Source organism: Chrysemys picta, chromosome 1 (assembly GCF_011386835.1).
Source record: "Chrysemys picta bellii isolate R12L10 chromosome 1, ASM1138683v2, whole genome shotgun sequence".
NCBI lineage: Eukaryota > Metazoa > Chordata > Testudines > Emydidae > Chrysemys > Chrysemys picta.
In genome coordinates this window covers 198,164,750-198,223,549 of record NC_088791.1, presented here as the reverse complement: position 1 = coordinate 198,223,549, position 58,800 = coordinate 198,164,750, and the positions used below count along the sequence as shown (strand labels likewise).

Below are 58,800 nucleotides of genomic sequence, written 5' to 3'. Positions count from 1 at the left end.
TGTATATATATTTCCATTTATGTTTTCCAATGTGCATTACTTTGCATTTGTATTTCAGTATTGAATTTCATCTGCCATTTTGTTGCCAAGTCACTCAATTTAGTGAGCTCCTGTGATGAGGTGGACTAGGCCTTGAGGCCTCTGGCTATAGGCCTTGCCATGCCACGCCTCATCCCAGAAAAAGGCAGTGGAGAGGGTCCTCCAAGCTGCCTAGAGAGGCGGCGTAGGATGCAGCCAATCAGAGAGGCTGCAGGCAGCAGCCAATCAGGTCTAGCAGACTTGTTTAAAAGGATCTGCGGGCCCAGAGTGAGTTCAGCCTGCTGTCTGGGACTGGGGGAGCAAGTGGTGCTCTGGTTGACTGCAGTAGCTGAAATAGCCAAGGCAGGTTGTTGCTGGCCGGGAATGGGGAGCAAAGAAGGAGCTCCTGGCTGGCTGCTGGGACTCGACAAAGATAAGGGCCGTGGGGAAGTGGCCCAGGGAAACACAGTTAGTTAAAGTGATGTGGCACATAGCTCCGACTTAGAGGCTTCCTGGGTTGGGGCTCAAAGTAGTGGGTGGGCCCAGGTCAGTCTCCAACAGCCATTGGGGAAGTGGCTGTGACCTGAGAGAAGGGAGTTTAGACACGCCCAGGGAAGGGACTGTTTATGGAACTGTAACCCCCTTGGAAGGGGGTTGAACTGAGACTGACCCAGCTGGAGATCCAGAGTCAGAGGACTAAAGGGCAGATGAAGAGTCACCAGGTAGGAAGCCCTAGGGGTGCTGTTCCATCCCAGAGTAGGAACCTTTGCAAGTAAGCTGGCCAACTAGGGTACTGAGATAGGCCCTGTTGGTCAGACTGAGGTCCAGAGTCCGGGCAGGGCTACAGAGATGTTGCCAGTGGAAAGGTATTGCAATGGGCCCTGTTGGACTGTGAAGGGACTGAGACAAGGAAGAGCTGCAGGACATTACTGAGGACTTTGAAATAGGCCCGGTTGGACAGTATACCCCGGAAGGGGATTGTTTTCTTTAGTTTCTCACATGGACTGTGAGAGGACTGAGTCACCAAAAGCCTGCCTGACAAGCGCAGCTGCTGACAGGGGGCACCATGAGTGGAGGAAATTGAAAAAACTGCATACACACCCTACCAGAAGGTTGCACTCGCAAGAAGTGGGTGCCACACTGCTACAGATCCCTTTGTAAATCTTTGCAGTCAGTTTTTGGCGTAACTATATTGAGTAATTTTGTATTGTCTGCAAACTTTGCCACTTCACTATTTACCCCTTTTTCTAGATCATTTATGAACGTGTTGAACAGCACTGGTCCCAGTGAAGATCCTTGGGATACCCTGCTATTTATCTATTTCCTTTGTGAAAACTGACCATTTATTCCTAACCTTTGTTTCCTATCTTTTAATCAGTTGCTTACTTATTTATTACTTATACTTATTATTTTGTTGGTCTTTTGACTGACAATCAACATTCAGTTGCCAGTTTGATGACTTTAGTTGTGGTTTTCCATTTAACAGGGTGAACCATGTGAAGGTCATCTTCTTTCATCCAACTTCCCATCTGGCAGATTATGGACAACATACCCCAACAATGCCTGAAATTGCAGAAGCCACATGCGGCCACCTCATGTTTTTGGATCCAGCCAGGGAATGGCAAAGTGTCTGGACATTATCAGTGACCCAATTAGCTGCCCTCCAGGTTTCGACCTGCCATGCAGACTTTGGGCCATACTGAACCACATTCAAACAAACCATGGAAGATGTGGCTACTTGATGTACATGTGGAAAATCAAAGACTCCCCTTCATGAGACTGCACTGAGAACATACAAAACATCAAACACGTTGTAACACAGTGCCCCAAATAGGGATGATGAAATGGATGATATCCACAATGTCACAGAGGAGGCCTTGAAATGGCTTATGGGCCTACAACTGGGTTTGAAGCCTAAAGCCTGAAAAACTGGAAGGCAATTCATTTTTTAAATCTCATGACTCTTTGGGTTCTAATTCATTGTGAGCTCTGAGGGTTAGAAATCCCAGAACTTTTCCCTCCACAGGGCCCTACATGGAGCCATGGAGCAATGGGAAGCTGGGTAGGCAGCAGAAAAGATGGTTTTTCACTGCCAAGGTCTCCACTCCTGGTTCAAGCAAGGGGTAAAGTGGACTTACCTCAATGCTGCTGCTGAGGAGGCCAGCAGGCAGGTGTGGGCACAGATGGGAAGAGTGGGGTCAAGCATGTCTCGGTGGTGTTGCTCTAAGGCCAGTGCCCACACTTCCCTGCTGAAAAGACTCTATCATTGGGGGAGGGGTGGTGGTGGAAGGAAATCAGGATATACTATTCAAATGGGAACAGAAACTTGATTTTTTTTCTTAAAATTAGTCAGTAGAATTTTTTTTCAAGTGACAGTGTCCTTTAAAAATAAATGTAACACAGATGGTATAGGCTTCTCATCAGAAGTAGTTATAGTACCTGCATTTAGGAAACAACATATCCACAGTACACTAGTTCAGTGGTTCTCAACCAGGGGTACACAGAGGTCTTCCAGGGGGTACATCAACACCTCTAGCTATTAGCCTAGTTTTACAACAGGCTACATAAAAATCACTAGCAAAGTCAATACAAAATAAAATTTCATATAATGACTTGTTTATACAGCTCTATATACTCAGAATTGTAAGTACACTATTTATATTCCAGTTGATTTATTTTATAATTGTGGTAAAAATGAGAAAGTAAGCTGTCAGTAATAGTGTGCTGTGACACTTTTGTATTTTTATGTCTGATTTTGTAAGCAAGTAGTTTATTGGAACATCTCTGAGGGTGACATTTATCTGTATTCAGTTTCTTAGTGTATTAGGCGTAGACTTGCGAGTTTTGATTTATTTTGCTTGGTAACTTACTTTGTTCTGTCTGTTATTACTTTAAACCACTTAAATCCTACTTTTTATTCTTAATAAAATCACTTTTGTTTATTAATTAACCCAGAGTAAGTGATTAATACTTGGGGGAGCAAACAGCTGTACATATCTCTCTCTCAGTGTTATAGAGGGTGGACAATTTATGAGTTTACCCTGTATAAGCTTTATATAGAGTAAAACAGATTTATTTAGGGTTTGGATCCCATTGGGAGCTGCTGTCTGGGTGCTTGAGACAGGAATACCTGTTGGTTTTCAGTTAAAGCCTGCAGCTTTGGGGGCATGGTTCAGACCTGGGTCTGTGTTGCAGCAGACTAGCACTGTCTTGCTCAACAAGGCAAGGTACTGAAGTCCCAAGCCATCACGGAAAACAGGCTCAGAGGTAGTTTCAGCAAGTCAGGTGACAGTCCCAAGGGAACCCATCACACTCTCCACTCCATTATCCCAGTTATTAATATTGAATAGTGCCAGACTCAGGACAGCCCACTGTGTGACCCCCCCAAAATATGTCCTCCTAGTTTGACAGTGATACATTGATAACTGCTCTTTAAGTACATTTTTTCAACCAGGTTTGCACTCATTTTATAGTAATTATATCTAGACCATATTTCCCTAGTTTGTTTATGAGAATGCCATGTGGGATGTGTCAAAAGCTTTACTAAAATCAAGATATATCACATCTACTTCTCCCCTTTCCTCCCCCCACCCCAAATCCATAGATAAATAACCCTGTCAAAGAAGGACATTTCAGTTGATTTGGCATGATTTTTTTTTGACAAATCCAGGTTGGCTGTTCCTTATAATCCTATTATCCTCTAAGTGCTTACAGATCGATTGTTTAATAACTTGTTCTACTATTTTTCCTGGCATCAAAGTTAGGCTGACTGATCTATAATTCCCTGGGTTCTCTTTATTTCTCTTTTTGAAAAAAGGTGTTATGTTTGCGCTTCTCCAGTCCATTGGGACCTCACCCTCCCTACTGCTGTAGCAGGGGAAAGGCTCCAGCAGGGGGAAAGGCAGTGAGATCTGGGAGGCACTGCTTGGGTAGGGGAATATGCTCAACAAGGACAAGTGCAGAGTCCTGCACTTAGGACAGAAGAATCCCATGCACTGCTACAGGCTGGGGACCGACTGGCTAAGCGGCAGTTCTGCAGAAAAGAACCTGGTGATTACAGTGGATGAGAAGCTGGATATGAGTCAACAGTGTGCCCTTGTTGCCAAGAAGGCTAATGGCATATTGGGCTGCATTAGTAGAAGCATTGCCAGCAAATAGAGGGAAGTGATTATTCTCCTCTATTCGGCACTGGTGAGGCCACATATGGAGTACTGCATCCAGTTTTGGGCCCCCCACTACAGAAAGGATGTGGACAAATTGGAAAGAGTCCAGCAGAGGGCAATGAAAATGATTAGGGGGCTGGGGCACATGACTTATGAGGAGAGGCTGAGGGAACTGGGATTGTTTAGTCTGCAGAAGAGAAGAACGAGGGGGGATTTGATAGCTGCTTTCAACTACCTGAAAGGGGGTTCCAAAGAGGATCGAGCTAGGCTGTTCTCAGTGATGGCAGATGACAAAACAAGGAGAAATGGTCTCAAGTTGCAGTGAGGGAGGTCTACCTTGGATATTAGGAAAAACTATTTCACTAGGAGTGTGGTGAAGCACTGGAATGGGTTAACTAGGGAGGTGGTGGAATCTCCATCCTTAGAGGTTTTTAAAGCCCCGCTTGACAAAGCCCTGGCTGGGATGATTTAGTTGGGGTTGGTCCTGCTTTGAGCAGGGGGTTGGACTAGATGACCTCCTGAGATCTCTTCCAACCCTAATCTTCTATGATTCTATTATTCTATGGTTCTGGCATATTTCTATTCTATTCACCTAAGCAGTGCCTCACTGGCTCCATTGCTGTTTATACCTATGCTAGGGGGACATATAGTGGCTGTATTCAAGTGTAGACCTATCCTATGTTACTTGAATATTCTTTAAGGTGCACTTTCCTTATTCTGGCTTTTGTTCCTTCCCCATTGTTGTTAATATTAATTGTTAAGCATCTGGTCACTAAAGTTTCAGAGTTCACTTTTTCTTCTGAATGAAGGTTGAGGTTGATTTTATTTTAATCAAATTGATAGCCCTGTGCTGTTCTTAGCTTAACATGCGTGGTTTATGCAAGTCACTCCCGGTGCAACAAGAAGGGAATGTACTCCTAAATATACATTTAATAGAACTATACAGTAACTCCTCACTTAAAGTCGTCCCGGTTAATGTTGTTTCTATGTTAAGTTGCTGATCAATTAGGGAACATGCTCGTTTAAAGTTGTGAAATGCTCCCTTCTAACGTTGTTTGGCAGCCACCTGTTTTGTCCACTGCTTGCAGGAAGAGCAGCCTGTTGCAGCTAGCTGGTGGGTGGTTGGAACCAGGGTGGACCGGCAGCCCCCTATCAGTTCCTGCTATCAGCTCCCCGCTCCCCTAAGTTCCCTGTGCAGCAGCTGTCCCTCCCCCCACTGCAATGTGCTGCTCCTGCCCTCTGCCTTAGAGCTGCTCCCAGAGACTCCTGCTTGCTGTATAGGGGGAGGGAGGGAAAGGGGGACTAATGTCAGGGTGTCTCCAACCCCCCCTCCGCTCCTGACCCCGCTTACCCCATCTTCCATAGAGCAGGGGGGACACACAACGGAGGGAGGGAGCTTCTAGGCAGTAGCTGCCATCTCAGGTTTCAGCAAGCTGATTTAATTAACAAGGCAGTGTACTTAAGCCTGGGGTCAGCTACTTAAAGGGGAAATACGCATTTTTTCTCTCACACACAGGGTATGTGTCTCTGTCTGCCCTCCCTCCTTTCCTGCTGCCTTGTAGAGTGTTGTGAGAGTTAACCCGTCAGGGCTCAGTCAATTGCTAGTTCATTTAGCAGTAAGGCATTCCCTGGGAAATATCCCACCCTCTGACTTCTCCACCTCAACCAAGCTTCACAATCATCATCACTGTGTACCAGTATTAAATTGTTTGTTTAAAATTTATACTGCATGTGTGTGTGTATATATATATATATATATAGTCTTTTGTCTGGTGAAAAAAATTTCCCTCTCATTTACATTAATTCTTATGGGGAAATTGGATTCACTTAACATCGTTTTGCTTAAAGTCGCATTTTTCAGGAACATAACTACAACGTTAAGTGAGGAGTTCCTGTACCATCATTTGAGAGGTAAGGAGCCATCAGATTCATGCCCCTGCATTGTGTTGCTAAAGGATTAATAGGTATTTTATATTTTTGGATTCTAAGCCCAGAAGAGACCATTGTGATCATCTTATCTGACCTCCTGTATGGCACAGGTCATAGAACTTCCCCACAATAATTCCTAGAGCAGATATTTTAGAAAAATATCCAATTTTGATTTAAAAATTGTCAGTGACTGAGAATCCACCACAATCTTTGATATTTTTTTCCAGTGGTTAATTACTCTCACAGTTAAAAATGTACACTTATTTACAGTCTGAATTTGTCTTGCTTCAACTTCCAGTCTTTGGATCATGTTATATCTTTCTTGGCTAGATTGAAGAGCTCAATATTAAATATTTGTTCCCCATGTAGATACTTTCAGACTGTAATCAGGTTACCTCTTAATCTTTGTTCAGCTAAACAGATATAGTTATTGAGCTCCTTGAGTCTAAGGCATGTTTTCTAATCCACTAATCATTCTCCTGGCTCTTCTCTGAACCATCTTCAATTTACCAACATTGTATTTGAATTGTGGGCACCAGAATTAGACACTAGTACCAAATACGGAAATAAAATAACCTCTCTACTCCTACTGAAAATTCCCGTTTATGCATCAGGATCACATTAACTCTTTTGGCCACAGCATCACACTGGGAGCTCATGTTCAGCTGATTACCCACCCCCAATGCCCAAATTTTTTTCACAGTCAGTTTTTCCCAGGATAGAGCCCATCACCATGTAAGTAGAGCCCACATTCTTTGTTCCTAGATGTATATATTTACATTTAGTCATATTAAAATGCATGTGATTTGCTTGCGCCCAGTGTACCAAGTGATCCAAAGTGCTCTGACTCTGACACATTCCCACACAATATTTAGATTTCAGCAGCACTGCATTTTCTTATGGACATTTTTTTAGACCAGCTCTACTCACAGCACATTGTCTTCTATGGACAGGAAAGAATTTGCCCTGACATCTTAAAAACAACAGGACAATTGGTTAGGTGCATTATTGGGAATGGGAATGAGTAACTGCAGGAGGTGAAATCTCATCTTGGATGAACCATTGGTCTGATTCAGTCTAACACCACCACCACCCACCTGTTATTCCTCTGTTTGAAGATGATGCTATTGCAAGGCTAGTTCCAGAAATTCTGTGGTGTAGAATACATCAAGACAGCTTATGACAGAAGCTAAAATGACCAGCCATAATATATGTCTTGGCCCCTCCCACATTAGTCAAAACAAAGTGTGTGTTACTTTGGTAACCTCCCTGACTGTATTGGCTGGTAGCATCCAATATTTCTGCCATATGTAAAAGCTGAAGTTGAATATTTTTAGAACATATGACAATGGTTTTATATTTGATGAAAAATTGCCTTCTAGCTTACATAGTGTCCATAGCTTTCTGGGTTCTATCCTACCAACAAGGCATAGCCCCTCAAAGGGGCAGCCCAGAGTACTTTAATGTGGTCCATCACAGACAGACACACTAGGCTGGTACTCCACTATCTGGCACATTGTGTAGTTGTTTGGACCTGTGCAGAGCAAGTGTTAAATCCCACCAAATCAGAATGGTAGCATGTTACACCTACTTCACACTTACTAAATCTGATCATCTGGTCTTGTCAAACTGTGGCCAATCCAGGATCCAAGCAAAAGGAGAAACAAAAGGGGACTTTATGCCACTTTTTTGGTTCCCCAGTCCTGGGGCCGGTTTGACTTTGGGCACTTTAGAGTAGCCTTCACACTGATCTAAGCTGTGCCCAGTTGCTTATTACCCCCCAGGGGCTGTTCTGGCAATGTGGAATAGCAAGAGTTCAGGGGCACTCTGTATGCAGCCTCTTCCAGCTGAACATGTTCCTGGTCATGCTCCCATATCAGGGCATAAAGAATGAGTGTTGAGCTGGAGTAGATGGTCCAGAACTAGCAGGGGAGTCTTCAGCTGGCTGGTTAAAGAAGCTTGACTGTCCCTTTGCACCACTGGTACAAAATTTCCAGGTCCAGGAGCTAGCCCAGTTCAAATAAGTGTGACTACACAAGATACAAGGCAATTGAGAATCAGACCCAGACCTCTAGAAAGTGTAACCATAAATATAAATACATATTTATTATTGATATGTATTGAAATACATAGTTATTATTGATGTCTATAAAAGGTAAAGCTATCTACTGGGTGACTTCAGTTTTAAATGTGGAAACTGGCAGGCTATTTCTGATCAGGCTATGCAATTGTTCCCAACGTTGCATCTGAGAAATTAAAAGCTTAAAATGCCATTACTTTCTTTTCTTTCTCAACAATCAGTGGGGGTTTTGTATAGGATAAAAGCACAAAGATATGTCTGGTGTGTCAATAGGGATTAATCACTTTTTCCAAGACACAGCTTAGAAAGCTGAATTTAAAGGCAGAGGAAATCTGCAATGGGGGTATGACTGGAAAGATGGATTCCAAGCTCCAGTTCAGTACAAACATGGGCCCTGATTAACTCTGAGTCAAGGAAAAGACTTCAGTGGGAAATGGATTGAGCTCATGGCATTTTTTCCATGACAGGGATCCTTTGCAAGTGCATATCCTAAAATCAAATCCAAGTGACAGAATTGTCTGAGTAGTTCATCAGTTCTCTTCATCTAAACAAGGTTTGTTTGAGCACATCTATTGCTTGTGAAAAGTTCTGGCATGAAAGCCCTGGAGACTAAAATCTCCAGCAGCACGGGTAGTAGTTTTGCATACTTGTCCACATTGCCCTATCCATGTGCTTTACCCGTGATCTGGAGGAAGTACCTGTAGGGGTGAGGAGTTAGTTCAGTCTCCTTGGTCCATTCAGTTCTTGTGTCTGTTAAGACAGCCAACAAAGTTATCAATCAATCAGTGCCATAGGTGATGGGTTAGTCATGTCCATTTGGAAATAGACTGTGATCATGTAGGCCACAGAAAAGTCTTTAGTTGGTAACTTTAATTCATAACCAACTTGAGCTAGTTTCATCTCTTTGGTAATGTTTTAATTTGTAGTATCTGTATTGACAATATGATGATGTATTTTTCTCCAGAACTGTCAGTAATTTATTTCTCTTGGGAAGTCAGAGAGAGAAATATCTACTTTCCAGGAAAGGACAACCTATTTGGAGCACAAAAATACCAAAGAAGCATCTTGCAATTTTTGTTTTGCTGCTTTTATTGTTTCAGGCAGGTGCATGATACTAAAGTATAGAAAAAAGATTGCAGTGGTAAACTATGTCATTGTAAAGAAAACAGAGGGATCAGAAATGACCTGCATGAAAATCAGCATAATTACAGATTGTATACATTGTACAGATGAGAGCACTTTGTCATTGTCATAATGAAGAACTCCACTGTGAGAGACACGTTTCTAGAGAAGATCCATTTTATAGTGGACATTCTGGGTGGAGAAAGAAAAAAATGAAAATGACCACTGCACAGTGCATTACCTATCTCAAACAATTTCAACAAAACCCATTTAACAAACATTGTGATGACATTCTGAAAATTAGGACTAAGTTTAATTTCCCCCTGTCATTAATAGAGGAAACAAATTAGTAACTGAACTCTAAATATTTTCACATAAAGGGGTGCCAGATGGTGTTGAATAGGAAGGAAATGGAAAAATAAATGAGAGGGATAAACTGAAAACCAGTTTAAACAAGATTCTCCTCAACCTCCCAAATCCTCTCATCTTCTTTCAATGTATCTATTAATTGTAGATGACTGATAACCTCTATAAAGCAGTCACATTTGTAATCTTCCATTTATCTTTGAAATCTACTGATTTACTAAAATGTAATTTCTGCTTCACAGTGTGGCTTCTGTACACATTAATATATAAGAATGCATTTAATTATATGGTACTTTTCATTCACAAGATGGTAAAGTCACCATGCAGCAAACAGCACCAAGACCTACCTTAGCATGACATTTAACTGATCACAGGAGTCTTCCTGAAAGTTGCTGCATTAACTTTAAGGGAAGGGGAAGATGCGCCACACCTTGCAGAACTGGGATTTATACAAATAAAAGTCCATCTGCCAGCACTGAAAAAACTGACATCCTTCACACACTTACCTTCTGCTGGAACCGGTTTGAAACACCAGGGGCTATCTGGGGTATCTGAATTAAAGCAGCATTGTCTTGCACTACATTCAATTTCAGTGATGCCTGGATACCCACAGTTTTCTCTTGCTTTTGGTTGCACATCACATTCACCTGGAGCTATTTAAAACAAAGTACAAGGTAAACAGCCTAACATATTTTTCATTAAATGATTATGCATCAGTTATTTAAGCAAAGATTCAAAATTGCACCAGCCTGTAAATGACACTTTCAGGCACATCAAGCACTTTTGTAAACCTAAACAATTTATTACCTTAAACTATAAATAGACCCAGCTCAAAACAGTCCCCCAGCATGGGACCAAATAGTGAAATGGGTTATTTCCTTAGACTTATATTGCAGAAGAAATATGTTCAAATTCACAATTTAAATGAGTCTAGTGTCCTGAGACTGCTGAATATTTGCTCTTACCACTATGAAACCACTACACAGCTTCGCACAATAGGCAGTCTTTCTCCAAAAGATGCCTCCAGCACAGTAACAGTGAGCATTACTGTACAGTAGTTTTACTTCACTACAAAAATTATACAACTACTAGTAGTACAAAGTTGTAATTGTAAAATACTAAGAGCCAAATTCTAGCCATGTCAGTAGAACCCCAGGCAAGTACCCCAGAGATGAATTTGTCCCTAATGTTGTAGCTGATATAAAGAACCCAATTCTGATCTCAAATTGCTGTAAATTGAAAGAAACTGCACTGAAATCAATGGAGCTACATTTGTGTAAAATCCCAATGAAAAGTGAGAGCAGACTGGCAAAAATCACTGTAGAAATGCAAAAGTGGGAACTGGTTTACTATATCCAGTACTTTGCTTAAATCATCTAACACCACAGATGTGAAAACTAGTCCTTTTTATTTTTTGTTTATTTGAAATTGTTTTCTTGCTACTTTACTTAGTGGGAGTGGCATGTTTTCCAAACTTCAGGTCTGAAATGCCTAGACTCTCTTGAGATTTGAATCTTGACACGATTCTCTTATCCTTTCTAGACAGTAAATTCCATGTAGCCGGACTCTTGTCTTTGTTCATGTTTTGTAAAGCCCGGTGTACATGTATGGTGCTACATAAGTATTTAAGACACACTCATAACCTGGTTTTGAGGAGCAGGCCCTTTTCGAAAGCTGGGTGGATTTCCGGAGAGGGGTCCATCCGAGTTCATAGGGACAAATAGGCACAACCTGGTTCTACAGCTCCTAAGGCCTAATCTTGCCCATTGAAGTCAATTAAATTTGCCATTTACTTTAATGGGAGCATGATCGGGGCCTCAGGAAAAGCTTTTTGAGGTTTGCATAATAAGGATTTTGCAGTACTGTGTCTTATAAATTTGTGTATTAAAATTCCTTGTATTTTTAACAATATTAATATAACTAAAAATCTGAAGTATGTAAATGATATATGCTGGTTTAGATACTTTAGAATGCATTTAACATGGACCATGAAAATGGACTAGTCAGTCTAGCATGAAGTCCTCTAGGGGCCTCAATGTTGCTAGCCTATATTCATAGAAGGCTTTCGGATGATATGGGGATGGACAGCAGTTCTAAGATAGCTCCCCTATCTGCCTATCTGCCTCTCCTACAATAGAACAATGCTGCAATATTTGGAATGCTGGAAGCTTAAATCCAAAACAAGAACTTAATTCCCAATAAGATTTGCAAAACCTTAATTCCGGTTCTAAAGTAACTGACTTTTTTTCTTTAAATAAAATTAACTCCATAGAAAAATAAGACTACATTTTGTATATTTTGGGGACATGGATGGTCATCTTTTTATCATATAGATCTCTTTTGTAAGCAGTGCCATCAAACACTGCTGCAAAAGGACTCTCTCAAATACAAACACATGATCTAAGCTCTTGAAAGAATTGCTATATGCTGCGAATACACTAGGTAGTGCACCTTGCTTCTAGGCTGTATTATGTCTAATTCCTCCAGGTCTATATTTCCCATCTCTGGGATGAATTTTTTCCCTGGACACAAACAGCTTCCAATGAAGTCAGCAGAACTCTGCACAAACATCCAGATCAAAATTGGGCCCTATGTGGACAAATCTCTCCAGATAAAAAACATTATTGTTAGAAGAACAGACCCACATCAAGTTATCTCTGCATGACAGAAAGAAACATAATTTATTAGCTCTCCAATGTCTTTGCTCTCTCGTTCCCCCTCATGCCAAGAAAAATAGTAGATGGGTCTTAATTTTCATTCTTTCCCATTTGGAGTCATAACAAAGCTGAAGTACAAAGATGTACTAAATTTTACATCTCAACAGAACATTAGAACAATTAACATAATAGTTTCTTAATATTTAACATTACTGACATTATAAAGCAAGATCTTTGAGAAATACCTTATTGAACAATACTCAGAATTAGGGTTGATTAATTTCAGGTGGTTTGAGCTTATGTCCTGAACGTGATATTTTAAAACATGCACTTACGCAGCAAGGCATCGCTGAGCCCCACAATGAGGGAAATGGTCAGTAACCAGAACACCTTATTTTCCATTGCAGTCTTCAGTGTTCAGTCTTTACGAAGAATGTGAGTCTGCGGACGAAAATGTCCCTAAAGGGTTTTGTTTTATAGCAGTTTTGTTTGCTCAAATAGTTTCAAATAACATTTACCTAAGGAGGCATTTTTTGGCAGTTCTCTCCATTTATCGCTTTTTGATTAAACCATTTCCTAGCCCATACAACGTCCGGTGAAGTGATAAGTATTGAAAGTGGGAAAATGCTGGTGTAGATATAAAGCTTTGTTTAAAGCTTATGTGGCAATCAGGTTTTACATTCCGCACTGTCAACCTAACCTTATCAGAAGTAAGTCGATACTCTGTCATGGGTGCATTCTGCCAATTTCAGTATCAGTTATTTTTAATAGTAAAAAAAGTGATATTTCGGCAAGCCACCAAGATGCAGATTTTTAAAAGAACATATGTGCAACGCTTAATAGATTTAGGAGCATAAAGAGTATTTTCAATGGGATTTTGGTGCCCAAGAGCCTAAATCAGTTAGGTGTTACAATGCTGAGTGCTGCAACACTTAAATATCTGGGCCTCAGTGTCCATATGTCTGGGACACTTGTTCTATTCTATATGGCTTCTTATACTACCCTCATCACTGTAGTATCTCAGCACTTTCTGGTAGTGCATAATTCAGTGTTAAGGGGGAAAAACTGAAAAGCAGATGAAAGTTATTTAGGATTTTTAACAGTTTTCTCACTTCAGAACTGAGGCCTCAGTTTAGTAAGGTACTTAAGCACATGCCTGACTTTAATCATATGGTAGCTCCCGTCTACAATAGACTACCTGTCTATAGCACATTGGGCTCCTGCTATACGTATAAAGAAGGCTGGAGGAGAAGCAGAGTTGCACTTCCCTCCTCCACACAGTAAAAATAAAACCAACAATAAAACATCTGAAAGAAGAAGCAGTTTCCGTATAGTTCGTTCGTTCTTTCTTTCTTTTATTTCCAGATAATTATCTCTCAAGGCTTATCTAAATGGCATAAATCCAGGCCTTATTCTTTAAAATGTCACACTATTGATAACTGCAGATGCTACGTAATCCAGAAGGACTGATAGAGGACTGATAAAGGCTCAGCTAAGGCCCAGCACTGGTGGCTAAGATACAGCATAAGTAACCCTTTTAAAATAATGATTAAGGCTAGGATTTAGTCACGGGTATTTTTAGTAAAAGTCATGGACAGGTCACGGGCAATAAACAAAAATTCACAGCCCCTGACCTGTCCATGGCTTCTACTAAAAATACCTGTGATTAAATTTTTGTGGGGGGAGGGGGAGAGAGGGGCCGCTGGAGAGACATGGGGGGTTCACTGCTGGGGGAGCCGCTGCTGGGAGGGCACCCAGGGCCAGTGGTACCAGCTGCCGGGGCCACGGACCATGGCCACTGCAACCGGCCAGGGTCCATTGCCAGCAGGGCCGGCTCCAGGGTTTTTGCCACCCCAAGCAGCCCTAATAATGATCAATAACATCACTGTAACAGTGAAGTGTTTGGGGCAACTGAGGAACAGAATTTAAGTGACTCACTTATGGTTATGTAGGAAATCTGGGGCAGAGCTGCGGACAGAACCCCTAACGGACACATACATTGTCCACTGGACCAAATTGCCTCTCATAAAGTTGTTTCAAATCTCAGGTTTTAGGCTAATTGCAAAATAAGATTAAAGTGCTTACCCACCTTTTGTAAAGTGCTCTGAGATCTACAGATGATAAAGCAGTGTGTAAATGCAAAGAATTCATATTAGCTATATATATATCAGATGTAAGAAGACAAACCAGAAACAAATGACTTGCTTGAGAAAAACTGTGGCCAGGTAGATTAAGTATTTGGAATAAAGCAAACTGGGCCCTGATGCTTAGGGTATGTCTACACAGCAAAGAAATACCCACAGCTGGCCCATGCCAGCTGACTCAGGGGTCACAGGGTTGGGCTGCAATCATGTTTCATTGTTGTGTAGACTTTGGGCCTCGGGCTGGAGGCATATGAATAAGTAGTAGAGTGAAATTAATGATAAAAAACATAGTAAAGTGTTCTTTTGCATTTACATTTTCTGAATTTGCTGCAACTTCTTTTCTCCCACCCAGCAGGAAGGAAACTAGGAAAAGAAATAATGGGCAAATATGTATTCCTGTGTAGGAGCTAATGCTGATGGTTGCCTGGCTACTAATGGCTAGAAAAGCCAGAACAGCCGTGACCTGTTTAAGGCACAGGTGCAGCTCATTACCAAATGGGTAATCATCTGAGGCACAAGAAGCAAGTTAAAAACAACCTTGGGCGGTCAGAGAAGCTCTAGAAAAGAGATCTAAAGTGAGAGGCTGGTTATAGTGTTTTGGAGTAAGATCTTTGACTTTATTTAGGGCTCTAGTGGGCCAGAAAATAAGAATGCTATTTCTTGAAAAATTTTGAGGTTAACATTTGTTTTCATTCTGCATCAGAACAAAACTTAGACCTTTCAGAATGTTTCTCAAATAGTCCGGTGGTTAGGAGCTTCACCTAGGATGTGGTAGACACAGGTTCTAAGTCCTCTGTATTATTTGTATTGTACAAGTGCACAGGGCCTGCGCTTCCACTAGGCGACCCTAGGCGGTCGCCTAGGGCGGCAGGATTTGGGGGGCGGCATTTTGCCGCCCTTGGTGGAAATTCGGCGGTGAGGGGTCCTTCCGCTCCAGATCTTTGGTGGAAATTTGGCAGTGGGTCCTTCACTCACTCCGGGACCCGCCGCCGAAGTGCCCCGAAGACGCGGAGCGGAAGGACCCCCACTGCCGAAGACCCCAGGCCCCCTGAATGCTCAGAGGAGGATCGCTGCCACCTAGGGTGACAAAAACCCTGGTGCCGCTCCTGCAAGTGCATAGGAGTTCCAGTCATGACCAGGCCCCATTGTGCTAGGCCAGTGGCGTAGCTAGAACAGGGCTGTCTCTGCCAGTCCTTACCACTCAGCAGGCACCAGAAGATGAGGCTGTGGGGCATGCCCAGGGGGCAGAGGGGGGCCCTTCCAGGGCTCAAGATCTGTCCGGCTCTTCATCCCTGCTCGGTGTCCGTCTGCCCAGCTGGCAGTGTCCCTCTCCTGCCAGCACTGTGTGCTGCTGCTCCGGTCTCTGGCCCCAGTACTAGCCATGCCCAAACCCTCCCCCATGAAGCACACCCTCTGCCTGGAATGACTTGCCCCCTCCCATCCTGTGGATTTGGGGGGCTCCGGCCCAAATTTGTGTGGGCCCTGGCCCAGTCATGGTGTAAGCAAAAGCCTAATGGGAAGAAATTGTCTCAAATAAAATTGTACTCCGTTTTGCTTATTTTGCTTTATACTCCATTTTGCTAGCTTTGAATTCGTGAGAAGAAATTGTAGCCTTGAATTAGTAAAAAGAAATTGTTCTGAGTTTACTTTTTGCTGATTGTGTTAACATTTGTTCTTAGAAGGATAGAAATTTTATGTCTTTAATTGCCTTATTTACTGTTTGGTGTGAGTGAAAAATGTACAGTACTTAACTGAGAAAGGACAACTGGGCCGGATAGTCAAGAAGGGAGTGGAGGAGTAAAGAGGCACCAACTCCATCATCCGGATGGCAGATTGACAACCCTAAAGTGAAGTCATACACCCCAAGGACAAGATAAGGAGTTGAGCCAAAGGGACAGATAAGAAACAGCTGCAGATCCTCCTGGTAACAACTCAAAATAATGCTAATTAAAGCAACCTTGAATACCTCGTGACTGACAGCTCCGGTGTGACACAGCAAGGTCCATAGACTTGTGTGGGAAATTATCACTATAAAAGAAGGGTGTATTGCCATGAGACTTTGGGTTCATTCTGCATCAACATCAGAGCTTCGAACGCGTTCGACAGAGGCCCAGCTCCCCTCCCTCGTATGCAGTTTCAGCTGGCCACTGGAACTGACCGAGCAACACTAAGGACTGGTAACTATACAATCCAGCTGCAGAACCGTGTGTGTGTGTGTGTGTGTGTGTGTGTGTGTGAGAGAGAGAGAGAGAGAGAGAGGAAACATGCTGATTTTAATGCTCAAATTGTACTCTCAATAAATGCGGTACATTGCCTTATCCCCTTTAAAAAGATTCTGTGTGCTTCTTATAAGCCCCTGTGCTAGTCACTGTACAAACCTAGAACAAAAGACAGTCCCTGCCCCAAAAAGCTTACAATTGAAGTATAAGACACAACAGTATAAAGATACAACAGATGGATGCAGACAGACAGACAGACAGGAAACAATGAGACAATATTGGTCGGCATGATAGGCAGTGGTCTCAGCACACCAACAGCCTAACCATTGTCAAGTTTTTTGTAGCTATCATATCAAAGGAGAATTTTAAGGAGGGAGTTGAAGGAGACAAGTGATTTGGCTTTGCAACCATTTACAGGGAGCTCCTCCCAAGTATGAAATGCTGCACAGGAGACAGCACAAAGGTGCATTAGATGGAGGCTGGGCTGATCAGAGGTGCGAGTTGACCTTTGAATACTGAATGAGAGATGATAGGCCATGAAAGGCCTAGAAAATGAAGATAAGTAACTTATATTTGATATGACAATGAAGAGGGAGCCAGCGGAAGGATGTGAAGGCAGGCCATGGTCAAAGCAATGGGCTAGGAAAATAATCTTTGCAGCCGTATTTGGAATGGTTGTGAGTGGGGCAAGAGTGCATTTGTCCTGGCCTGAGAAAAGGATGTTGTAGTATCGAGACACAAGGTGAGAGCCTGGACAAGAGTTTTAGTTTTAGAAAAGAATAGGATCAGCAACATCATACAGAAAGAATTGGCAAAACTTAGGGCTCATCTACACAGAGAAGTTAGTGCAGAATAAACTAAAGAGTGAATGTAAAGCACAATAGCTATTCCACACAAACTCCCCATGTGACACTCTTATTCCACATGGTTTAGCTTAGTCTGCAAAACTCCTGGTAAGTTCTAGAGAGAGGTCTGAGTAAAAGCTGATGCTCAGGTCATAGTCCTGAATGACAGGCAAGGTGACGGTATCTATGATTCTATTGTCCACAGTGATTGAGGAAAGATGTAGTGGAGTGAGTTTCAGGGTGGGGGAAGATTAAGAACTCTGTTTTAGCCAGCTTGACCTGACAGACAGCTGTGAGGAGATGTCAGAGAGACAGGCTGAGATTTTAGTTTGGACAGAAGGAGTCGGGTCTGCAGCGGAGAGGTATATCTGCATAGACTTGAATTTATATTTGTGGATATAGTTACCCAGAGATCACAAGTAGAGGGTGAAGAAGAAGGGACCAAGGACAGAGTCCTGTGAGCCCCCACCCCCACCTCCCACACACAACTATCCATTTGCTTTCAATAGCATCAGATATCTTTTCATTTCGGATATTATACCATAGTTTCTATCTGTAGAATTAAGTCATTTAGTGTTGGAGGGGTTGGGGGGGGGGGTCCTTTAAGTGTTGCTATTTAGGTACCTAAATAAGTGGTTTGGTTTTTTTATCACCATTAGTATTTTATTTTATTTTATTTTAAAGAGGGGCTGAACATCCACAGCTCACACTGGTTTGTGGGTATTCAGTATCTCTATGAACCAGGCTGGTTATTAAGTGCTCTGAATGTGGATTTAGCTGTCTGACCTTAGGCACTCTACTTTGAAATTTTGGCTTAAATGACACTTACGTTTTTAAGCCTGTGGCCTGCAGATAATACTATCCTCACAGTACAGAAGAGAGTCATTCAGACTGTCACAAAAACTCTAGAAGAGCTGTGTATTGCTCAAAAGCTTGTGCCTTCCACCAACAGAAATTGGTCAAACGAAAGACTTAAAATGTTATTAAGATGACGTTAAAAAAAAATTGTGAACAGAGTTTGAGGATAGAAGTTTCTGGTTATCAGGGAATAACATACAGATTATCGAGGGTGCAAAGTTTGGTTTAAGATCAGGTGGCATGAGGAATACATAATCTGCAATATCCCCAATTGGGGGTAAAAGGTTGATGGGTCAAAGTACAGACATTGAGATATGAGGGTATGAAGTTCATAGAGTGATTGTGTTCGGGTGTGGAGTATAATGAGTGGATATGATGATGAGGATGGATTGACCCTCATTTGGTGAGATTTAATGTTTAGGGAGTTTATGGTTCATCCACCTTGTCTCTCTCATCTCTTGGGACCAACATCACACAAAGCATAACAGAGGCCGGGGAGAACACAGCATCACTCTCCATTACCATTTGTTTCATGTATTCAAGCAATGGGATAATTATACACATTTCATAGAGGTATGTTACCGTTTTTTATCCGAGGATGGAAACACCAGGGTACACCTGGGTATTCTGAATCAAAACAACATCCCTTAGTTTGGCATTCTTTTTCTGAAATGCCTGAATAACCACAGTTCTTTCTTTCCTTTACATCCATAGCACATTCACCTGTACCTGTTCATGGTTAGTTTTCAGTACTCTGCTCATTCAAACTTTTAGCATTTATCTCATATGCTTTCAGAAGTTGAATTTCATTGTTCTCTAAAAAATGGAAATGCCTAGATTTAAACATCCTACCAGTTGAAAAACTGAGAAATTGAGAAATGAAATCTCAGTTCTTGCAGTAAAAGCTGACAAACTATAATATTGTAGAGTGGGATTTTCAAAAGGGCCTAAGAGAGTTGGATGCCCAGCTCCAATTGCTTCAGTACATAGAATTGTCAATAGCAGTCAGTAGAGGTGAGAGTTGAAATCATGCTCTCCTCAATTCCAGTGTAATCCACCTTCCACTAAACTACAAGTATTGAGCTCCCTCCTTCCACTCACGTAGCAGTGCTGTGACTGTGCTTGGGAGTGGAACACACTTCCTGATTCAGCAGAAATGTGAAACGTCATGCCAAATCCAGCACGCTTGAGAGCTCTGCTGCTTCTTTTTCCTGCCAGTTTTCCTAGGAAAGTTCCTGTTCAGAGTAGTTTACCTGGTGCCATGGCTCACAATAAGTCTGGTATTCTTGAAGACAAATCTTGGGAGTCATCTTTCTCAATATTGAAATCCCTTGGGCTATCGTAAGATACAGGATTTCCACGAACTCTTTGTTAAAGAAGGAAGCTAACAGTGTTGGCTTATAAAGTTATGCTTGGCTAGGAATAGTCACTACAAAGGAAGGGAGTGATAAGACTGAGTTTTTCTGTACTATGTGTGCTGAATTGCCATGGCTGGACTACTGGATCTTTATTATTCTGGTATACTTGATATTACATTTTCATTTAGCAATGGCATATAAAATGCTATGAATAAATGAATAATAGATATTATCAGCATGTTCCAAACATGATTAGTGTTATGGTTATAAACACATCAGTAGAAGTTGTTACAAGACAAGGTCATAAACTAATGACAATTACTAATGACTAATGACATAAACTTCAACAATTTCTAAAAATGGATTAACTCTTTGTAATTAGAGCGATCTCTGGTGCCACGTTCCAGGAGATGCAGAGTGTAACTCTAGGAGGGTGACCTGCTGGGTTTCCTGGCCTGAAAAGGGAAACTACATTTTGGGAGAGAGGTTCACTGAGAAGGGACAGAGGCTGCCCATTTAATAACAATTTCCTGATGATGCTTCTAATTACTGGGCATGAGAGAGTTTCTACTTCAGGAAAGGTTTGATCATGAGAACTTTCATTGGTGAAGCTACAAATGCTATGGTCGCCGTTTTGGTAGTCAGTATCTCTAAGAGAGAGCAAAAGTCTGATGTAGGGAGGGAACACTGGAAGCCAAGAGTATTTCACATAGATACATTACCTGGCTTTCAGTAGGAAATGAAGCACCAGGGAACACCTTTGATGCTTGCGTCAAAACAACATTTCTTTGTCTGGCATTCGCGGCATTGATTCCCGGATATCCACAGTCCTCTCTCTCTCTTGGGGTTACTGCACACTGGCATTTGGCTGTTTGCAACAAAGTCCAGGTTACTGTATTTTTCTTTCCTCCCCCTCCCCCCCTGTAAATGCTTATTTTTAATCCATACTCTGTCAATTTCCACTGGACTATCTATGGGATAGTCTGACATATACATTTTCCATAACTCCATATTTAATTTGGTTTTAAAAACCCCATCTGTTAGAATAAAGATACTGAGAATGCAGACCTCACTTCTCATGATAGATGACCTGTAAACATTTTGGTTGTTGAAAAGTTACCTTGCATAAGCCCAGTATTTCTACTGTGACCAAAATGCACTTTATAATTTACTTGATTACGCCACAGATAAGAGATTTGCCCAATGGCTTAATGTGAGAGCTCCTCCCAGCTATGCTATTATCCAGGTGATGTATACAGAGGATGCAAATAGTACTTTTTGTCATTAAGATTCTATCATTTTCCTATTCTGCCAAACAACATAAGGGTTATTTGTTCCCCCAGTAAGAGAGCTATTTTTTCGCTGTCTTTGGCTCCCTTAAGTGTATGTTCAGAGAGGGGAACTTATAGCCCTTTTTCTGACCAGCAGAATAGAGATATGACAAAATCTCAAGGACAAAAAGCTTTTTTCAGAGTCTCCAGGACAGTCTCATCAGGTGGAAATTCACAATTCAATTTACTTCAGTGGAGTTGCACCAATTTACACCCCCTGAGGAATGGACCCTCTGTATCTAATAATTCAGTAATACTGATCCATATTCAGGCAAATCTTCCAGAAAAACACCAAACTCAGAGTGAAGACTACAGGGTCAGGCCTGGAATATGGTCTTTCAAATCTGACTGAATTCCCAGTTTTCCATAACCTCTATCTATATCCTAAACTAAGGCTGTCCCCACCTTTTGTGCACAGACGAAGATGGAAGACTAAAGGTAATGTACGTGAGAGATGCTACTCCTATTTCAGTGATAGTTACCATGGTTTCTTTGGTATTTAAAGTAACCAGAACGTGGAAGAAGCTTGGGGAGGAGCCTCCTCTCCACCAAAGACGTGAATATGATCAATTAGATGGTAAGAATTTCTAAAGTGAGACTTTTTAAGACAATTTGATACAGTATCATTATTAGGGAAACACCTTTCCAGTTACATAAAGTATAATCAGGGCCGGTGCAAGGATATTTTGCGCCCTAGGCGACACTTCCACCTTGCGCCCTCCCCCCCTAAAATAAATCACATACATTATACACAATACACTGTCACAGAGTAACGTTATAATTTAGAATTTATTTTTCTGCGCTTTAAGTTTAGCAAATTTAGAAACAAGTTCCTCCAAGTCAATGGTGTGAGCAATGTCACGTTCTATTGACAAGGTAGATAGCCCAACAAGTCTTTGTTGCAACATTGATGTTCGCATGTATGTTTTTATCAACTTGAGTTTCGAGAAGCTTCGCTCACCACTGCCCACAGAAACTGGGAGAGGGAAGAGGCTGCAAAGAGCAATAACTGTGTTAGGGACACTATCTGTCAGCTTATTTTCCCCTATGAAGTTCAATACATCTTGCGGTGATGAATTCATTTGGACTCGTCTTGCAATAGCTTGCAATTCACTGCACAAGTCAAAGGCATCAATATCTTTGGATTCACCATGTTGCAAAGCTTGCTCCAGATTCAAGCAATGTTCCATAATTTGCTTTGGTGTTGTATTTTGCAAACTGTAAACATCATATAGGAAGCCAAATACTGAACTAATTTGCTGCATCAGTGTGAATCTTTCTTCAACCAAATGTATTGCTGTGTCAATGACTGCAAAGTAAAAGTTCATTTTGAATTTTTCTTTCGGATTATAAATAGGTTCGTCATCTGTTTCATATATGAACTGCTTCCTCTTCTTTCTAATACGGATTGGATCTGGTTCAAAAAGTGCCGGTACATCCAACTCTTCCACAAGTTTACCTGCATCTACCAATGCTTTCTCAAAGGCTGCATCACTTCTGCGGCCCACAAGAAACTTCTTGGTTTCTCCGAGTAGATTAATGGCATCACATATGTCGAATTCTTTTGCCTGAAGTTGTTTGCTAGTCATGTTGATCTCAAACAATATGTTATACCACAAAACAAGAGAAACAAGAAACTTGAAACTAGAAATGGCTTTTGTAAGAGCCTTTGCATCAACTTGTGACATATTGCCAGATGATCCTGTCAGAGTAGTGTCTTCATAGATGTCTATCAGAGCATCATAGATGTCACCAAGCTGATAGCGAAGAGGTTTCAAGGCATCGATTCGACTTTCCCATCTTGTTTCACTCAATGGTTTAACTGTGAGATTAGATACGTGGCGTGTTAGAACTTCCCAGCGATGTGTAGGAGCTGAGAAATACACATACACATGTTGAACTAAATCAAAGAAGGCGGTTGCCTCCAAGCAACACTTTGCAGCATCATTAACAACCAAATTAAATGAATGTGCACTGCAAAGAACAAAAAAGGCTCATAGATTAATATCCAAAATTCTTCACTGGACACCATTTTCTTTCCCTTTCATATTGCTCCCATTGTCGTAGCCTTGACCACGCAAGTTTTCTATAGCCAGTGACATCTCTTCTAACTGGTGAAGAATAGTTTCTGTCATACCAGCTCCAGTTGTCTCCATAAGTGACACAAATCCCGAGAAGTGTTCCTTTATGCGTACTGATTCAGTCTCATTCTCGGTCTCTGAAGTAGGCCTGTCCACAAACCGAATGATCATGGTTATTTGTTCAACGTGGCCTGCATCTGGTATACAATCTAGAATGATCAAAAAGTATTTTGCAGCACGAGCAGATGTAGGATTTTTTGTTTGATGGCATTGGATAGAGGATGAATAAGCTCATTCTGTATGTCTTTCCCTAGGTAATGTACATGCATCTCCTTGTCCTTAATCCTGCAAAGATGCTCATCCATAAGCAGGTCAAACAAAGCTAGATATTCAACAAATTTGAGGAAGTTCCCATTACCAGAAGTGTGCGGTTTTTCATGTGTTCCCCGAAAGGCCAGGTTTTGCATACCAAGAACTCTGACCAAAGCAATCAGATGTTTTAGTATTTGCTGCCAATGCTTTTCTTCTTGCTTAATCAAACGCAAATGTTCTTCATCAATTGTTCTCTTGTATTTCAATCGCAGTTCAAGTTCCTTCCATGTTTGAACATTCGTCAAATGTTGACTGCTTTTCTCGTGCTGTGAAAGAATTGCAGACATGTTTTTCCAATCCCTTGAGCCTTTTTCAGAAAGAGATGATGTGACAATAGTACTACTGCCAAACAACTTGCAGCAGAAGCAAAAGACAGAATCACTTGATGTGGAATACTGCAGCCACTGACGGTGCATTTCTTCTTCTTTAATAAGTCTACATTTGTAACGAATTGTCGAGAATTTTCTTTGCTTACTATCTTTGGGAAAATCGAACTGCTGAACTTGTTCCAGCCCATGTTCCACCAGAATTTGTTGGACTTGATCATCGCATTTGGCCCAAGTAGCAGGATCGAGGAATGTGATCATTCCCCTTTATTCAACATTGGTGAGGCCTCATCTGGAATACTGTGTCCAGTTTTGGGCCCCACACTACAAGAAGGATGTGGAAAAATTGGAAAGAGTCCAGTGGAGGGCAACAAAAATGATTAGCGGGCTGGAGCACATTTCTTATGAGGAGAGGCTGAGGGAACTGGGATTGTTTGGTCTCCAGAAGAGAAGAATGAGGGGGGATTTGATAGAAGCCTTCAACTATCTGAAGGGGGGTTCCAAAGAGGATGGAGCTCGGCTGTTCTCAGTGGTGGCAGATGACAGAACAAGGAGCAATGGTCTCAAGTTGCAGTGGGGGAGGTCTAGGTTGTATATTAGGAAACACTATTTCACTAGGAGGGTGGTGAAGCACTGGAATGCGTTACCTAGGGAGGTGGTGGAGTCTCCTTCCTTGGAGGTTTTTAAGGCCCGGCTTGACAAAGCCCTGGCTGGGATGATTTAGTTGGGAATTGATCCTGCTTTGAGCAGGGGGTTGGACTAGATGATCTCTTGAGGTCCCTTCCAACCCTGATATTCTATGATTCTATGATTCTATGATCACTAAAGCTCAAATTCAAACAAGTGACATTTTCTCTTTCACGGTCTTCCAAGTTTTGCTCCTCACGTGTCTCATTTGATTTGTCTTCAATATTCAGATTATGTTCTTCAAACTCTTCTTCAACTTGTGAAACTCTCATCCCCACCTTCATCTCTGCATGATCCTTTGGCATTGAACTATCTTCATCTCTGGCCAGTGGATGGAGATATTTCAGAAACAAACCTTCTTGCTTGCTTTCTTCTTTTTGCTTATCAGCCTTCCGCTTACGAAATTGTGCCCAGCCATGAGGCTGCGTCAACTGAAAAAGAAAAAAAATGAAATTTTATTCCTATCAGTTCTTTTTCTTGTTCACTATTAAAAGTAAAGGATAGAGAATACGTCACTTACTATAAGTCACTATTTGAATTTCATCAACTGTTTGACGTAAATATTGATTAAGAGATCAAGATGACTTTCCCTTAAAATTAAGCAATGTTGATTGTAATCAGAAATACACCCTTTTTAGTCACGTATACTTCCTTCCTTCATTCTTTCATATCAAAATCTGACTGGGAGTGCTGCAGAACCCATTCTGTCCAACCAGCCATGCATCTCCAAATGATTAAAAACATCAAATGGTACAAACTCAATTTGAATGAAAAGTTCCATTTTCTAACTAAATAGGTCACACACTCTCAAATGGTTGCCAAGTGCTCTTTGTGGTGGTATGCTCATCTGCTCTAAATACCTACTAACTTCCCTGTGAGAATAATCTTTGACTTTGATCCAATGAAAGCAGGATGGAAAAGCCCCCCCCCCCCCCCCCCCCCCGCGCGAAGACCTAAGACATGATGGCTGGATGACATAAACAGACACCTGTCCCTCACAGGCACTACCTCATAACATGCCAATTTTGCTCAGGACAGAACATCATAGAGGAATATTATGCATTCAGTGGTCTCTACACTGGCCAAGCAACAGCATGACAACTAACCCAACATAACCTAACGAGTCCATCCAACTTTTTTGACTGCTTCTTGGTGAGGGCTAGGGGTGCCAGACTGAGCCCGGTGACAGGGGTGGACTACGAGTCTACAAACCGAGGCAAGGTGCTGGGTCTAGAGTCCTCTGAGACTGCAGTCCTGCACCAAGTGGAGTGCAGCCTCCATGTGGAGAGAACTCAAACAAATATCACGCTCCTTCTGCGTGATTCCCCCAAGCACTTCTTCAGGCAGCTGCTATGGGGGTCACTCACAGGCTTAGGCCTGCCTGTTGCAGGCATAACACAGCAGCTGGGCTTAAAACCCAGATACCGGGCATGACAGCTGGGGCAGGGAGAGGGGGGCACTGGGGCAGCTCAGTTCTGCAGGCTGCCGTTCTCTCCAGCCACCCACGCACAAGGGGAGCAGGAACACGGACCAGCCACGGACCAAGGGGAGCAGGAGCACAGGCGCCCGAGGCCAAGCTGTGGGGAAGTGCTTACCTTGCCCAGCGCATGGGCGTTGGGGTCCTCTTTCTTCCTCCACCGTACCGCCGCCCGAGGCTCTCTTGTTTTCCGTGCCCCCGCTGGGGCTGACCATGGAGGCTGAGCCAGGAGGCAGCCGCTCATTTCCTCGCAAAGCCCTGCTGTCGCACCCATCACCAGGCTCATGCCACGTGAGCGCTAAGCAGAGCTGCAGAGCTCTGCCCAGCCGCCGGCGCCCCCGCCGGCAATGACAATAATTGCATGGAGCGGCCGCTGCGCTGGGAGAGGGAGTCTGAGCCACACGTGTCAGCGCGCAGCCCAGCCCAGCTGTAAAAAAAATTTGGGGGCACCACTTTTTGGCGCCCCCAAATCTTGGTGCCCTAGGCAACTGCCTAGTTTGCCTAATGGTTGACTGGCCCTGAATATAGCGTCAGTTTAGATGTGTTTTTCTATTACCTTTGTAACTAACTCCTTATTCTGCAAAGAGTATAGGTCACCATATGAAGTCAATAGAAGTTTTGTCATTGAATTTATCATGTAAGTGTTTTATAATTCTCTATTTTTTTAATTAATGTACCTGGTCCTGAAGTAAGGCTCCCTGATCTGTAGTTCCCAGGCTCAACCTAAGTTTAAAAATAGCAACAACATTGGCTACCTTCCAATCTACTAACATAGTAATTAATTTTCATTCTCTATTACAGATTTTTGTTAACAGCTCAGCCAAGTCACCAACCAGTCAAGATGCCTTCTTGCTCTTTTATTTTATCCATTTGTTCCAGCATGTCTTATGTTGACACCTCACTCTCTAGCACTGCCACATCTTTATTGCCACCTGTATAAAGTATCTCAGGGGTAGGTATCTGCCCATCATCCCCTTTTAGAAAGGCTGAGGTGTATTTTCTTAGTAACTTCTCTGCAGTGTCCTTTTCCTCCCTAGTAGTTTAATAAACCCTGAAAGGCTTCTTGCTTCTGATATTCTTTGAGAATTTCTTGTTATTTGTCTTTATCTTTGGCTATTTGCTTTTCAAAATCCCTTTTGGCCCCATCTGCTTTTCAAAGATACACCCACTATTCTCACTGAAGCAAATGGAAAAAAAAATAGGCCATGTTTTTTTCCACCTACTCTGAATAACAATCAGTCTGTGGAATCAAAGGCAAAAAATCACAGTTCATAATATAATCAAAATAGTCATTTGGTCAAAAGTGTTACAAGAAAATTAGAAGGGAAATACGTACCTGGGGCTCGAGGTACTTGCTGAGGGACCATTAAGTGTTTTGTTCTCCTATTTATACTTGTACCTGCCATAGTAGTAACCAATCAACTAAATTAAAACAGTTCCATTTGAGACATATTTATTGGCTATATGGTCCGCTTGCTAAAATTTAGCTTGTGATTGTTTTCAAAATGGCAATGACTAGGATATGAACAGGATATAAAATATATAGCAGTTTGTTCTTTAGTTTATAAATGCAATTTATTTGGAAGGGAAATGTGTACAGCGTTGTATACATTCTCAAGTAAAAGAGAGAGCAGGTGACACATGGGTTCCTATGATACTGCCAAACCCACCCACTATCTGTTTCTCAAAGGTGACATAAGTGAGATTTGTTGTGAGTCAAAATTTTTGCTTAGGATCTGTTGGATTCTGCCTCCCAAACCATGCCTAACACCAGATCTGTTTATTTAAGGCCTATTCTAGATACATACAGGTAAAGCTGCTGCAATGGACCTATCTCTGTGTGGCAGAGTTTCCTTTGAGAGCCCCATCATTAAGTTTGCTTAGCACACAGCCCGCGGGTCAACCTGAGGAGTCCTGAACTCTGACAGCTTATCCCATGAGTGTGACAAGGAGGAACTGAGCAGCTGGTTTTAAGAGCACGAAGCACCTGGAAATCATTCCTGAAGTCCAGGACAAAGTGCACACCCAGAAGAAACAATCTCCTTTCTTAGCTCTAAAACCTCTCTCAGTTCCCTGTGATATGCACCTCTGGCACCCAGCCTTCTAGTGCAGGGTGATAGTGACATAGTCTGGCTGTACCAGCATTACCTGTAGGGGCTGGAGGAAGTGCTGGACTGAATCTGGTTGCAGTACGTCCTTCTCTCCTGTAGGTAGCACTATCCCAGCAGAGACAAACAGAACATTGAAGAAAGAAAAGGAGAAGAAAGAGACAAGAGGGTGGAGAGGGTGGGGAGGGAAGAAGCTGATTGATCGATCTTTGACCACAAAAGGAGTGCCAATGAGACACCACAAGGCAAGGGGAAAGAACACAGGAGTCGGAGCGCCGCGCCACCCCCTTCCAGGTGCCGCCCCAAGCACAAGCTTGGTGGGCTGGTGCCTGGAGCCGGCCCTGGTCAGTGTGTAATGCAGTCCGAGAGTCCTTAGTGCCTGTCTCCAATCTCTTGAGTTGCTTAGTCCTGCACTGATTCATAGACTCATAGACTCATAGACTTTAAGGTCAGAAGGGACCATTATGATCATCTGGTCTGACCCCCTGCACGCTGCAGGCCATAAAACCATCCCCGCCCCTTCCCTGGACTCCGCTGCTGAAGTCCCCAATCCTGTTATTAGTGACCTCAATCGGCAGAGACCCTCCTGCTAGAGATCCCTGCCCCATGCTGCGGAGGAAGGCGAAAAACCTCCAGAGGCTCAGCCAATCTGCCCTGGAGGAAAATTCCTTCCCGACCCCAAATATGGCGATCAGTAAGACCCCGAGCATATAGGCAAGAGTCTCCATCCTGACCCCTTTTAGCCATTATGCTATTTACCTACCATTGCTTGGTTTTCCTTGACAACTATGTTTTACCATTAAACCATTCCCTCCATAAACTTATCTAACTTAATCTTAAAGCCAGACAAGTCCCTCGCCCCCACCGTTTCCCTCGGAAGGCCGTTCCAATATTTCACCCCTCTAACGGTCAGAAACCTTCGTCTAATTTCAAGCCTGAACTTCCCCACGGCCAGTTTATATCCATTCGTTCTCGTATCCACGTTAGTACTAAGCTGGAATAATTCATCTCCCTCCCTTGTATTAATCCCTCTAATATATTTAAAGATAGCAATCATATCACCCCTCAGCCTTCGCTTGGTCAAACTAAACAACCCAAGCTCCTCTAGTCTCCTTTCATACGACAGGTTTTCCATTCCTCTGATCATCCTAGTGGCCCTTCTCTGCACCCGTTCCAGTTTGAGTTCATCTTTTTTAAACATGGGAGACCAGAACTGCACACAGTACTCCAAATGAGGTCTCACCAGCGCCTTGTACAACGGAAGCAGGACCTCCTTATCCCTACTAGATATACCTCGCCTAATGCATCCCAAGACAGCATTGGCTTTTTTCACCGCCACGTCACACTGTCGACTCATAGTCATCCTGCGGTCTACAAGGACCCCTAGGTCCTTCTCCTCTTCCGTTACTTCTAACCAATGCGTCCCCATCTTGTAACTAAAATTGTTATTGGTCATCCCCAAATGCATCACCTTACACTTTTCACTATTAAATTTCATCCTATTTCTGACACTCCAATTCACAAGCTCATTCAAGTCTCCCTGCAGGATATCCCTATCCTCTTCCGAATTTACAACGCCTCCCACCTTCGTATCATCCGCAAACTTTACCAGCCTACTCCTGCAATCGGTTCCGAGGTCAGTTATAAATAGATTAAATAAAATGGGTCCCAAAACCGAACCTTGGGGAACTCCACTGGTAACCTCCCTCCAACCCGACAGTTCACCCTTCAATACGACCCGCTGCATTCTCCCTATTAACCAATTCCTTATCCATCTCTGGATTTTCAAATCGATCCCCATGTTTTTTAGTTTAACCAATAATTCCTCATGGGGTACAGTATCAAACGCTTTACTGAAATCCAGGTATATTAGGTCCACCGCATTTCCCTTATCTAATAAATCCGTTACCTTCTCAAAGAAGGAGATCAGATTCGTTTGGCACGATCTGCCCTTCGTAAAACCATGTTGTAAATTATCGCAATTGCCACTACCCTCCAGGTCCTCAACTAATTTCTCCTTCAAAATTTTCTCTAACACCTTGCACACTACAGATGTTAAACTAACAGGCCTGTAGTTACCCGGATCACTTTTTTTCCCTTTCTTGAAAATAGGAACCACATTAGCTATTCTCCAGTCTAACGGGACCACCCCCGAGTTTACAGATTCATTAAATATTATCGCTAACGGGCCCGCTATTTCCCGCGCCAATTCCTTCAATATTCTCGGATGAAGATCGTCCAGTCCTCCCGACTTAGCCCCATTAAGGCGTTCAAGTTTTGTTTCTACCTCGGATACGGTAATCCCCCATCCCGAACGCCCCTCTGTAATGGTGCTAGTATCCCTAATCCCTTCATTGGCCTCATTAAACACCGACGCAAAATATTCATTGAGATATTGCGCCATGCCTAGATTGTCTTTAATCTCCTCTCCGGCAATAGTCTTCAGCGGTCCCACTTCTTCTTTCTTTGCTTTCTTCCTGTTTATGTGGCTGTAAAACCTCTTACTATTGCTTTTAATTCCCCTCGCTAGGTCCAATTCTACACGGCCTTTGGCCTTTCTCACTCTATCTCTACATTCTCTGACTTCACTTTGGTACATTTCCTTACTGATCCCTCCCCTCTTCCACTCTTTGTACGCTTTCTGTTTTTTCCTAATCGCCCCTTTGAGTCGGTCGCTCATCCAGCTCGGTCTAAATCTCTTGCTTGGTAATCTTTTTCCCTTTTTGGGAATACAGGCCTCCGACAGCTCATGCATCTTTAACTTAAAGTAATCCCAGGCTTCTTCTGCCTTTAAATCCATTAATACGTTTGCCCAATCCACTTCCCTTACCAGTCCCCTTAATTTGTTAAAATTGGCCTTTTTAAAATTATAAACCCTAGTCTTTGACTTAATTCTGTTACTCCTTCCCTGTATTTTAAACCGAATTAGCTCATGATCACTGGAGCCCAAATTGTCCCCTACTACCACTTCCTCAACGAGGTCCTCACTACTTACCAGAATCAAATCTAAAATGGCCTCCCCCCTCGTCGGTTCAGCTACCACTTGATGGAGGAATTGATCATCAAGCACATCTAGGAACATCTGAGCCCTATTATTGCTACTAGCGTTTGTTCCCCAATCTATTTCTGGGAAATTAAAGTCCCCCATAATTACACAGTTTCTATTGCTAATTACTTCTCTAAGCACATTAAATAGTTCCTTATCCATATCCTGGGTCGATCCTGGCGGTCTATAGCACACTCCAAGCACTATCCCCGGAGAGGCTCTAGAAGTCCTATTACCCATTGTAAATATTGCCCAGACGGACTCTGAGTTGTCTAATCCATCCACTATTATTTCTTTACAGTTTATTTCACTATTGACATACAATGCCACCCCCCCACCTTTACCTCTGTTCCGGTCTTTCCTAAACAGCACATACCCCTCCATACCTGTGTTCCAGTCGTGACTGTCATTCCACCACGTTTCCGTTATTCCTACAATATCTGGTTTCAGCTCTTGGACCAGGAGTTCCAATTCCTCCATTTTATTACCTAGGCTTCTGGCATTGGTGTATAGACACCCTAATGTATGTCGTTTAGCCCGTCTCCCATTAGCAGCACTATATGTTGCGGGCCTCCTAGTGTCCGTCCCTCCTGTCCTTCCTATGTCCAATCTCATCTCCACAGCTATCTCTCCTCTCATTTTACTCACCTTCTCCATACTGGAATCTGGCGTGGAGATTAACTGTGCATCTCCCAACCGTCTCCCCAAACTTGCTAGTTTAAAGCTCTTTTGATAAGATGAGCCAGCCTCCCTCCCAAAAGTCTATTTCCTTCCCTACTCAGGTGAAGCCCATCCCGCGAGAACAGGTGTCTGTCCCCGAAAGCCTCCCAGTGGCCATACATCCCAAAGCCCTCCTTATAGCACCACTCCCTTAGCCAACTATTTATCCTCACAATCCTATCAGCCCTTTGCTGCCCTTCCCTCGGAACGGGCAGAATCCCACTAAAGATAATCTGAGCCTCTATCTCCTTGAGCGTCTTCCCCAGCCTGGCATAATCTCCCTTGATCCTCTCTAACGAGAACCTAGCCGTATCATTCGTTCCTACATGAAGGATTATCAGGGGGTTCTTACCTGCTCCTTGTAGGATCCTTTTCAATCGCAGGTCCACATCGCGTATCTTTGCGCCCGGTAGACAGCACACCCTTCTGTTCTCCGGGTCCGCCCTGGTCACAGGCCTATCCAATCTCCTCAGTAAAGAGTCTCCAATTACATACACCTGCCGTCGCCTGGCAACAGTGCGATCTAGTAATCTAGTCTCCGATCCCTCTAGTCCTGACCTGTGCCTATTCCTATCTTCCCTTATGCCTTCCTGAATCCTCACGGGGCCCAGAATTGGTGCTGTCTCCATCAAATCCTCCCCCCTCTCTCTTGGACTAGCAGCTCTTCTCTTCTTCCTCACCCTTCCACCTTCAGTTGCCACCTGCTGCCCCTCCACCTCGGTATCCAAACACTCGAACCTATTCCTGAGTTCTATTCCCCCCTCACTGGCCCTTCTTTTCCTTGGCCTGCTTCTCACAGTCACATGCTTCCACCTCCCATGTTCTCCCCCTTCCATTCCCCTCTCACCATCCTCTCCCTCTGCCTCTACCTCCACCATAGGGCATTCTCCTTCAGCCCCCCCTTGCCTATCCTCCATCAGCTGCTCAAACCCCCGCCTAAACTCCACCAGGGTATCTACCTGCATCTCCAGCCCCTTAATCTTTTCCTCCAGTAACACTATCAGGCGACACTTCATACACACATACCTGTGTTCCGGCTCCCCTGCTAGGACCATATACATACCACAGCTTCCACATGCAGCCATCTGCATTCTGTCTGCTGCTGCTGGGCTCATGGCTGCTGCAATCTCTGCCCACTGCACCTGTGGACTCAGAGCACACGCCACGCCGCGCCCTCCTACCTCCCCCCGCAAACTCCCTCTCAAACTCCCCTGTTAGCCGCCCTGTTTGCTGCCTCCGGTGCCGCTGCTCGCAGCTGTGCCGCTGCCTGGCTGGGAGGCCGCTTTTATGGGCCCCCTAATCAGCCAAGCCCCGCCCCCTACTCAGGGCTCAGCGTCCTTCCCAGCCCCCAGCCCCTGCAGGCCCCTACAAACACACAGGAACACACAAGAACAACAAGGACAGACGCAAATACAGGTACCTTCTCCTCCAATGAGAACTCCCTCTCAAACTCCCCTGTTAGCCGCCCTGTTTGCTGCCTCCGGTGCCGCTGATGCTCCACCACCTAACCTAACTTTTGGAGTGCAGCTTTGTTTAGTGGCGGGAGGAGCAGCCTTATCAGAGTTTACTCATCTCTGCTCCCTGCATCATTCCCCAATGAAAGAATCCTTCCAACAAACACAGGATCCTTAGTAGAGGGGAACCTTTGAACACAGTCCTTGCTACGAGGATGTACTCCCCGCCCTAAAGTATGAGCTCTTTTTACCCTCTCTCCTCTCACAGTTCAATTCCAACTAATTCTGAGTCTGTGTACAATTAGGGAGACTCCATAGTGTCACTGGAGGAGTTCTGCATTGAAATTTTATGCAAAAGAAGTTCTCTGTAGCCATACATTTCCCTGTTCACCACTAGATAGAGAGAGGAAACTTCTTTCCCTCTGGCTCTTCTGTCCATCTGGAATTCTGGATAAATAGCTTATGTAGGGTTGCCAGGTATCTGGTTTTCGACCGGAATGCCTGGTTGAAAAAGGACCCTGGCGGCTCCGGTCAGCACCGCCGACCGTGCCGTTAAAAGTCCAGTCGGCAGTGCTGCAGGGCTCAGGCAGGCTAGTCCCTACCTGTCCTGGCACTGTGCTGCACCTTGGAAGTGGCCAGCAAGTCCAACTTTTAGGCAGGGGGGCCATGAGGCTCCACGCGCTGCCCCCACCCTGAGTACCAGCTCCGGACTCCCATTAGCCGGGAACCACAGCCAATCGGAGCTGTGGGGGGCGGTGCCTGCGGGCGACAGCAGTGCGCAGAGCCTCCTGCCCCCCCTCCCCACCGCCTCGGAGCTGGACCTGCTGCTGGCTGCTTCCAGGGCACAATGGGGTGCCAAGACAGGCAGGGAGCCTCCCTTAGCCCCGCTGCACTGCTCACCGGGAGCCACCCGAGGTAAGTCCACGCCCCAACCCCAAGCCCCAACCCCCTGCCCTGAGCCCCCACAAACCCCTCATCCCCGGCCCCACTCCAGAGCCTGCACCCTCAGCCAGAGGCCTCACACCCCTGCAACACAACCCTAGCCCAGAGCTCCCTCCCACATCCTGAACCCCTCATCCCTCACCCCACCCCAGAGCCCAGACCCCATCCCAGAGCCTGTACCACGTCCTGCACCCCAACCCCCTGCCTCAACCCGCAGCCCCCTCCCGCACTCTGAATATCTTGGCCCCATCCCCCAGCCTGGAGCCCCCTCCTGCACCCCATACCCCTCATCCCCAGCCCAGAGCCCTCATCCCCTCCCACACCCCAGTCCCCTGCCTCAACCCACAGCCCCCTCCCACATTCTGAATATCTCGGCCACACGCCCCAGCCTGGAGCCCCCTCCTGCACCCCATACCCCCCATCTCCAGCCCAGAGCCCTCACCCCCTCCCACACCCCAATCCTGTGCCTCAACCTGCAGCCCCGTCCCGCACTCCGAATCCCTTGGCCCCACCACCCAGCCTGGAGCCCTCTCCTGAACCCCAAGACCCTCCTCCCCATCCCCAGCCCAGAGCCCACACCCCCAGCCAAAGCCCTCACCCCCTTCTGCACCCCAACTCCCTACCCCAACCCAGTGAAAATGAGTTAGGGTGGGGGAGAGCAAGCCACCGAGGAAGGGGAATGTAGTGAGCGGGGGGCAGGGCCTCACCAAAAAGGCAGGGCTAGGGTGTTCAGTTTTGTGCGACTGGAAAGTTGGCAACCCTAAGCTTATGCAGACAGAGCAGCTCAGCAGCCATTCTTCTTCCTGTTCATCAATAGATGAGAGCAGAGAGCTCCTTAGTTGTTAAAGCATTAGGCCACAGGGCTTATATTTGTACTAAACTTTGAACTGTCTCTGGATTCTATACTTAGTATACTTTATAAAAGTATGTGGGAGAAGGTTTAAATATTGGGGATATCCAGAAAGTCTGCTGGAACATCCTCCTTCCCACCCCTCAAAGACCTACGCTCCTGCTATTTAGCTTATCATCCTGAGAGGAAAGGGTGATGGTCTTCTTTCCCCTCCCATAGCCTACTAGGCCCAGTGAGTCTCTCCCTGTTTTTAGAGGAGATGCTGGATTGCTAGACCTTGTGGTGCATTCAGGGTGGGTTTCCCTACCCCACTGGTGTTCATCTGCCTTTCTAAACACTTAAATGTAGATGGTCAAAAATTCAAAACCATTTTTCCTGAAGATTTCTAAGACACTTTCATTCTTGTGGTTTTGGAAATGGAGTGAAATATTTATTTTTCAAAATTTGCCCTGAATCTTTTTGGACAGAAATATTTTCATTTCTGAAAAATCAGATTTTTCCAAAAACAAAAAAAATTTGAGTTTCAAAACAGAAAAATGTTGAAAACAAAATTTAGACTATGAAAGTCCCACCATGTGACTAAGTCAACCAATCAAATACTGACAGTATGAAAAAAATACCCAAATCCAAGAAATCACACTGCTATTACAGTTCCTTTTTCAAAAAATTGCCCACATTTACTCTTTTAAGCATGAACATTTTCAACCAACTCTGCTACAAGTAATCTAGTCCAGGTTCTGGTTGGGTTTCACTTTGTCTAAATTGGTTCATCCTTCCCTCTCATAGTAACAATAGTACTGAACACTTCTTAGTGCATTTACTAAGCATGGTCCCATCTCAGAGAATACAAATGCTGACTATAGGAAGTATTGCAGACATCAGGCCATATTAGAAGATCCAGGCACATTCTTCCACAAGAAGCAAGAAGCAAAATATACATATCTATTCCTCTGAGTCTCTTCATTTTTGGCGAAACAGGGTCTGAACCTTAGATCTGAATCCAGCTCTGAAGTTTCTCAACTCTATCGTGTATTTGAATTCAGGTTTTGGGGTCGGGTCCAGCTCCAGGTTGTGTGTGCACATTTGGTTGATCTGAGGCATCTAAGCTTTCCATTTTATCTCACTGACTCTAACCATGTAAAATATACCACAATGAACCATGTATTATTTTACAAGGGCTTCCTTAATGAGTCTACAGAGGTAGAATTAAAGTTGGTTTTGGCATATGCAATGGGATATTTTACATAGCTATGTTTGTTTAAGAGATTGTACGGACTATGAGTATATTGGAATATTTATCTTCCCTTAACTGTTCATTTCCGGACTTAAAATGCATAGATTTTTTTAACTACGCAGTTCCTTGGTAGATACGCACATAGCAACCTGCACTGAGAGAGCCTTTTTTCTGTTAATTTCCATGGTTTAAAAACACATGAAACCAGTGACCTCTCCCTGCCTTTAGATCCGGAGCAAAAAGTTCCCTCCTCCTCTCCCTGGAATATGGAGCTTTGTAGGGTTCTGGTTCCCACAGCATGCTGCCCTTCACAGTCCTCATTCCTCACACATACCACTAGACTGCACATTTTGGTTTCCCCTGCCTCGTTTACTCTGGAGACGCTGGAGAAAGCCAACAGGTTCCCTGGGACCTCCAGTCCCTCCTATTCTGAACTGCACTGTGGAGTTTAGGCATAATCCACAGAGCTCCCATTCTTCTTCTGCTTGCCCTGCTCAGACTCTAGATTTGATAAAGCATTAGTTGGGCACTGGGGGTTTTAGAAGGCATAGATCACTATGCAAAATGATAATGGTAATTCTTGGTAAATAAATATTTAAAAAAAAAAGTTGCCTGGGTCACAAATTTCAGTGGCGTTTAATGTCTTGTATAATTTCTAGTTTGGCAATCACAGATTTGTAGTGAGAGGAACGCAAACAGATATTTTGAGTAAATTTTCAAAAAGTGGTGTCATTTTTAATCATCACTCTCAAACAGGGTTTGACCAACTGTCTTCAGACATTGTCCAGAAAAAGCCTAGCATATCCTGAAAGAAGTCACACACACACCCTCCCTGGGCAATGGGAGTGAATTTAGAACTCTTAGAGAATTCTGGTTGTACAACCTTTAGTATAGAGCTTCTCTGAGTGGCTCCACAGAGTAATAATTAATACCCTGTAACACAAGAACAGTGTGAACTATTTTATTTAAACTTTGTAGAAACAAAACCATTAGGTCCATTGTGCAAAAGAGATATTGCTACAGTCACCACAGTTAAACCCCAGAAAGCCATAACTAGAATCTTGGTCTTTTAGCTTCAGAAAACACACATTTACTATTTGAGCTAAAGAATAACCTGTGATATAGAAGTCAAGAGGAATCTGAGACTTTACCTTCTGTATTTGGAGCAGAGTTGGTTTTTGACACCATAAACCTACCCTGTACTACATTTAACCTTAGCAGGTTATGCGGCAACCTTCTGGAATTCCATTCCTGTTCCAATATGTACCCCTAATATTCCTAACAGGTTTCTTAAGGACATCAAAGAAAATTGGGAATTGCCAGTCTCAAATTTTGAAGTCTATATTATGTAAGTTGCTTAGTCTTAAGGCTGCTTTGACTTGTGCCCAAGGACAGGGCAGAATGGAATCAAAAGTGTTCCCCCCACACCAATCCTTAGGTGGACTGAGTGCATCTCAGAAGAACCAAAGAATTTAGGGCATACTCCCCCAAACTTTCTTACCTACAAAAAACTATATTTGTTCAAACTACTAATGATAGCAGCAAGAAAATGAATCCCCATATTGTGGCATGTAAAAGAACATAAGAATGGCCCTACTGGGTCAGACCAAAGGTCCATCTAGCCCAGTATCCTATCTTCCGACAGTGGCCAGTGCCAGGTGCCCCAGAGGGAATGAACAGAAAAGTGATCCATCCCCTGTCGCTCATTCCCAGCTTCTGGCAAACAGAGGGTAGGGGCACCCTTCCTACCCATCCTGGCTAATAGCCATTGATGGACCTATCCTCCATGAATTTATCTAGTTCTTTTTTGAACCCTGTTATGGTCTTGGCCTTCACAACATCCTCTGGCAAGAAGTTCCACAGGTTGACTGTGCATTGTGTGAAGAAATACTTCCTTTTATTTGTTTTAAACCTGCTGCCTATTAATTTTATTTGGTGACCCATAGTTCTTGTGTTATGAGAAGTAGTAAACAACACTTCCTTATCTACTTTCTCTACACCAGTCATGATTTTATAGACCTCAATCATATCTCCCCTTAGCCGCCTCTTTTCCAAGCTGAAAAATCCCAGTCTTATTAATCTCTCCTCAGACAGAAGTCTTTCCATACCCCTAATCATTTTTGTTGCCCTTTTCTGAATCTTTTCCAATTCCAATATATCTTTTTTGAGATGGGGCGACAACATCTGCACTCAGTATTCAAGATGTGGGCGCACCATGGATTTCTACAGAGGCAACATGATATTTTCTGTCCTATTATCTATCCCTTTCTTAATTATTCCCAGCATTCTGTTAGCTTTCTGACTGCTGCTGCACATTGAGTGGATGTTTTCAGAGACTATCCACAATGACTCCACGATCTCTTTCTTGAGTGGTAACAGCTAATTTAGACCCCATCATTTTATATGTATAGTTGGGATTATGCTTTCCAATGTGCATTCCATTCCATTTATCAACATTAAATTTCATCTGCCATTTTGTTGCCCACTCACCCAGTTTTGAGAGATCCTTTTGTAGCTCTTCGCAGTCTGCCTGGGTCTTAACTATCTTTAGTAATTTTGTATCATCTCCAAATTTTGCTACCTCACTGTTTTTCCCTTTTTCCAGATCATTTATGAGTACGTTCAATAGGCCTGGTCCCAGAACAGACCCCGGGGGACACCACTATTTGCCTCTCTCCATTCTGAAAACTGACCATATATACCTAACCTTTGTTTCCTATCTTTTAACCAGTTATCAATCCATGAGAGCACCTTCCCTCTTATCCCGTGGCAGCTTACTTTACATATTAGCCTTTGGTGAGGGACCTTATCAAAGGCTTTCTGAAAATCTAAGTACACTATATCCACTGGATCCCCCTTGTCCACATGCTTGTTAACCCCCTCAAAGAATTCTAGTAGATTGGTGAGGCATGATTTCCCTTTAGTAAAACCATGTTGACTCTTCCTCAACAAATTATGTTCATCTATGTGTCTGACAATATTGTTCTATATTATAGTTTCAACCAGTTTGCCCGGTACTGAAGTCAGGCTTACAGGCCTGTAATTGCCGGGATCACCTCTGGAGCCCTTTTTAAAAACCGGCTTCACATTAGCTATCTTCCAGTCATATCCAGTCAAAAGGAAGCCATATAAATGGAATGTGGGTAAAGAAAACACAAGCAGTATGAGAGATGGAACAAATCATAGCTTAAATCAAAATTGATTAGAAACTTGCAAGATTTCAGCTTGTAATCTATTCACAATATACCAGAAACAAAGCTCTGAGCAAAGGCAATGTTGTATTATATCCAGAAAAGACGTCAACTCTTCATTTACATACTGATACCCATATTAACTGAACCCACCCCATCCACATACCTATCTACCGGAAACAATATCTACATTGTGTGCATAAAAACTTGCATATACACTTCTATATAAACAGTATAGAACAATGCCATATCAAGCACCGTGTTTGCCCGTTTATTCTGTTTATCTCTACGCAGCTCTGCGTGTACGTGTTTAATGATCAGAGGACCCAATTGTTTAGCTTCCAATCCACCTACCAGCCCCAAAGCCACAAACAAACAGTACTTCCAACCCACACATGGCTGCCATCCAGCCCTTGTGCAGACACTACCCCAGCCAAAGGCAGGAATAGAGGCCCTCGCCACTTTATGCCTCCTGTATAGGCTGTTAGAGCCACTGAATATGCAGAGCTGGAGATCCCATGGCCCTTCCCCAGACCACCCTCTCTTGGTCCTCCCAAACCTTTCTTGAGTGCTGCTCTATTTGGGGCTGGCAGGGAGCTCCCTTCCACAGTGCACAGGAAATGCAGAGACCCCAGTGTGTGCCCAGTCTTCCTACAGTCCCTTGAGTTACTTCAATGATGTGGAGATCCTTGCCAGACCCTCTGTACCATGTGTGAAATTTACTGAGACAGAATTGGGCTCCAGCACTCATGGTCATTAAGGATCCCATCTCACTATTATATTGGGCCTGATTTTGATACCTTTACACATGTTGACTAGCACCTTAGTCTTAAAGTAATCTCACTGATTCCAGTGGGACTGCTCATGAAGTAAGTGTTACTCAGTGTAGGTAAGGATATCAGCAGCTGGTCCTACAAGAGAAGTGTTATCCTCAGTGTCTTGGTCAAAAATCTAGCTTGGTTAATTGCACTGAATCTACCTAAACTCTCCACTTCTCCTCCTAAAAACTGTCATGTAGTGTTGCTAGACTAAAATTGCTGCTCCAATTTATATCGATAAAATGGGGATTTTAAGCAAATTTTTGATTGAAATTTTTAGTGAAAATTGCATAGGAGGGAAGGTTTTTTCAGTTCTGTTGATAAGATCACAAACTATTTGACAAATGAGGTACTACTTAATTTAAGTAAAGATGAGTTCTGATAATTGGGCCTACAAATTTACCTGCATTGTGAGTGGAACTGTTAAAAGTATGTAAAAGTTCATAAAATGTCATAATAACCTATTACAACAAATGTTGAAGTGAAAAGGTGCAAAAAGGAGACATAAAATGAATTAATCTAAACAACAACACAAAAAGCCAAGTTGTTATGATTCAAGGACTGTGTTGAAATTATGCATGTTAAAAAACAGGAGATGTGGAAATGGAAGTTAATAAGCCAGAATTAATATGTCAGATATTGGGCCTACATGGTGGATAAAATAATAAGGGGATGGAATATTCCACCCATCACTCCTTTTTTGAGTCCTTAAAAGAAATAGATTTAGTGGGTAAAGTATGAAAGAACAAAAAGAACAACTGGGAAGAACAGACAGAGGCTACTGGAGTGAGCTTCACCATCACAACTGTCTCTACCACAGTTTCCTAGGATCCCTAGCCTTCATCATCTTGATCTTGAGAGGTGTCCTGACCAGAATGGGCCAAAGAAAGGGACCTGATGACATTATCACCCCTGCCAGCTCCAGCTGAATCCCAAACTGAATTGATAGTTCTTACCATCTTTGCTCCTATCTAATAGATTGCCAATCAAGGGTTTTTTTCTTTCTAAGACTGGATGTTAACAGCAGCAACAGTGATATTTCCAACCCATCTTAAATAACTAATTCTCTTTCCCCCAAAAGGACAATTATTACCACCTTTGATACCATCTAAGGGATGGTCAAACAACAGGGTTTTTTTCTTCTAAAACAGGGATTGACACGGGTTACGGGAAGCAGAGCGGGCCGAGGGGTGTGCTGGCCGCCGCTTCCTGCAGCCACCATTGGCCTGGAACAGCGAACCACAGTCAGTAAGAGCTGCGATCGGCCAAACCTGCAAATGCTGCAGGTAAACAAACCATCCCGGCCCGCCAATGGATTTCCCTGATGGGCCACGTGCCAAAGGTTGCCAATCCCTGTTCTCAAACATATCTACAGATAAAGGGAAAGGGAACAAGGAACACAGTTAAAATGAAAGCCTTATTTAACATTTTGCATTTCAAATGGTTTAACTCTTTTTTCCATCTTTTCTTTATTTTCAACAAAAGGTTAAAAGGATTTTTAATAATGTTTTTGCCATGGTCCTAAGCAGCTGAGCTCTTTCTATACCAAGCCTCGGACCTTGTTTAACACTGTTTAATGTTGGACAGTGACTGGATTACGTTAACACCTTTGGACCATTTATTCCATCTAAATTAATACAACAGGTGGCAGGAGCCTCAGACACAAAGAATTAGATTGAACAGATCACACGTAGCCCATAATAAGAGGCAGTGTGGAGCCGCATTGCCACAGGGGTCCCGTGTCCAAAGGAAAAGTGCGTACACTGCTATATTCCTTCATGGGGTGCAGCACATTCCTGTTGTGTGGAGTTCTGTCTCCTCCCAGGAGAGGGAGGGAGCAGTCACTGTGCTCCTACAAGCAAAAGGACATACATTATGTTAGCCCCTTATATGGCCCATACAATGGTGGGCAAGGTTCCTTACTCTGTCTCTCTCCCACAGAGCACTGGCGAACTGCAAGAGGACCAGAGGGGATCTAGCCCTAAGTAAGACGAGAAGCATAGAAAGGATAGGGGTGGAAAATATCACCCATATCTAAATTCCACGAGTAGTCCCTTACACACAGGCATCCCTGAAAAGTTAGTGGCCTGAAGTCAGTTCTTCAGATAATGGTATTGTGAAATCACCACTACTTCTGACCAATTTCTATTTTCTTCAGAACGAGGCATCTCTCTGAAACAATAAGAAAAGCCAAATAAGACTACAAAGATTTTTAGTTTTCTTTTTTTCTCTTGCTCTCATTTTAGTGTTCTAAGAGGATCTCCTTGAGTGAACACTTTAATGCTGCCAAAAATAAGATTGTTATGTGGAAACATATTGCATATTTATGTCCAATTAGTGTATAAGTGTTCAGTGCTCAAAACTGGAAGGTGAAGGACTCAATTTAGATCAGTGATGGGCAACCTGCAGCTCCCAGTGGCAGCAGTTTGCCATTCCCAGCCAATGAGAGCTGCAGGAAGCGGTGTGGGCTGCAGGGACATGCTGGCCGCCGCTTCCCACAGCTCCCATTGATCAGGAACTGAGAACCACGGCCACTGGGAGCTGCAGTCGGCAGTGCCTTTGGACACTTAAATGTAAACACTGTCTCACGGCCCGCCAGTGGATTACCCTGGTGGGCCACAGGTTAACCACCACTGATTTAGACAGACCCCATCCTCCTGCACCCCTCAGTAGGGCCCTACCAAATTCACAGCCGTGAAAAACACGTCACAGACTGTGAAATCTGGTCTCCCCCCGTGAAATCTGGCTATTGTAGTGGGGTTGTGGTATTGCCACTCTTACTTCTGTACTACCTTCAGAGCTGGGCAGCTGGACAGTGATGGCTGCTGGCCAGGCACCCAGCTATGAAGGCAGCACCGCCACCAGCAGCAGTGAAGAAATAAAGATGCCAGTACCATATCATGCCACCCTCACTTCTGTGCTGCTGCTGGTGGCGGCGCTGCCTTCAGAGCTGGGCTCCTGACCAGCAGTCTCCATTCTCTGGCCACCCAGCTCTGAAGGTGACGCAGAAGTAAGGGTGGCAATACTACAACCTCCCTACAATAGCCCTCATCTCTGGGTTCCACACCCGAAGCTTCCATTGGCCAGGAACGGGGAACTGCTGCCAGTGGGAGCTTCGGGTGTGGAACCCACAGGTGAAGGCAGTGTGCAGAGCTGTCTGCCCTCTCCCCTCCCATCCCCCAGAGGCCGCAGGGACGTAGTGCTGGCCGCTTCCGGGAGTGGCGCGGGGCCCACCGCGCCATGGGGGATGGCAATCCCACAGGCCGGATCCAAAGCCCTGAGGGGCCATATCCGGCCCTTGGACCATAGTTTGCCCATCCTTGCTCTAAGCTGTCAGTCTGCTGACTAACTGTGCTAGGCCCAGATTGCATGCTTCCATACAGAGCCCCCTAGCCTGCAAGCAGGACCAGGAAGCCTCTTACTCTTAAAGTAATAATGTTAAAATCTGTACATGTCTTCAATACACCACCCTTTTGTTTAAAATTATTTATGGCAGAAGTTACAGGGTTATTACACTAAATAGGTGAATCCCACAGCACTCTAACGTACCTGCATGAATAATTTTATGCCCCTTTTTGGTCTTTGTCACATAGCCAGATTTGGGCCTTGGCAAGTTGAGAGGTATGGGTCTAATATCACACAATCTATCAGAGTTAGAAACAAATTGATTTCCCCATTGGAAAAGGCGGTGTAACAATGGTGTCTATCAGGCCTACCCCAATTGTGAGCACAACTGCTAGAAAGTGGGTGAAAGTTCACAAAATGTTACCATCACCTATAACAAGTGTGAACAGAAAAAGATATGAAAGAGAGACAGAGACTGGACTAGTTCAAACAAAAAGCTCTACTGATACAACCCCAGGGCTGTGTTGAGATCATGTCTGGTAAATAAGAGAATGGAAATTAATGGACCAAAATTGGTGTGCTGAAAATCAGGACTAACTGGTGGACAAGTAACGAGGGTATGAGCTATTCTACCCAACGTCACCCTTTTAGGGTTCTTATGAAAGGGTCTCTCCGGGGATCAAATAGGGAAGAGACTCCTGGGGGAGTCCCTTGAGGAAAAGCCAACAGGCTTCTGCTTCATTCCAGAGACTGTCTTTCGCTGGTGAACCTTGATCATCAGTATGTCTAAACCAGCACACCATTGAGGACGCCCAACCATCACTGTTGAGAGTGAGAATCCCAGACTGATATATATGAGAGTCTACCCTGTCTTCCTTTTCCTTTGCATCCACCACTACCTTCCCCTGGGGCTCTACCTGCTAGCTTTACACCTGAGCCAGAGACCGACCGCACCACATGGCACGAGAACAACAAGATGAAATGGCTCATTGAAGTCCGTGCAGCCTGAGAGAGATGGATAAAGGAGAGGGACCTGACCAGACCAGCCATATGACATCCCAGACCAGGGAAGTGAGCCACAGTCCAGAGCAGTAGCTGTTACGGCCTACCTGACAGCCCAAAGCATCCACCTGTGACTGACCAGCCCCTTTGTATTGTGAGAATGTCAACAAAAGCCTTATTTCTCCCACTTTTACTAACCTTTCTTTTTCTTTCTGTTTTGCCAGGGGCAGAAAAAGTAATCACCATTCTCAGAGGTCAACTCAATATACAACAGAACTAAACCTTTCTTCTCCACTAAGATGGACTGTTTGGTGAAATACAAGACTCTAACCAATATCCTCGCTCTAAAGAGGAGCTTGATAAGTTTGGATTAAGTTTGTTTTGCATAACCACTCTATTGCAAGATGCTTTTTTCTCTTGTGTGTCCTAATCAATACATTTCCAAACTTTGGCCTTTTTTTGTGTGTGTGTGTGTTTGCACCATGGGATTAAGATGGCCAAGGTCTCTCTACTCATCATAACCCCAAACCATATTGGACTATTTGGTGTTGTACAGTGACAGGGTCAGGTTAATATTCCATTGATCTTAACACAACAGTTCTTTACTTCCTAATGTGACGTGGTTTCCTTTTCTACAGGCCAAATGGATTGTGAGCTATCCTCTCACTGGTTCAGAAGTGAAGATCGCCTGGTCTGGGCCTTGGCTCAGTGGGAGTTTTGAAGCAGAAATTATATATTTGGAGGGAAAATATTGCTCTGGCAAGTTGTTTTATTAGAAATATATAGCAACAGTTTGAAGCTGCTCAGAGGTTTGGCACGTACTCAAGGAAATGAGCTTAGGTGAGGTGGTCAAAGGTGTATGATAAATGCAGTTTACACAGGAGTTTGCATTTTATCAAATGGACATATATGCTATACTTGGTTAGATTTTCTAATCAAAAGAAAAAGATACTCTAGGTGGAGCATGGTCTGGGAAAGTGTTATCTGAACCTACTGCACAAACACAGAAGAGGATATAAAATGAACCCTTCTGAATGTGAGAGGTACTTATCCTAGATCCAAATTCTCTCTCTTTTCTTTTCGAGGACTCCAAACTGCAATGGAACAGAAGGGGATCCAGTTACTATCAGTCATCCTCATTTTAGGGCTCAGTGCACTGACTGAAGGAGCAGAAGCCCCAGGTAAGTATATTTATTTGCTATTGCATTGAGAAGTACTTGCATGGGCCTGATCCTGCTGATTTCAAAGGCAGCAAGAGCAGATCTCCTATTTGTGTACAATAAAACATGAACATTTCATCTCAAGGTATTGTTCCATGATCCTGATCCGGCTGCTACTGAATTCAGTAGCAAAAATCCCACTGACTTCACTGGGAGCAAGATTAACTCTCACTTTCTTAGCAAAATAAGCAGCAATCTACAAAAAGGAGAGTAATAGACATTGAACCTGGTACTACTCATTAGAAAACCAGAAAGATCTTGCCTCATGATGGTCTACTGTAGCCAAGTCTCTCCAAAAAGCACACTATTGTTTATTTTAACTTATACCACACTGTTGTGCCAATACAAGCAGAAAGTTGTATATAATACTGCATAATCAGACAAAGAAATCCAATTAGACAACCCAAGAAAGGGGCTGCAATTAACTAGATTTGATGCATTTAGACAGCTTTTATTGAACCAATCTATTAGTGATGCCTCTACTGTAAGATTATAATGTTAAAATTCCAGCTATTACAATTTGCATCTGATCCCTTATTTTACAATAACCTGACTACCATGGTTTTGCATCTTCACAACTATACTAATTTGCACTGAACTCTCTTTCTTTGTAAGAGATCAGCAAAGATGTCAAAATTTGCTGGAACTGGAATAGTACATGATGTCACATGCTTACGCCTGGGCCTGATCCAAAGCTTACTGAAGTCAATGGGCCTCATTCCATTACCTGAATGAGCTTTGGAGTAGGGCAGTAATGCTTAATGGGTGAAACCCTGGCCCCACTGAAGTCAATGGAACTTTGCCTTTGACCTCAATGGAGCCAGTATCTTCATACTATTGAAAAGCTGTAGACCAAAGGATTTCTGGCTTCAATGGGTCATGGAGAATTTATGTTTGCAAGATTGTTTGAAACCAATGAAAGTGCCAATGATTAAAAAAAAAACCACTAATAAGGATAAAGAGAGAGAGATGGTAACATTGATTTTTGTTCTAAACAGCTCCATGCCGATGTAATGTGGATCCAAAAACCAGAGTGAACTGCGGGCCTCCAGGAATCACTGCTGAGCAATGCAAGAATGCAGGATGCTGCTTCAGTTCAGAAGTTCCTGAAGTCCCCTGGTGCTTCGCTCCTCTCGCAAAGAAATGTAATGTACCTTTCTGAAACGTGTCTGATTTCCCTAGTGCTTAACTATGCAAAAATGTGTCCAGGTGGGAAACAGTGCTACTTACACAATAAGAAGGACAACCAAATGGGTGCAGACTTCTATTAGAACACTGCAAAGAGCAAGGACAGTGAAAAATACTATTGTAGGCAACATTCAACCTTATTTTCAAGTCTCCTATATCTCTATTTTTCTCAGATGCTCTACACCAGTCATTTGCTTTCTCTCCTGGATAGAAGTTAGCAAGTAACTAAAAGTGGCCCCAATCTGCAGCTTTGTTGACTAATGTTAGGAATGTCTTTGTTAATTTATATTTGTTTTCTAAGTGGCTATCCAGGGCTAGAGTTACTCCACATCAAATCTGATCCAAGGTCAGGAAAAAACAATCTTTAAGGGGACATGAGCCCATCTTTAACTGTTTAGTGCCTTCTGCAAAAGACCCCTAGGGGTCTATCTTCTCTCCAGTCTCTCCAAACTCCTGATACTTCTCTCCATTCTCACTCACTCCCCATTTTAACTCCAGTTTTCTGTTCTCCTCCTGTCCCCCGCACTCACTCACTGCATCCCTCCCATTATGATCTTCAGGTAAGATGCCCCAACTGCAGAACCTCAGCCTCTGCTTTAGCTTCTTCCTTGAATAAATTCTATGGGGGAGTCTAAGATCCTGTATTATTTTGTTTTTTTCCTTAAAATTTGAAAAGATGTTCCCAAATTTTGTCTCTAATGGACACCAGACCTAACAGAATAGGAATTGTAGGGCCATGGCTCTGACCCTGCAACATGTAGCATATAGGGGAATTCTGCTGTGCTCACATGCTGCATATAGCAAGATTTGAGCCATGGATGTAACTCAAGACACTAAGGACTTGCCTGAGGAAACTATTGTATAGTGGTTTCAAGCTGGAGATAGAAACTCAGAGGTGAAAGTAAGCTGGTATGGTCTGGTACAGCGTACCGGCAAGAGCCAGTACACAGCCGACCATACCGCCAGGGGGCAGCGTCCCCAGGCCTGCAATTTAAAAGGGCCCTGGGCTTCGGGCAGCAGCGCCGGGCCCTTTAAATCACTGCCAGAGCCACGCTGCTGGCAGGGCTGGTGCAAGGATGTTTTGAGCACTAGACGAAACTTCCACCTTGCGCCCTCCCTGAGCCCTGGGGCAGCTCCCCACCCCTCCCTCCGCCCTGAGGTGCCCCCCCCCGCGGCAGCTCCCCACCCCCGCCCTGAGGCACCCCCCCTGTGGCAGCTTCCCAGCCCCCTCCTCCGCCCTGAGGCACCCCACCCCGCGGCAGCTCCCCACTTCCCCCCGCCCGGGGAGCCGTGCAGCAGCTCCCCACCCCAGCTCACTTCTGCTCCGCCCCCTCCCCGAGCCCTGCGGCAGCTCCCCACCCCCCTCCTCCGTCCTGAGGCACCCCCCCGTGGCAGCTCCCTATTTCCCCCCACCCGGGGAGCCGTGCGGCAGCTCCCCACCCCAGCTCACCTCTGCTCCGCCCCCTCCACAAGCACGCCATCGCTGCTCCACTTCTCCCGCCTCCTAGGCTTGCGGCGCCAATCAGCTGTTTGGCACCGCAAGCCTGGGAGGGAGAGAAGCAGAGCGGGACGGCGTGCTTAGGGGAGGAGGCAGAGCAGAGGTGAGCTGGGGCGGGGAGCAGGTCCCCTGTGTGCCACCCCACCCCTTACTTGCTGCAGGCGGCCCTCCCCGCGCCTCTCTGCCCCAGCTCACCTCCACTCCACCGTCACCCCGGAGCGCGCTTTTGTCCACCCCCAACCACTTGGCGCTGTAGGCAGCTGCCTAGTTTGCCTATGGCTGCCAGAGCCCCGGGGTTGTGGTGGCAACCGGGAACCCCAGAGCTCCAGCAGTGATTTAAGGGGTCTGGGGCTTCCAGCCGCCACTACCGCAGCGGAGCCCTGGGCCCTTTAAATTGGCGCCAGAGCCCCTCTGCTGGAGCCCCGGGGTAGCAGCGGTGTCCGGAGTCCCTGTCCCTTTAAATCACTGCTAGAGCCCTGGGGCTCCCAGCCACCGCCGCAGCTACTGCTACCATGGGGCTCCGGCGGTGATTTAAAGGGCCCAGGGCTCCCACCCGCTGCTACCACAGCCGGAGCCCCGGGCCCTTTATATCTCGATGTAAAGTCCCCGCCTCTTCCAGTTGAGCCCCCCCCCCACTTCCGGTTGAGGCCCCTCCCCCTCCACAGGACCCTGGCCCTGTGTACCAGTAAGTCCTTTAAGTTACTTTCACCCCTGTAGAAACTCCTCCATAGAGCTGGGCACTATACAGAATAAATGAATTAATTTTAGCCTCAAAAACCTCTGGAGTACCTTGCAAAGACCTCAGAGCTACATGAAGCCACCAACTCTTAATACGAGTAATTGGAGGATATTGAACATGTACACTGGAGCAAGTTTGTTTCTGGCTAGTAAGGAATAGACAGAGAAGTAGTGAAACACCTGCACTCAAGAATATCCTCTCTGGTACCCAGAGTATTTAGGCCATAGAATTCAAATCCTTTTATTTTAGGGCCAAGAGAAGAAACAACATCAAACAGACATGGGATGATACGTCTCTTTTAACCCCCTTCTCCAAAAGCAAGAGGAGTAGTTTTACCTGAAAAACACTTAAGAACTAACGAGCTCTTAAAAGAAAGAACAAGCCCATTTCAACGCTGCTTTTAGGCAACTTATGCCAGAGGAGAGTCCTACTAAGAACACCCAAAGGGCAGCAAACCCTGTGTAAAGCTTTTCCTGTAGTATCAGATATTTATAAATTTATTGACTAGGAGAAACAATGCAAATCACTCATCAGCAGTAGAATGGTAAGTCTAGAAACTCTCTTATTATTCACACAACTACTGCACATTAGACCTGCTGTAGCAGTTTGGTTCACAGACACTTTAATACTTTACGGACTAGGTTCAGCATCCATAAGACATTTGGTCTCTATCATGACGAGTCATTTTTATTACCTTTCGTAACGATAAGATGGATAATGCTTCCATTCCAGCCCCCTAAGTAGCCAGATCTCTATTTTAGCAGTGAAGAGGACAGGGGGGAAACAAACATACAAAAACCAGGGTCAAATAGAAAACAATATAAGTGTGATTCAGTTCTGAAAAGCAAGCATACAAAAAAGGCAGCTTCTTGCTCAGCAGGTTTCCTCTCCCCCACCCCTCCCCGTATTCAGTTCTTTCCAGTTACCTTAATGACACAACCAGATCTTTACTCCTGTTGGGCCAGAAGATGCTCTGGGAGTAAGATGCGTTTTATTCCTTCTTTTGCATCATCAACAACTTTCTGCTCTAAGTTCCCATTAGTTAAAGCCATGCAAACTCATTGAAGGCAACTGGAGTTGCACATTTAGCACTGAGGACATAATTTGAAGACAGTGAGGCTGCATAGTTGTAACAGGCTCAGTTTTCTAATAGAACCTTTATTACAATGTATACGATACATGAGATGGAAAGAATTCATCTGGGCTGTCAGTGCCCAGACTGATTTTGCACTCTGAGAATTAGGGGAGCAGGGAGGGAATCATTTTATTTTATAAATGGAACGTTTCTTATGGGAATCATGAGAAACAAACTGCAGAATCCCACAGTGCCATTTTCACAAATTCAGTTTTCAGAGCAGGACTTTACATCAATAAATATTCTTGTGCAGGAACACCATACCTGGGCTGCATGGTGGTGAAATATGCCCACATAAGTTTTTCCACAGCTGCTGAAGGGAAATTGGAGATTTACCAAACAGATATGCACAGCTGCAGTTATCAGCTGATTTCAATTCTGCAATGGTCTCCTGGATCCTGATGTGAATTTTCACCCCTAGCTTGAAGTATGGACCCTGATTACCTCCTAAACAGCCTACTTACCTCACATGATTGAAGGCTGAGCACAATTTCCCTCAGTCTGACTTACTTGCTGAACAACTGCTCTTGCCTCCTCACCTAGGCTGTGCTCCTCCCACTTGACTAAGAAGGTACAACACTCTTCTTAACAGGGCCGGCTCCAGGCACAGCGCAGCAAGCAGGTGCTTGGGGCGGCCAACAGTAAGGGGTGGCATGTCCGGCTCTTCAACTGCAATTCGGCCGCAGGTCCCTCAGTCCCTCTTGGAGGGAAGGACCTGCCGCCGAATTGCCGCTGAAGAATGAAGTGGTGTGTTATAGGTTTTACCCCCACGCTGAACTTTAGGGTATAGATATGGGGACCTGCATGTGAACCCCTAAGCTCAATTAACAGCTTAGATCTGATCTGACTGCCACCACCCAAATGATTTATGAGTTATTTGGGAAACTCTGTCTTCTCCCCCGCTCCCCAAAACCTTTCCCTCCCTGGGTAGCCTTGAGAGACTTCTTCACCAATTTTCTGGTGAACACCGATCCAAACCCTTGGATCTTAACACAAGGAGAATTTAACCATCCCCCATCCTTTCTCCCACCAATTCCTGGTGAGTCCGGATCCAATCCCCTTGGATCTTAAAAACAGGGAAAAATCAATTAGGTTCTTAAAAAGAAGGCTTTTAATTAAAGAAAAGAAAGGTGAAAGACAAACCTCTGCGAGAGATTAGCATACCAGCTACTCTCACAGACAACAGATTCAAAACACAGAGGATGTTCCCCTGGGCAAAACTTAGTTACACAAAAGAATACCCAATTTGATTATTCCCCTAATTGCAAGACAAGTTACAAAAAGAAAATAAACAAAACCTATTTATTTCTTTTTTTAATACTCACTACTCTGATAAGAACTGATTCCTTGATTTTTTCCACTCCAGCCAAAACTGAAAACTGTCCCAGACAAAGAGAACTTCCCTCCTTCCTTTTGAAACATTTTGTCCCCCCATTGGTTCCTCTGGTCAGGTGTCAGCTAGGCTAGTTGAACTTCTTAACCCTTTACTGGTAAAAGAGATATTAACCCTTAACTATCTGTTTATGACATGCCCCCCAAATCTCAGACAGTGTTGGACTGCACTGGCTGTGATTTCTTTTTAGAACTTTAGAATGAACAGATTAATAAAACACATGTACCTTTGCATATACTACTACGTACGTAAAAACTACAAGATTTTTTACATTTCAAGGACGATTTAACCAGTTAATTCTGGGAGACTTTTATGGGAGAGTGCATCAGCCTTTGATCTGCTGTCTCTGCAGATGTCCAAGGGTCGTGGAGAGGTTCACCTCTTCCACGCCACCCTAAACTGGGATGTGGTACAGCCCTGTAGGCAAAAAGCAACTGCTGCAACACTAGGTCCCAATTATTGGAGTGTTCATTTACGAATTTACGTATTATGGCCCCCAAAGTTCCATTAAACCTCTCCTCCAGGCCATTGGTTTGATGGTGGTAAGGGGTGGCAACCAAGTGATTTACCCCATGAGCTTTCCACAGATTTTTTATGGTCCCTGCCAGGAAATTAGTTCCCGAATTTGTAAGGATGTCAGAGGGCCAACCTACCCTGGCAAAAATGTCTGCTAATGCCTGGCACACACTTTTAGACCTGGTGTTGCTTAGAGCTACTGCTTTCGGCCATCAGGTAGCAAAATTCATGAAAGTCAGTATGTACTGTTTTCCTCTGGGTGTTTTCTTTGGGAAAGGATCCAGAATATTCATAGCTACTTGCTGAAATGGGACCTCAATTATGGGGAGTGGCTGGAGAGGGGCTTTGACCTTGTCTGGGTTTTTTTTCACTCGTTGGCACACCTCACAAGATCGGACATAATTATCAACGTCCTTGCCCATTCCCTCCCAGTGGAAGGACTTCCCCAACCGGTTTTTGGTTTTGTTCACCCCAGAATGGCCACTGGGATGATCATGGGCTAAGCTCAAGAGCTTTACCCGGTACTTAGTTGGAACTACGAACTGTCTTTGAGGATGCCAGTCTTCCTGGTGTTCACCAGAAAGAGTCTCCTTGTATAAAAGTTTTTGTTCTACAACAAACTGGGATCGGTTAGAAGAGCTGAGAGGTGGTGGGATGCTCTGTGCTGCCACCCAAGCTTTCTGAAGGTTGTCATTTGCTTCCTGCTCGGCCTGGAACTGTTCCCTTGATGCTGGAGACATTAGTTTCTCCTTGGGCTGTGGACTTGGGCTTGGTCCCTCTGGAAGCGATACAGGTGCTGGGGTTGTTTTAGTTGACTGTGAACCGCTCTCCACTGGTGCACTATGTGGTATGTCAGGCTCTGGCTGAGCCTCTTGGGTAGGATTACCTGCTGCTTTTGCCAGTTCAGGCTCGCTGGTGCCCTCTGGTGTTGGAATTGTTGTAACTGCTGTACTCAGTGCTGGCAATGGTTCTGGTGCTGGTTGCTTCACCAGTTCTGGTTCTGAGACTGGATTCACTACGGTTGTAGTATTCGTGGGTAGAAGATCCGGTTCTACCACCTTTGTTTAGGTCTCTGGTAACACCGATGGGGCCTTGGTGGAAGGCTCAGGAATAGGGATAGGTGTGGAAGCTTGCTTAGCCTGGCTGCGGGTGACCATTCCCATCCTCTTGGCTAGCTTCACAAGTCTTCCCCCAATAGCATGGGGATGGGATAATTGTCATAGACTGCAAAAGTCCACATTCCTGACCAGCCCTTGTACAGGACAGGCAACTTGGCTGTAGGCAAGGTTAAAGAGAGTGACATGAAGGGTTGAATTGTTACCGGAGCCTCTGGATTGATGAGTTTGGGGTCCACCAGGGATTGGTGGATAGTTGACACTTGTGCTCCAGTGTCCCTCCACGCGGATAACCTTTTTTCTGCCCACTCTCAAGGTTTCCCTTCGCTCCGAGGGTATTTGAGAGGCATCGGGGCCTTGGGCGTTTGGGTGTGATTGTGGTGTAATGAACTGTAATCGGTTGGGGTTCTTGGGACAGTGAGCCTTTATATGTCACAGTTCATTACATTTAAAACATCGCCCTGCTAAGATATCACCGGGGCGAGGTGGGTTGCTGGAGACTGGTGTGGTGGGACGATAAGGGGTTTGGGTTTTAGCTTGGGATGTAGGTGGGGCCTTGGGCTGCCCCTGGTGGTAGGGTGTGATTTGAGGGTTCCCCTTCTGATCTTCACTCATACTGCAACCTGGGGTGTTCCTTTCTGCTCCCTCCACCCGTTTTGTGTCGATTTTCCCTGCCTCGCTGGCGGCCTGGGACTGCTCATATTTATCAGTGTAAGAAGCAAGACTTCCGATTGAGTCCATGTTCTTATCCCATAACCACTGTTTAATATGATCCTTGGTCATATTCATGAATTGTTTCTGAGTCATCAAATTAATTATTCCTTCAAAGGTAGTTACACCCCTGGGGTCGACCCATTTCTTTAACAGATCCTTTATCTGGTGTGCATAAGCCATATTACTTAGTCCAAGCCCTCTCTGAAGGGTTCTAAACTTGATTTGTAAGTGTCAGGTGTAACTTGAAATTGTTTTAAAACCAAATCCTTAAATTTACCATAGTTAGAAGCTTCCCCAATAGGCATCTTGTTGAATACGTTCAGAGCTCTTCCAGTCAATTTTGCTACCAATGTGGTCATCTTTTTATCTTTAGGAATGGTACGGAGGGTGCACAGTCTCTCAAAGGTGAGGAAATATTCAGCAATATTACTGGATTCAGTATACTGTGGACATAGTCGTTCCCACCCGTGGACTTTTGGTAGAGGATGGTTAGGATTAGGTGGTGCATTTGCCTGAACCTTTGCTAACTCCAGTGCCTGCTGTCTTTCTTTTTCTTTCTCCTCCATCTCTTTTTGTTTCTTCTCCATAGCTTTTTTGTGGGCATCCTTTTTGGCTTTTTCTTCTTTTTTCCTTTCCTCCATAGCTCTTTTGTGTGCAGCCTCAGCCCTGGACATCTGTTTGTCATGTTCCTTTTTGTTCTCCTCAGCCTGGAATTTGGTTAATTCTAGGTCCTATTGCATAGTTTTTTTCCCCTTTCCCTGACATTTTCCCCCTGGTCTACCTTAGCTGTCTGAGGGGCGGGGGAGGAGGGGGGGGGACAGCTTGGAATTTTTGGTTACTGTAATGTGACTCTTTAGGGGAAAAAAACAAGTAAAACAGGTTTTTGTGACTTGTCTTGGCAATATGTTAATGACCCTCCAGTGATCACAGCTGCAGCTTCCCTTCCAAAAAAAAGCCCTCTGTTAGAAGCTCTTATTTGTTTGCCTTCAGGGTATCTGTTTCTCCAGCATTTCAACAGAGGGGAAAAAAATCTGGCTTTTGATTCCTTTAAAATCCCACCGCTGCTCACCATGTCATAGGTTTCACCCCCCACTCTGAACTTTAGAGTACAGATATGTGGACCTGTATGTGAACCCCTAAGCTCAATTAACAGCTTAGACCTGGTCTGGCTGCCACCACCCAAATGATTTATGAGTTATTTGGGAAACTCTGTCTTCCCCCCCAAAAAAATCTTTCCCTCCTTGGGTAGCCTTGAGAGACTTCTTCACCAATTTTCTGGTGAACACTGATCCAAACCCTTGGATCTTAACACAAGGAGAATTTAACCATCCCCCATCCTTTCTCCCATCAATTCCTGGTGAGTCCAGACCCAATCCCCTTGGATCTTAAAAACAGGGAAAAATCAATCAGGTTCTTAAAAAGAAGGCTTTTAATTAAAGAAAAGAAAGGTGAAAGACAAACCTCTGCGAGAGATTAGCATACCAGCTACTCTCACAGACAACAGATTCAAAACACAGAGGATGTTCCCCTGGGCAAAACTTAGTTACACAAAAGAATACCCAATTTGATTATTCCCCTAATTGCAAGACAAGTTACAAAAAGAAAATAAACAAAACCTATTTATTCCTTTTTTAATACTCACTACTCTGATAAGAACTGATTCCTTGATTTTTTCCACTCCAGCCAAAACTGAAAACTGTCCCAGACAAAGAGAACTTCCCTCCTTCCTTTTGAAACATTTTGTTCCCCCATTGGTTCCTCTGGTCAGGTGTCAGCTAGGCTAGGTGAACTTCTTAATCCTTTACAGGTAAAAGAGGCATTAACTATCTGTTTATGACACGGCGGCAGTATAGCTACCGCTGAAGTTCTGGTCACGGCTTTTTTTTCTTTCGCTGCTTGGGGCGGCAAAAACGCTGGAGCTGACCCTGCTTGTTAAGAGCCAGATTCTGATTTCTGTGGGGCTTTAGGGACCCTTTCTCAGATCTGCACCTATAAAAGGGTCAGGATCAATTGAAGTCTATGTGATCTGGAGAACACAGGGGCTGTTCCATTCTGACTCCCTAGGGCAGGGGGAGACAGCACCATTGTTTTTAGTGGGGAGGGGTGAGGAAGAGGTAAGATCATGACTCCACCATTGACTCTGCTCCTGCATGCTAGGTAGTTCTAGGAAGCATTTTGCCTCTGAGGCACAATTCCTCCCCACGATCCTGCTGAGGTGGGAGGGCTCCCCACCCTCCTTTACTTAAGCTAAACAGGCTTAGCTTCGCCCCATGTGTATCTGGTACCTATGTTGAGAAGACTGGCCTGGCTGTCATGTTCAGTTATTGGCCAAACCTTATCAATGTATCTTTTAAGTTCTAAGCTGGATTGTTGTCATGTTACACGTGCCCCAGATCAGAGAAGTTTACAATCTGTACAAAGCCAATTATTATATTATTATTAAAACATTTAACCTTTTGCTTCCAGGTACTGGGATCTGGTTTTGATTCCTTCATTCTGCTGGACTATTTAAATCAGGCAGTTTCTGCTGTTAGCACCTTATGTAGGAAATGCGGGCCAAATTCTCTGCCCCCACTGCACTCCCTTTACCTCACTCAGAGCAATGGGAGTGGCCAAAGCACCAGGCACTCCCACAATCCCTATCTAGCAGCTGGTCCCTAGTTGCTCTAAACTGCACCTGTGACCAAGGCTGGGTGTAGAATCAGGAGCTGTAACAGGCTCCCTCACAGAACCCCTTCCCCTCCCTGCCACACCCAGCACGTGTTTGATGCAGCAGGGACTCTGCCTCTCTATTTCTATAGCCGAGTCCAGTGCTATTAAACTAACAATTTGTCAGTAGATTACAAATAAACATCATGTATGCCTCCACCTAGCTGTATGTAGCCATCTGATGTCTCTTGCCTTGTACTTAGATTATCAGCTGTTTGGGGCAGGGACTGTGTTTTTGTTCTATGTTTGTACAGCACCTGGCGCACTAGGGTCCTGGTCCATGACTGGGGGTCCTAGGTGCTATGGTAATATTAACAATGACTAGAATAAAAGAAACCTAAGGTAATGTGCCTTTTTTTAAAAAACAGATAAAGAGGTCTGTCCAGCAGAGGTAAAACTCAGACAGAACTGTGGTTACCCTGGCATCCCTGCTAAAGAGTGTGAGGCAAGAGGATGTTGTTTTGAGTCAAACCCCCCTGCTGTCCCCTGGTGCTTTTTTCCTCATCTGGTGGAAGAAGGTAAGTTATGTGTGTGAAATAAAGTTAATTTTCTCAGGACATGAACACATAGAAGTTTGTAGTTGGGAATTTTATTCTTTTACTTTCTGGTCTCCATTATACTTTGCAAGCTAAAAGTTGGTAGAGAATTCCCTTAGACTAAGCTTCATGGAGTCTTCCTTCATTATTTGCTTGTGTTCAAGTCTTGCATGCTCAGGGTGTGAGTGAATGAATAATCATAGAAATGTGGGCCTGGAAGGGACGTCAAGAGATCATCCAGTCCATCCCCCTATGCTGAAGCAGGATATAATTATTTATTACATGACACTCACAGCTGTTATAATGTTGCCTGCAGTGATGTTTGTGTGTCATTAAAGGGATATGAAGACAGTTGTTGTGCATACAGTACTTAGTACTGCTCTGCAGCTAACCCTCTCCAACCAGGATCCTGCATCCTAAGACCAGTCATCAGGGTATCAATGCCACAAGGAGGGCACAAGAAGGTGGTTCAGAGTCCAGATGGGGCATCTCAGCCAGTTTGGAACTTCCCCTCTGTGGATCACAGCTCCCATCTTAGTCAGCTCCTCTATGTAACAGAAATAATAACACCTTTACACACATTCCTTGATAGATCTTCGTAACTCATGTGCCTTAAACATATAGAAAACTGTGTAGGAGGGAACTGTTGTGTTGAACAATTGCCTGATATACAACTTTTTGTTATTTGCCACAGGCAAACCAATGCTTTTAATCTTCTATGGATCTGATGAAAAAATTCAATCCTTAACCCATTTTCCTTCTTTCTTCCCTAGCTTGTTAAAGAGACTGTGCACCAGGAACTTTCACCAGGAACCTCTCTGTCAATGGATCTACTCACGCAGGAAAATAATAGAAAGCCCTCACATCTTACACTTCGCACTCTGTAATCATTCTGATTTCCAGATCATTTTTGCCTTGGATTTACTCCTTTTCCAATGACCCAATTAATCACAGCTTTTATTCTTTTCAGTCGGTTGGTACCGGGCAGCTGTCCAAAGCAATAAAAGAATCAAAACAAAATGTATAAATGCTGGGTTGTCCTTTGTTTCTAATTGTCCCAATATTTCTCCCTTCCTCTAGATGTACATACTTTAGTGCTCTGCAGATGAGACATTAGTCAATAATATTTCTGACACAAACCACAGCACTTTCAGTTGGGATCAGATTGTGATGCCCTTACCAGAGACGGTGGAGAATTTTTTGATGAAACTGTTGTTGTTGTAAAATGCTGATTTGTTGAAACTGAAACTTTTCATAAGATTATGACAGATTCTACAAAACTTTCACTGGGAAG

General features: G+C 44.1%; 2 protein-coding genes across 2 annotated transcripts; one reads left to right on the top strand and one right to left on the bottom strand.

Moving 5' to 3' along the window:
- Positions 1-9,255: 9,255 nt before the first annotated feature.
- On the bottom strand, positions 9,256-12,824 carry LOC101944319 (trefoil factor 3-like). The gene is made up of 3 exons (XM_024108408.3): positions 12,671-12,824; positions 10,185-10,331; positions 9,256-9,504 (listed from the first exon to the last, which is right to left on the bottom strand). Exons 1-3 carry the CDS (start codon positions 12,735-12,737, stop codon positions 9,491-9,493), a joined length of 228 nt encoding a protein of 75 aa, XP_023964176.1. The 5' UTR covers positions 12,738-12,824; the 3' UTR covers positions 9,256-9,490.
- A 2,782-nt stretch (positions 12,825-15,606) lies between these two features.
- On the top strand, positions 15,607-58,577 carry LOC135977353 (trefoil factor 2-like). Its single transcript, XM_065577847.1, has 5 exons — positions 15,607-16,656; positions 45,829-45,924; positions 46,962-47,108; positions 57,339-57,488; positions 58,280-58,577. The coding sequence occupies exons 1-5, from the start codon at positions 16,608-16,610 to the stop codon at positions 58,285-58,287; spliced, it is 450 nt and encodes a 149-aa protein (XP_065433919.1). The 5' UTR covers positions 15,607-16,607; the 3' UTR covers positions 58,288-58,577.
- Positions 58,578-58,800: the final 223 nt, after the last annotated feature.

Bases quoted from the DNA above. Each gene is read 5' to 3' on its own strand.
- LOC101944319 (XM_024108408.3), bottom strand. From the start codon at position 12,737: ATGGAAAATAAGGTGTTCTGGTTACTGACCATTTCCCTCATTGTGGGG. The intron at 10,332-12,670 runs GTAAGTGCATGT...TGTTTTAAATAG, and splicing joins GCTCAGCGATGCCTTGCTGC to CTCCAGGTGAATGTGATGTG.
- LOC135977353 (XM_065577847.1), top strand. From the start codon at position 16,608: ATGCAGTTTCAGCTGGCCACTGGAACTGACCGAGCAACACTAAGGACT. The intron at 45,925-46,961 runs GTAAGTATATTT...TGTTCTAAACAG, and splicing joins TGAAGGAGCAGAAGCCCCAG to CTCCATGCCGATGTAATGTG. The intron at 47,109-57,338 runs GTAATGTACCTT...TTTAAAAAACAG, and splicing joins CGCTCCTCTCGCAAAGAAAT to ATAAAGAGGTCTGTCCAGCA.